Raw genomic sequence first — 60974 nt, 5'->3', positions numbered from 1 at the left:
GAAGCCTTGTCTTCGCCGAAGACTCTATTTCCCTTTCAATCTATGACTTAGCATGAAATGCACTTGAAACCACATTAGTCATAGCACATGAAAGAGATATGATCAAAGGTATATAAATGAGCTATGTGTGCAAAATATCAATCAAAATTCCTAGAATCAAGAATATTTAGCTCATGCCTAAGTTTGGTAAATGTTTGCTCATCTAATGGCTTGGTAAAGATATCGGCTAATTGTTCTTTGGTGTTAACATATGCAATCTCGATATCCCCCTTTTGTTGGTGATCCCTTAAAAAGTGATACCGAATGGCTATGTGTTTAGCGCGGCTATGCTCAACGGGATTATCTGCCATGCGGATTGCACTCTCATTATCACATAGAAGAGGAACTTTGGTTAATTTGTAACCATAGTCCCTGAGGTTTTGCCTCATCCAAAGCAATTGCGCGCAACAATGGCCTGCGGAAATATACTCGGCTTTGGCGGTAGAAAGAGCGACAGAATTTTGCTTCTTTGAAGCCCAAGACACCAGAGATCTTCCCAAGAACTGGCAAGTCCGTGATGTGCTCTTTCTATTAATTTTACACCTTGCCCAATCAGCATCGGAGTAACCAATTAAATCAAATGTGGATCCCCTGGGTACCAAAGGCCAAACTTAGGAGTATAAACTAAATATCTCAAGATTCCTTTCACGGCCCTAAGGTTAACTTCCTTAGGGTCGGCTTGGAATCTTGCACACATGCATACAGAAAGCATTATATCCGGTCGTGAAGCACATAAATAGAGTAAAGAACCTATCATCGACCGGTATACCTTTTGATCTACGGATTTACCTCCCGTGTCGAGGTCGAGATGCCCATTGGTTCTCATGGGTGTCTTGATGGGCTTGGCATCCTTCATCCCAAACTTGGTGAGAATGTCTTGAATATACTTCGTTTGGCTAATGAAGGTGCCCTCTTGGAGTTGCTTGACTTGAAATCCTAGAAAATACTTCAACTCCCCCATCATCGACATCTCGAATTTTTGAGTCATGATCCTACTAAACTCTTCACATGTAGATTCGTTAGTAGACTCAAATATGATATCATCAACATAAATTTGGCATACAAACAAATCATTTGCAAGGGTTTTGGTAAAGAGAGTAGGATCGGCTTTTCCGACTTTGAAGTCATTAGCGATAAGAAAATCTCTTAGGCATTCATACCATGCTCTTGGGGCTTGCTTGAGCCCATAAAGCGCCTTAGAGAGTTTATAGACATGGTTAGGGTACTCACTATCTTCAAAGCCGGGAGGTTGCTCAACATAGACCTCTTCCTTGATTGGTCCATTGAGGAAGGCACTTTTCACGTCCATTTGATAAAGCTTAAAGCCATGATAAGTAGCGTAGGCAAGTAATATACGAATTGATTCAAGCCTAGCTACGGGTGCATAGGTTTCACCGAAATCCAAACCTTCGACTTGTGAATATCCCTTAGCCACAAGTCGGGCTTTGTTCCTTGTCACCACATCATGTTCATCTTGCTTGTTGCGGAAGATCCACTTGGTTCCTACAACATTTTGGTTAGAACGTGGAACTAAATGTCATACCTCATTCCTCGTGAAGTTGTTGAGTTCCTCTTGCATCGCCATCACCCAATCCGAATCTTGAAGTGCTTCCTCTACCCTGTGTGGCTCAATAGAGGAAACAAAAGAGTAATGTTCACGAAAATGAGCAACACGAGATCGAGTAGTTACCCCCTTATGTATATCGCCGAGGATGGTGTTCACAGGGTGATCTCGTTGGATTGCTTGGTGGACTCTTGGGTGTGGCGGCCTTGGATCATCTTCCTTGTCTTGATCATTAGCATCTCCCCTTGATCATTGTCCTCCTCTTGAGGGGGCTCCTCTTGATCTTCATCATCATTTTGAGCTTGATCCTCATCTTGAGTTGGTGGAGATGCTTGCATGGAGGAAGATGGTTGATCTTGTGCTTTTGGAGGCTCTTCGGATTCCTTAGGACACACATCCCCAATGGACATGTTCCTTAGCGCGACGCATGGAGCCTCTTCATCATCTAGCTCATCAAGATCAACTTGCTCTACAAACACAATGTCACAAGAAACTTCAACTAGTCCAGAGGACTTGTTAAAGACTCTATATGCCCTTGTGTTTGAATCATAACCAAGTAAAAAGCCTTCTACAGCCTTAGGAACCAATGTCACAAGTATAGCTGGCCCTCTGATACTCCCTTAAATGCTACTGAATCATCACTTCTTCTAAAGACAGTAACACCTATATCCGTAAAAAGACAGTTGTAGCCCATTTTGCATAATTGAGAAACGGAAAGCAAATTGTAATCTAAAGAATCTACAAGAAAAACATTGGAAATAGAATGGTCAGAAGATATAGCAATTTTACCAAATCCTTTGACCAAACCTTGATTTCCATCCCCGAATGTGATTGCTCTTTGGGGATCTTGGTTTTTTTCATAGGAGGAGAACATCTTCTTCTCCCCTGTCTTGTGATTTGTGCACCCGCTATCGATGATCCAACTTGAGCCCCCGGATGCATAAGCCTACAAAACAAATTTAGTTCTTGATTTTAGGTACCCAAACAGTTTTGGGTCCTTTGACATTAGATACAAGAACTTTGGGTACCCAAACACAGGTCTTTGACCCCTTGTGTTTGCCCCCAACATATTTGGCAACTACTTTGCCTGATTTGTTAGTTAGCACATAAGATGCATCAAAAGTCTTGAATGAAATGTTATGATCATTTGATGCAATAGGAGTTTTCTTCTTAGGCAATTTAGCACGAGTTGATTGCCTAGAACTAGATGCCTCACTCTTATATATAAAAGCATGATTAGAGCCAGAGTGAGACTTCCTAGAGTGAATTCTCCTAATTTTGTGCTCGGGATAACCGGCAGGGTACAAAATGTAACCCTCGTTATCCTGAGGCATGTGAGCCTTTCCCTTAACAAAGTTAGATAATCTTTTAGGGGGGTATTGAGTTTGACATTGCCTCCCTGTTGGAAGCCAATGCCATCCTTAATGTCAGGGCGTCTCCCACTATAGAGCATACTACGAGCAAATTTAAAATTTTCATTTTCTAACTCATGCTCGGCAATTTTAGCATCTAATTTTGCTATATGATCATTTTGTTGTTTAATCATAGCCATGTGATCATGAATAGCATCAATGTTAACATCTCTACATCTAGTGCAAATAGTAACATACTCAACGGTAGATGTAGAGGGTTTGCAAGTTTTTAACTCAACAATCTTAGCATGTAAAATATCATTCTCATCTCTAAGATTGGAAATGGAAACATTGCAAGCATCTAATTCCTTAGCTTTAGCAATTAATTTTTCATTCTCATTTCTAAGGCTAGCAAGAGAGGCATTCAATTTTTCAATCTTAGCAATTAAACTAGCATTATCATTTCTAAGATTGGTAATTGAATCATCACAAACATTTGAACTTTCAACCTTAGCAATTAGTTTGGCATTTTCATTTCTAAGGTTGGAAATAACATCATGGCAAGTGCTTAGCTCACTAGACAATTTTTCACATTTTTCTACCTCTAGAGCATAAGTATTTTTAACCTTAACATGCCTTTTATTTTCTTTAATTAGGAAGTCCTCTTGACTATCTACGAGTTCATCCTTATCATGAATAGCACTAATTAATTCATTTAATTTCTCCTTTTATTGCATGTTTAGGTTGGCAAAAAGTGTCAATAAATCATCCTCATCATCACTAGAATTAGCCTCATCACTAGATGTTGCATACTTAGTGGAGGATCTAGATTTTTACCTTCTTCTTGCCGTCCTTTGCCATGAGGCACTTGTGGCCGACGTTGGGGAAGAGAAGGCCCTTGGTGATGGCGATGTTGGCGGCGTCCTCGTCGGAGGAGGAGTCGGTGGAGCTCTCGTCGGAGTCTCACTCGCGGCATACATGGGCATCGCCGCCCTTCTTCTTGTAATATCTATTCTTCTCCTTTCTTCTCCCCTTCTTGTCGTCGCCCCTGTCACTATCACTTGATAATGGACATTTAGCAATGAAATGACCGGGTTTACCACACTTGTAGCAAACTTTCTTGGAGCGGGGCTTGTAGTCCTTCCCCCTCCTTTGCTTGAGGATTTGGAGCTTCTGTCTTCTGGGCCACCGGACAGTCCGGTGGTGCACCGGACAGGTCCTGTAGACTGTTCGGTGCGTCTTCTGGCGCGTGCCTGACTTTTGCGCGCACTGTAGCGCATTTAATGCTGTTGCAGGCGACCGTTGGCGCTATAGTAGTCGTTACTCCGCTGGTGCACCGGACAGTCCGGTGCTACACCGGACAGTCCGGTAAATTATAGCGGAGCGGCTCCCAGAATTCCCGAAGGTGAGCAGTTTGGAGTTGAGTTCCCTGGTGCACCGGATACTGTCCGGTGGTGCACCGGACACTGTCCGGTGGTGCACCGGACACTGTCCGGTGGCACATCGGACAGTCCAGTGCGCCAGACCAGGGCACACTTCGGTTGTCTTTTGCTCTCTTTGTTTGAACCCTTTCTTGGTCTTTTTATTGGTTTGTTGTGAACCTTTGGCACCTATGAAACTTATAATCTAGAGCAAACTAGTTAGTCCAATTATTTGTGTTGGGCAATTCAATCACCAAAATTAATTAGGAAAAGGTGTAAGCCTATTTCCCTTTCATTAAGTCTCCATGGTGAGCTCCTCGAGGGGAGAATCTTGTTCCTCATGGCATGGAAAGTGGGAAAGGGGACGGTCCTCTTGATGAGAGCCTTCAGGTGGCCTTAGCGGGGGTTGAGGCCATGCAGAAGGTTCAACACCAAGGTACGATCGACGATAGGCTCCCGAGGTCACGGAGAGAGTCTACCATGCCCTTTATCTGGCGGTAGTACTTGCCCATAGAGAGGTCCCCTGAGAGAACAGGTGGAATTGGGCGTCGAGGTGGAGCACCCGAGCCTCCCAGTTCCTGAGGAACTGGCCCTCAAGAGCGAGCCATGCCTGGCGCGCGGTGTCCGCCTGATCACGGACGATGTTCTGCAGCTCAACGGTGATGGTGCCGTTGAGCCACAAGAGGACCACGCTGTCCATCTGGACCCATGACAGAGACAGCGAGGCGATGGGGTCATCGAGGACGTGGTCAGCAGGGGCGAACCGTCGGAGGGTGAGGACCACCTGAGCGAGCCAGCGTGGGTAGTGGGAGGACGACGGGTCCAGCACGATGGACACGAGGGACCGTATGTTGTGAACCCCAACGGTCTGAGCGTGGACACTACACGAAAACATACACTTCCTATGGTTTTTTAACTTCCTACAACTTTTATAACAAACCGTAGAAAATAAATAACTTCTGAGAGGCAACTGATAGCTCTAGGAAATAAACATAACTTCCTACGGTATTTTATAAAAGTTATAGGAAGTTAGCTTTCACATGTTGACCCGTGTGTGCGGTCAAGCGAGCCGCTAACTTCCTACGGCCGCCTCTAGGAAGTTAGCATGGGCAGCTAACTTCCTACGACCGCCTCTAGGAAGTTACCTTTTAGTTGCTGATCCGCGGGTGCGGTCAAACGAGCCGCTAACTTCCTACGGTCGTCTCGAGCAAGTTAGCTGCCCATGCTAACTTCCTACGACCTCCTCTAGAAAGTTAGCTTTCAGCTTTTGACCAGTCAAACGAAAAGTTAACTTCGTACGGCCGCCTCTAGGAAGTTAGATGCCCATGGTAACTTCCTACGGCCTCCTCTAGGAAGTTAGTATGGGCAGCTAACTTCCTACGGCCTCCTCTAGGAAGTTACCTTTCAGTTGTTGATCCGCGGGTGCAGTCAAACGAGCCGCTAACTTCCTACGGTTGTCTCTAGCAAGTTAGCTGCCCATGCTAACTTCCTACGACCTCCTCTATGAAGTTAGCTTTCAGCTTTTGACCAGTTAAACGAAAACCTAACTTTCTACGCCCTCATGCTAACTTCCTACGGCCTCCTCTAAAAAATTAGCTTTCAGCTTTTGACCAGTCAAACGAAAAGCTAACTTCCTACGGCCGCCTCTAGGAAGTTAGCTGCCCATGCTAACTTCCTACGGCCTACTCTAGGAAGTTAGCTTTCAGCTTTTGACCAGTCAAACAAAAAGCTAACTTCCTACAAGCCTGCTCTAGGAAGTTAATTAACTTCCTAGAGTACATGTACAACCTCTAGGAAGTTAAGTAACTTCCTACGACTTTACTCTAGAAAGTTATATTTTTTATCTTAACCCACGAATCAACCTTATCTTCTCCTCACTTTCCTTTTCGCTCCCGTTTCTTCCAGCTACCGCCGATCGCGCCCCAGACCCGCCAGCCGCGCCCCGCCGGCGCCCCACGCCCGCCGTCCCCGCACCGTCGGCGCCCCCGCCTGCCAATCGGCCGTCTCGCCCTCGCCTGCCCGCCGCCCGCCGCGCTCCTCACCACCGCGCCCCGCCAGCGCCTCCGCCGGCCCGCCCGCTGACGCCCCAGCCGGCCCGCCCACCGGCGCCTCCGCCCCGCCCCGCCGACGCCCCCATGCCCGGCGACCCGCCGTCAGGTACCATGTTTATACTTCTTTTATTTTTTATTAAATGTGCTAACTTCCGAGAGTTAACTCAAATAATGTCGTAGGTAGTTATGTTAATTAACTTGATCGGCTAACTGTTGCATATAGTTTAACTATGTTAGACTCTTGTATGTTATGGCTAAAATTAAGCTTATGTTGGAGGGTGGCGATGGTGGCAGTGTCGAGCCCGGAGACATGGGGAGACTCGGGAAGCACTAGGGAAACCTCAGGGATAACCGAGGGTGGCGGTGTGCCACGACCGAGAAGGAGACGCTGAGCCGTGGCCAGCTGAGTGGTCATGGCCTAGCCCATGGTGCGCTCCTGTTCCCAAGCGAGAGACGCGACACACTCGTGCTCCTACGAGGCGGCCCAGATGGTGTCGATGGCGATGACCAGCCTGGAGGATGCGGGTGTAGCCGTCGAGGATGCGACGGTGTCGACCCACGCGGGAGCAGTGAGGGAGAATCTCGATGGTGGCGACGAGGCCTTTGCTGCTGCGCAGCGAGGATGGCACGAGGTTGTTGCTGCGCAGCAAGTGCGAAAGAGAGGGCGTCATGGAGAGGCTCCAGGCCGGCGATGAAGGGCAGACCATCCCCGGCGGGCGCAGCGGTGCGCAGGGGCGTTGTGCCTACGCCGGAGGGGGACCAAAGGGCGCCGGAGTAAGGGAATCCGAGCAGGTCGGCCTGGCACCGACAACCTGTTGGCCGAGCAGGCCCGCTGCGGTGGCAGTGGCTTCGTCCTTGGTCACGGCTTGGCCCGCGCTGGAGGAGGAGGCGGCGGCTAGGCCTACGTCGAGGCCGGTGGTGGCAGCTAGGCCCATGCCAGGTCGACGACGGAGTCGTCCGCATAGGAGAGAGGGTTGGCGTCTATGGGGCTGAAGCACGCCGTCGGGAAGGGGCTAGGGTACGCCGATGGGAAGGGCAGGCGGCCAGGGGCTGGGCAGGGGGCGGCGGCAATTGGGTGGGAAGGAGGCGAGATAAAAGTGAAAAATCTAACCTAGCTCTATACCATGTGGGAAATTCTAACTCTATCTTGGGATTGGGTGTTATATTAATAGATATGAATTAATTAGGATATCTCATTATATAGGGGTGAGAGAGTAATTACACGAGGAGAACCTCAAACCCGAAACCGAATACTAACGATATCAACCATACCGGTTCGTATAAAAGCTGTCATTAACCAAAACACATTGTCTATTAAACTATAGAAAGATACTCTGTGAGATTAACGAATTGCATAGACAGGCAAAACGCGAACCACAGTCAACTGTAAGGATGAAGCAGCATTCACTGGAACATGGTACATGCACCGTATAAATACAAGTAGCACTCGAAATCTACAGGTCAAACGCCTTTCTAGTCTAGTTATGCAGAGCAGCGGAATAAGGACACATATGCATGCGTGTACACCTATCACACCGCTCAAATAATAAGAGAGCTGGCGAAATATTTGTTTTTCATTATTCTAAAGTCAAACAAACGTAAGATCAAAGACCTGGACTCACAAGACACAATGAAAAGAACGAGATTATACGCAAATAAAATATTTCATTAGCTGATAAGTTAAATTAACAAATACTGCTGTAAGTAAAACATCAATTCAGTGGGCAGCACAAACTTGTAGAAAAATACGTGCAGCTACTGTTCAGTTGAAACTAAACTGGCTTTACCTACTTCTTGAATTGCTGCAAAATTAAAGCTCAGCTGAAGGGCAACAAACATTTATGAAGGCACTGTCAGTTTCGAGCTGAGTAATATATTCAGTGCGACAAAGATCAAACGACTGGTCTTAATTTCTAACTGGATATAAGTATAGTCAACAACTCATAAGGATTTTAGAGTTGTAGTGCTAACATTGTATGAGGGTATAAGTGCTCACTCCGTCCAAAAATAGTTGTTATTCTCAATTTTTCGACCTATGAGTCAACTATTTTTAACATTGACCAAATATATATAACAAAATATTAATATTTATAATTAATATTATAGATAGATATTTGAATCTATTTTCATAATAAAATTTGTTAGACAACCAAATATGAATACCGTGTGTTGGTCCTGCGATAGGCGTTAATCGCCGGTCGGTTCTGTGTATATTTAGTTAGAGAGATTTGAGAAGATCTTATTGGTGTTGTTTCCATAAACCTTAAGATCTCGTATTATCTTTTGAATGTTTCCGCTACAACATAAGTCTGACACTTTATTCGCTCTTTCTAACTTTTTCGTCTATGGCATAAATTTCTACATACTTGGTCATTTTTACTGCGACTGGTCTCTTAATATTATTATTGGGCGCTCGATCGACAGCGTTTTGGCATGATGCTTGGCATGGAGACGACGATTTAGCAACTCAGTTCCCAGCTCTGTTCAGTCATGCCAAGAAACCCGATGTCAGTGTTCGGTCAGTTGCTGAGGATGGACTCGATGCTCACCTTGTTTCACAGTTGACTCAGCAGGCATTAGAAGAGCGTAACTTTCTTTTGCGCCTGCAACGTTCGCCGACCCTCCCACAAAAGCATTACAACACTTTTATTCTTCTATGTTGCTGGCAAATTTGGAAGCGCCGAAATGGCGTGGTGTTCCACGGCGAGACAACCTCCATGGCCGGGATTTGCAATTTGTGCAAATTAAACCGAGGCTGAACTTGGCGCCGTGTGCTGAATATGCCATAACCCATAAATCTCTAGCCTGATGTATTGATCCCCCCCCCCCCCCCACCACCCCCCACCCTATCTGTACAAAAAATCGGGTTCGTTGGCCCACAAAGCAATATATACATTCAGGTGGGGATTCATCCCCTCAGGCCTCAGGGGACAATAAAAAAAACCATGTAGGTACACCAAAGCCTTAGAAAGTAAGAAAGAAATGTCAGATCCTTCATTAACACAGATTTTTCCGGGAGCCCAATGGTAAACCCATAAGAAAGGCTGTAGATCCTCTACTCTAATACTAGTACCTTTCTCAATAAAAAAAATGATACATGTTGAATCACAAGTCAACGACATGTGATTTGGAGCTTGGAGAAATGTTTCTAGATATCAGAGAATATATAGCATTAGAAAACTTAACTGCACGTTAAATGATTGTCCATATACGCATCCAAAGCAATTAACTCAATTTTGGGGCTACTACCATCATACCATGCTGGTGGAATTAAGTGGACTTTTTCTCGAAGAACAATACTGACCTCTGAAAAAGACACACGCGATCCTCAAGTCTAAACCAAATAGTGATATACGGATAAAAGATGTATGTGACCCTCTAATTTCATCGAATGCCAATACCGTTTTCCCCTAAGTAAAGAACAAGTCATTGTTGAACTATCTACCGAAGTCGTGGAACAAAACCTCCAATTTATCTGCAAATTCCCACAAGGTACTAGCTTTACCGTCATTTTTGCTTTTTGGCCCTTTTGAAAAAGATTTTCACAAGTATACCTTTCTCAGTTTGAATTCAGAAAATGGACCTTTACCTTAGCGCAATCACTATTGACGCCGAGTTTACACGTATCGGCGCCAATATAGATAGCGCCGAGGTATCGCTCCAAAGCGCTGATGTGGCGCCTACGTACCGCAAACGACCGCTCGGACTCGGCTTCTACGTGTGTGTATACATATATATATATAGACACATATTTATTTGTATAAATATATAATATATGTTTGTGTGTGTATATATATATGTTGGGGGCTTTCTTCCTCCGAAGGTCCTCAAAAACGAGACTGGCTATATATTTTCAGTATGACATGGATTATTGCATCAGACTTCGGCTTCGGAATGAAGATCTTCTCTCGTAACAAGGGTAAAGATGTAACCCGAAGGTGATAAAAATGGACGACGAAGCTATAGCCACAGAACTACGGCTTGATGTGATGACGAAGACCAAGTATAATGATGACCAAAAAAGGATGTTGGAACTTGCTCTCTTGGGCAAGTAGATCCAACGGGAAAGTGGAAAGAGTGCAGGCAAAGTTTAACGTGGGATGGCAAAAGCTCTGTTAATCTAGCCTCTCAAGGGCACTGTACGGGTGTATTTATAGGCACTCGAGTGGCCACCCGTCCCCTGTTAAAGACGTTTATGCCCTCAAGTACCCGGTCTATCCCCAGAATATTCCCACGAGAGGGGTTACACTCTGTCATTACAGAAAAGGCTATTACAGACGCGGTCCGTAACATGTTTATCCGCGCGGGGCCCATCATAGTGGGTCGAATCCTACTTGGGCCTCCCGATGCGGTAAGGACGTGGGTCCCGTAGACTTCGACGGAGCCTTCGTCTTGCAACGGAGAGAACGGAGGAGGACCGCGCCGGTCTTCATCCACGCGGCGCTTTCGGCTTGTTCGGGCGTGCTTTGAGGATGTGGACATCGTCGATGTAGAGAGGCGGCGAAGGCATCGAGCGAAGGGTAGCGTGTTCGCCTTCGCCCCAACAAAGGACAAAGACTATTTAGTCCTTAATGTTTTGTGTTATGATTGTAAATGGATAACAAGGACATATATGTAATTTCACCCGGGCTATGTACCGTTCCTATAAATAGATGGACAATACCACCGTACTGTTCACGCTGAATTGTAATCACCCACCCGCATTCACACCTTCGAGCAAGCCGAAGGTATCAATGTAATATTAATATTGTTGAATATTTATTTATGTTTTATGGAATACGAATATAAATGAATTAATAAGATCCTGTCTTCGTCTTTATCCTTTCGTATTTCTATTCACGTATTAAGTAATAAAGGCAAGTCTTTCTTGATCTTCGTCTGATGAGTATTATCCCTATGTGGAGATAATGTTTCGGAAGACGAAGATCCTTAATCTTTAACGATTGTGTTGTCTTGTTCTTGATTCATAACATTTGAGAACAAGTGACACACATATATATATATATATATATATATTTGTGCTTAACTTCAATAAAATTGAGTTATATAGACCTACTCAAAGGGTAATAGCATGGAAATTGTGTGACACCTTGTAAGGTTCGTTATACACGACGGTTAATTTTTAGCAACCCTTATTAGGTATCAACCGCTGATTGCTAGAAATTATGGATTGATGGTTGATCGCTAAAATTATGAACCATGTTGTATAAGCGCATGCAACTAATAAGTTTAGTCAACATCTGCGTGAATAGCTAAAAGAAAAACACAAATTGCTTCATGCATAAGTATTGTTTGCAAATTCATCTCACAGGTTCGACGAATATATATATATATATAAGTGTGTGTATATATAACACACGCACGAGCCAAGGCTGAGTGGTAGTTTGTGGGCGACAGGCCAGGGTCGGCGCCAATAGTGACGGCGCCGACTCCTGGCACGTAGGCGCCACATCGGCGCTCCGGAGCGATACCTCGGTGTCATCTATATTGGCGTCATGTAACCTCGGTGCCAATAGTGATGGTGTCGAGGTAAGAGTCTATTTTCTGAATTTAAACCGAAAAGGATATACTTGTAAAAAACTTTTTCAAAAAAAGGCTAAATATCAAAAAAAAGACGGCTAGCTTTATGGGTACTATATATCCTATGGGTACCAAATTACCGGTTGCCTATAAAGCACCCTATTGTTTAAAGGTCCAACGTTTGAAACTTTGAAAATCAAGTTCTTCCATGTTAAGACAGTTTTCTAATGGTCGGCTGATGTGACGACTCCTGGGAAGCTTCATACGGACATTAACTGTGGACCGGCCCGCGCTCCTCCAGTCCAGCTGGCCGTACGCATGCAGTCTGGACTCTGGACGCAGCCAAAAAAAAACAAGAGCAACATGTTGCACACGTTGAAATCCACATAAAAGAAGCCATGGAAGAGTGCAGCGATAGATATTTGACATTATCAGACGTTGACCGCCTAACATAGGTTAGCACCGGGTTACGATACGACTTCTTTTATGCCAAAGTCCAAATAGGAGAGAGAGAGACACGCACGAGGCTGTGCAGCAGCGGCCTATCTTTATAAGCAATAGACCGCTGCAGGAACAAAGAGATCTGAAGAGAGAGAACTGGATGAGCTAGAGGGAAGTTAGGCAGTTATTAGCTAGCTTCTGTCAAAGAGGAGAGAGATGTTTAGGGGGCAGCAGCAGTCTGGAAGCCACGAGGAGCAGTTAACAAGCGAGGTCTGGTATTTTTCTCGTTTTGTTTGTCTGTGATTTACTTCTCAAGAGTTTCATTTAGTTGTGTTTTCGTTCGATCGATTATGTATGATGAGTTCAGGACACAGCGAGTTTCTATTGTTGCTCTTCATCTACAGTATATGTAAAGGGACTTCCTTCAGATTTGCAGTTCTCCTAGAATAAATATATAGATATGAATATATGATTGGAACTAGGATCGATTACGACATGTTTTGTTTCGATCACAAATTCACAATCCATATAGACGGGATTGAGTGAATTTAAATCTATAACAAGTAAAAAAGTTTATATTTTTTTAATCCATCCAATCCATATGGAATGAGAATAAGCCTTAGAGGAAGGCATGTTCAAGAGCAAATTCTGATGTCGAAATCAACCAAGTGCCCAACCAAATATCAGGAACCACAAAGTCTGGTGTATATGTAAATAACACAAAAAAACATGTGAAGAAACTAAACTGGAATGGTCTCCGCCCCATATATGTACAGTCGGTCCTCAGATATTTATCCATGGCTTTCTTTGCTGTTCTTACCAAAACAACTTTCCATGTTACTGTTACAGATCAGAAATGATGACCGTATCCTGGATGCCAATTTGTTTAAGTCCTCACACAAATCAAGTTCAAGAAAAGAGGTGCCAAACTGTTATTATAAACATATATATTCAATGATCCATTAACCATGCATGAAAGCAATTCATGCATGGCTAAACATGAGGGGATTAATTCTAGTTTCTTTACCTTATTATATTATCGGATCCATTATTCTGATCAGCCGTTTTTTGTGCCTTACTAGGCAAGCTCCCCTTGCCTAAGGGAAAAGTCCGAAATGGACGAAGCATCAAATCAAACCTCAACTAATTTGAAGGCTCATAACAAGGTCAAGAGGCATTGTGCTTATACCAATAACCTTCAGAAGTTCATTATCGTATGTGACTTGGTTAAGGAATTAATGGCTACCGATCTCATAGCTGTGCATTTGTGATGTCTTCAGGTCGACAAAGATAACCTTGCATCCACAAGGGCAGAGATGGGTGAGGTAAGAGAAGAGAACAAGAGGCTAAAGACAATGCTGTCACGCATCGTAGAGGACTACCGGTCTCTCCAATTACAGTTCCACGACGTTCTTCAAAAAGGAGAACCCATGGAGAAGAAGCTTGCTGACCACCGGCCCTCGACCATCACGCCACCCACCGGCATCGAGGAGTCCGAATTCGTCTCGCTGAGCCTCGGCACGGGCACAGGCACGCACAAGAAGGAAGAGAAGAGCGTCATCATCAGTGCTGCCGAAGGAAAATGGAGGGAAGACTACTTGATGATGGGTGTTAAAGAAGAAGAAGGCCTGTCACTCGGACTGTCATCATCAGCCCGCAAAGATGACGATGGCGCGGCTAATAACACTGGAAAGGTCCAGCCCGATGTGACGACCTTGAGCCCTGAAGCTAGCTCCGAGGACGCCAAGGACGACGACACCACGGAGGCAGCAGACCGGCAATGGCTGCCAAGCAACACGCAGAAGAAGTCGAGGAACGTCGGCGCCACGGAACCTGAGGATGACGACGACGTAGGCCCACTGCTGCCACAGACCAAGAAGACAAGGGTGTCCGTAAGGGCAAGGTGTGATGCACCAACGGTATGTTGTCGTAGACATGTGTATTTCATCCGACAGAGATGCACGTATCATAGATGTCTGCTTGATATGCATGTATCGGAAGTAGCTACAGCGTGAACATGTGCTTTGGATTGTTGATCAGATGAACGACGGATGCCAATGGAGAAAGTACGGGCAGAAGGTAGCCAAGGGGAACCCGTGCCCCCGCGCCTACTACCGGTGTACAGTGGCAGCAGGATGCCCCGTCAGAAAACAGGTACGTCAAAACAGTACTGCTCACCAATTCTTATGATTTAAACTACGCATGTTCATCTATCAGTTCAAAGGTAAGATGCACATGCAAAACCGGAACGTATACGGAATCCAAGTCTCCTTTGCAAGGCTATAGTTTATCTATTCATCAGTTGAAAACAGAGGGGACCGGACTTTATTTATTTAAGATGCATGCACATAATATAGTTGCGAGAGATTGACTTGGGGTGCATAACTGAGCACTGAATCTAGGCCCCTCATAATTAAGGATAATTAACAAACAAAGCTGCACTATAGAATCTAGAGAACGTGGGTTTGGGGTCGATGGATGGCCTGAAGCCCTGACCAATCGTTAGTTGCGGTCTACGAGGAACTGAAATCGCAAGTGATTGGTTGACAACTTGACATGGAACCACGTGTACGTAAACTAATAAGAAATGATGTCAGTTATTGTTAGGTCTCTGAAACCCGAGTGATGTGATCGAACCGATTCCCAAGCCCCAGTTGCTCTAATCTACCAGTACCCACTACTACCAGTTGGCGAAGGGCGAGCTAAATTGAGCCGCGTTAGGTCTTTTAACTCATCCATATACGATTAAACGTGCATGATCAGAATCCAACCAAAAAAAATACGCTTCTAATCGAACTCGTGAACCAAGAAATAATCCCACTGGCGCCTCATCACGGCTCCAAAATTAAGATCAGGACCACGATAGATTTGGGGATCAGGGACTCGGGGGCTTACCGGATCGAGAAGATACAGGGGGCCGGGGAGGCCGCCGCGGGCGCGGCGAGGGAGCGCTAGGGAAGGCGACGCCCGCTTCCCATTCCTCTCCGCCGCAGCGGAAACGAGCCTCGAGGAGGAGTGCGCCCGCCCGGCCGCCCCTGAGGCTAGGGCTGGACAAAATGCTCGTGGCTCGCTGGCTCGCTCATTTCGTGGTCAGCTCGGCTCGGCTCGGATCGGCTCGTTTGAATTTTGTCACGAGCTGAGCTGACATCCTAGCTCGGTTCGTTAACGAGCCAGCTCGGTTCGTTAACGAGCCAGCTCGGTTCGTTAACGAGCCAGCTCGCGAGCTAAACGAGCTACCATATTCTAATAAAACGAAACTATATACATATCATTTATAGAATAATTGATGAACATGTTATATATATGTGAGGTGTCTATGACCTATGAATTAAACTAATGATTAATGAACTATGTCTATGTGTTAATTTGGTCTATGCAAATATAATTATGGGTTAAACTGATGAACATGCATGTGAATTGTGAATTAATGAGTGATGAATTGTGCTAATTTGGTGTTATATTGACATGGTTTGTGAAACTATGAGTATAATTACTATTTTTATTGTTAAATTAGTTTGAAATTAACTAAAAAATAATTATTATATACATTTTATTTTTTTCTGCTCTGGCTCGCGAGCTAAACGAGCCAGCTCGAGCTCGTAAACGAGCCGAGCCGAGCTGACTCTGTGGCTCGTTACCTTAACGAGCCGAGCCGAGCTGGCTCGTTAGCTTAACGAGTCAGCTCGAACTCGGACGAGCCGAGCCGAGCTGGCTCGTTATCCACCCCTACCTGAGGCGCTCCCGGCGTCGCCTGCTGGTCCCTCCATGCGTCCATGGCGGAATTGGCGACGGCCACTTGAATTTGAAGAGAGATGGGCCTTGGGAAGCTAGTGCTCAGAAAGGCCGTCCAGTCAGATGCCCAGTGCATAGATCTTTTTGTTTTTCTTTCTTATATTTAAAAAGCGAACCAGCCCAACTACTCAATACGAATTTGAAATTTAACTCTCTAAAGTTTATATGACATTCAACAACTTTCTAAAGTTTATATATATGTCTATCTAAAATCTAGTTGAATTTGAAGAGAAATGGGCCTTGGGAAGCTAGTGCTCGGAAAATCCTGGACTGGACGGCTAGATGCCCAGTACATAGTATCTTTTTGTTTTTCTTACTTACATTTAAAAAAGCGAACCAGCCCAACTACTCAATACGAATTTGAAATTTAACTCTCTGAACAATTTAAAGTGATCGAATTTTACCACACCAATAAGAAATATAATGTATTTTTCCATTTACCAATTATATTTCTAGTTCATTCTTTATAGGCCCCGTTTGTGTCCCTTCACTTTAAAAAAATTGTAATCTAACTAATAGTGTAGGCTATTTTTCTAGAATATGACATCCCACAACTTTATAAAGTTTATATATATGTCTATCTAAAATTTATGGGGTGAGAAGTGAAAATTGATTATATAAATTTACATACTACTTTTCTAATGTCAACTTGTAGCACACTCTTCTATTTACTTCTTTATAGCATAAGTGTAGTGTATATCTATCTCTCTCATCATATTATTTAGAATGACATATAAATATATTACATATATAAATATATTAACTTAGTTTGTGTGTAAATTGTGATTATTGTAATGAAATTCAATTTCAATGAAACAAACGGGGTCTACTGAAATTCACCGGGAGGAAGGCTGTATTTTTTTTTCTTCATATTCTCGTATGACTTTCAGGGATTACGAACTCTCGAAAGGATTACCTATAGATCCTTTGGCTTTTCAAGTGATCCCTTGAATTGAACCACTTAAAATTTTGAAGAACCTAAATAAACTGGGTTAGAACACAAGAAGAGTTTAAGAACATGTGAGCTACGGTACATTTCACTCTTACTTTTAGACGATATAAACATTATTATCAGTTTGTTTTAAAAGGAGGAATGCTACATCAAAAACAATCACAAGTAATCTTGAATATGATACGGCTCAATTAACATGGCGGATACAAGCCTCGGACCATGGGTTCATTGCCTGTGGGCATGATCCATATATCTCCATTGATATTTGTTATTTTTATCAAAATATATCAAGGATGTGATCGAATCTTGACAAAAAAAGAAATTCACTACGTGATTGGCACAGTTCTCGAGGAACATCCAGTTAAGTACTAAAGACACGTGCTACGACATGACATTAGCGAGAGATCAATATGATTTATGATAATTAATTAATTACCATTATAGGGAGCTGGCCAACGCTGCTTGATCATGGACTCATTAATTTCCTGCATGCATGTCACCGCCAATTCCATGCACGAGGAACGTCTCTAAGAAACTAGTTAAATAGTTTATCAAACTAAATTTTAGCTAATTAATAGTAAAATTGTTTTCCAACAGATTAGTCATTTAACTTGATAAGTTATTCGGCTCTCTAAATTGACTCACTCACTTGCAAATTTGGCTAGGAACTCTCGCTAGCCAAGCTAATTTATATGTTGCAGAGTCCTTTAGAATAAGATGTTATATATAGAGTTTAATCTTTATATAGAGAAAAATAGAATGTTAAATAAAGAGTAAAAAATAAAAAGTATGGTCTGAGCATGACACGCCGTGTGCCCGTGTGTAACATTTGCAGGTGCAGAGGTGCGCGGACGACACGTCGATCCTGATCACCACGTACGAGGGCACGCACAACCACCTGCTGTCCGCCTCCGCCACCGCGATGGCCTCCACCACCTCCGCCGCAGCGTCCATGCTCACCTCGGGCTCCTCCTCCACCTCCCTCGGCTTCTTCCCCGCCGCCTCGCCGGCGGCGGCGCACGACGCCTCCAGACACTTCTTCCTCCCGACCGGCGGCGCCGCGTCCGTCACCTCCACGCCGTCCTACCCGACCATCACGCTCGACCTCACCTCGCCGGCGGCGGCCACCTCGCAGGCGTTCTCTCTGAGCAACAGCAGGTTCTCGTCGGGCTTCGGTGGTCCCGGCGGCGCTAGGTACCATCATCGTCCCACGAGCTTCTCCTTCTCCAACTCCGGGCCCAGCGCGCTGTCCGCCGCTGCATGGCCGGCGGCGACCGGTGGTGCTGGGTACCTGAGCTACGGGTCACCAGCTGCTGCGTCCTTGTTCAACGGTGGCGGTGGCGCTGCACTGATGAGCAGCACCAACGGGAGGCAAGGGCGACAAGGCGGGGAAGTCCCCGCGCTCTACCAGCCGCAGCAGAAGGCGGCAGCGGCGAGCGAGAGCGCACCGGCGGGCGTACTCACCGACACGATAGCCAAGGTGATCACGTCGGACCCGGGCTTCCAGACGGTGCTGGCGGCCGCCATCACGTCGTACGTCGGCACGCAGGGCGGTAACAAATCGTCGCCGTCGGCGGGAGGAGAAGAGGGCGGGAGCCAGCTGCAGCTGGGGCTCAAGTGGGGGCAGCACCTCGGCCTGGGCCCGTCGCCGTCGAGCGCCGGCGCGGCGTGCTCCTCATCGGCGCTGCTGGCACGGTCATCGTCGACGACCGCAGCAGCGGAGCAGGGTTCCAGTGGGCATCGGTCGTCGTTCCTGCAGCCGTCGCTGGGCTTGGCAGGCTCTCACAGCGCCTCCGCCTCTCCTGTGGAAAACCGGGAGCACTGATCGCATCGGCCCAAGATTCTGAATGTACTGTATTTAGGTCACTTCATTCAAATGTTTCTCTTCCTTAAAAAAATGGTTATTTCAGCAGTATTCGGTGTATATAACTATATATACTGAGGATAAGTGTGTCACTTTAGAGGATAGATATTCTGACTCACTGTAGAGTAGAAAAATGTTCTGATTGACTGACACAACACACATGTAAAACAAAGGATTGAATTTATATTCGTCCAGTATTGAATTACAAAATGCGAGCTGATTGTGATATATCAAGCACAGTATTGAATTACAATCAAATACCCGGCTTTTTCCAGAATGAGGATCTATCTACATTTTTTTTCTAAGTCACACTTACATAATTGACCTCACGGTGTAGGATCAGCAGATGACTCCAGGAATCCACGGTATGGTATGTGCACACATTTGGTGGCATGTGCCGGAACGCCAAACTATACTGTTCCGAATAGCAGTACCATGGAGTAATTACAGACTGAAAACAACATGGATGCACTAAAATAATCTTCTTGTATAACTCAAGCATCATGATGGTTGTTGATGGCTTCAAGTGTGAACAATGTTTGCTTCGACTCTCACTTGGAGATGACCCTCATAAACCGACTCACGGAACTGAACACGCCCATGACATTGTTCATCAACGATGGTGCCTCTTCAGATTGCTCATCGGCACCACCAAATATTCTCTGCACATTGTAGTACTGTTAGTTTTTTTAAAATAAGTTTGGGAAAATACAAACTTTATTGCTGAACTAAAGGCTACAGCAGCATATGTAATCAAGTATTTTCCTACTAGGCACATGTCTTTTTTAGTAAAAAAGTGGCGATCTCCAGCTTGTGTTAAATGTCATTAGCTTAGCTGATTAATGTGCTGCAGCCACAACATACTGTCTAGAGAATGAGAATGCTGACTATTGGATACTACCTCTGTTCTCAAATATTTGTCGCCTGCTAGTTCATTTTTGAACTAAAACGCGACAAATAAAAAAACGGAGGAAGTACTTTTTAGTTCTTAGGCTAAATCCAACCATTCCCCCTTCCTAATTCCCATATTCATACTTTCTATTCATATTTAAATAGCTTCCCCTAAAACATTCTCCCCCCCCCCACCCCCCCGCCCCCTATTTCTCCTCTCCAACCATTCCCCCTATCCAGCTCCCCCTGCATACTTTTTTAACCTCCAGCAGCAGCAGAAGGAAAAAAGAAAAAAGAAAAAAAAAAGTTGTTTTGTTTCTCTTAAACGTCATGTTTTCATGACTGGAGGAACTCACTAAAAAGGTGATCATCAAATATAGACAAAAAAACAACTAAGGTATTTGTCTCTGTGCCTTACCTCAATATCAGTTGCATCGGGCCTACTTGTGAGTTCTCGGGCAAGCAAATACCGATTTGGCCTATTTGGATCATCATAAAACACTTTCCACTGCCTGTAACATAAATAAAGAAACATATGCCTTAGATTATTCCTTTGGATCATAAATGAATGGAAATGACAATAGTTATCTACTCACCCTGGAAAGCATCTAAAGACTGCACCAGTTGGCAATGGCCTCATCGAGTAAACAGTGGTAAAAGTGCTGCAAAGTGAGTGGTGGATGTAGCAAAAGTAAGAGAAAAATCAACATGTAATAAGCAAACATGCTTGACTGAGCGAGACCTGGAATCAACAGTGAAAATACACTCATTTAATTTGTATAGGATCTATGGAAGGTTTCTCAACTCCATGTGTTGAGATAAAACAGTGGATACATTATTTCATTAAATACTTTTTACAAAAATATAACTATCCGAGATAGCATGTGATTTATGGGTACAACTACTGTAGTTTAGAACATATCAGTATATTTCACAAAACAGACACCTCGGATCATACTCTGGCCTCAATAAGCATTATATCGGTTTCCTAAAGCAGAATAGTTACACAATGACATGCAACAGTTTACAGATGTTTCTGCTGACTTACCTTAAGAAATTTCTCCGCAGATTCCGTACATTAAAGCCTACTCCAACATCTCCACTAACAAGCCGTGGGTTCCACATGACAAGAGGTCTTATCTTCATTAAAAGGTAGACACTACTTGAGGATAGCATTAAATGAAATATATATACAAATACAAAGATGGTTGCTGGTCAAATTCAATGTTAAATTATTGTAGATATGGATGGTTAGTTTTAGGCATGAAGATTCACATGAGTTCTTTCATGAAATGGTTATACATGTAGGTGGAATAGACTAATCTGCTGGAGCAGACTTTTAGATCCTTCATAAGCACATGCATGCTTTGCCTGGTTCATTTCAAAAAAATAAGCACATGCATGCAGGGACAGATCTAGGAATTCAGCTGGACCAGGGCTAGGCCAACGAATATTGATCTAGGATGAATCTACTTGGGTGGATATGGAACTTAGTTAGCCAATTTGCACAATATACAACATGGAAATATATGGTTGATTTATGGCCTGGAACTGGATTTACCACACTGCACATATGCCCTTTATCCTAATACTCTTGTTCATGTAAACTTTATTCTACAAAATCTGCTTGGAACATTAATGAAATTTCTTTTTTTCCATATATTTTTTACACAGGATCTGCAGAAATTTGCAATCTGATCAGGCATAAGTTCCATACAGGATCATCAGAGAGTTGAGATGTGATGCGTTCAACAGCTTCCAGCATCTGATGATCAGGGATAATCATAACTGCGACCTCATCTTCAGGACCAACTGGCTTCCGGTCACCTAAACTACAAGTCAGGTCAAAAACAGATTGAAGATTCGAAGTAACAACCTGAATACTATTCAATGTCATAATCTGGAAGCATCCATAAAGTTTCTTCTTCAAGAATACAAAGAGTCAGAATTCTGCCTTGTCATGTCCAGTATAATATGGCATTTGCAACTAGGACTAAAGGTGAACTGGCCAATTCTTGGTAGCTAGAAAATTAACTGTTCCTGGTCTCAAAAGAAAATCAATTGTGATTTCCAATTGACGTCGGTAGCATGCCGCTCGTAGTCAGAAAATCATGAGATGCAACAAGTTACATCAACTTGGTATGAAACCATCACTTCTCAGTGGATAGTACATTAGTACCTGGCACACTTGAATTGTGCATCTTTCCATTGATGCTTGAGAAGGGCAGCTGCTCCAGCGTCAGGGAAAATGGCAGTAACTTTCTGCAGAACACCAAGTGGTATCAGAAACAGACAAATACATAAATCACAAGAGGTCGAGAGCAACAAATTTGCAAAGTGATAATTGGTAGACTCAAACATCAATTAGAGTGAGAGTGAGGCAATTATAAGTTGGAGAAAGTAAAAGCCATGTCTAATGCTGAAAGCCTGAAACGACCTTGTATCCAAACCTGTCCTGTCTCTTGTACAAGTGTGTCCAGGAAAATCTTTGACAACGCCCAGAGTTCAGCCTGTGCTCCTTCCTCGTTGAGGAATTCCAACTGAGGGATCAGCAGTTCTGCCTGCAATATTGACACCACTAATCGTAAATCGTCAATAATCGTATGGTAAAGATGCCTAATCAGAAGCTCAGCAAAAAGAGAGTACTTCTATAATTATGTCATCATTTATACATTATTACAGCATATACGATTGAGCCGAATTACAGAAGCGACAATATGCATGTGCAGTATGCGCAGCGAGAATCATACGATAGCTCGCATGCCTCCGGAGTTTACGAAATCTGCGCTCGCCTTCCCTGACTGCCGAATCGCGCCCTCCAAATCCGATGGCAAGCAACTGAACCACAGCGAAGGCCGCTTCACAACGTCAGCATCTTTTGTGTTCTCAATTACGCACGAGTTGAGGGTGCAGTGAACCCGACCTGTCGTCCTCCTCCACGGGCTGCGCCAGCCCACCATCCGTCGCGCCCCCCGCCTCCTCGGCCTCCGCCGGGGCGTCGGAGGCGTCGAACTTGCCGAACTTGGCCGAACAAGGTGGCGGCGCCCGGCGAAGGCGCAGCCGCCTCGCTGACGCGTCGAGGGGGAATACGAGATGTAGGGGCGAGAGGCGGCGCCGGAGATGGGTAGGGCAAGCGCGCTGGGGCGAGAGCAGCGGCGCCGTGGTCGCCATTGCTTCGCGCCGCGACCGTGTGTGATGAAGACGTGGCTGGGAGAAGCGCTGCTATGCAGCTCTTTGGATAACGCATAGAAACGGGGTTCCATCAATTTCCCGTCCGATGGAATTTGTGTAAATTAAGTGGCGGTTTTTGATCTGCGCCAGAGTATAATGCAGGAGTTTCTCGTTACAAGCTAAATATGTGCACAACACATCCGTTTAAATGGTAAAATGAGATGATTCGCTCCAACACATATTCACACTTACCTAACAAAAATGACGTACATATTTTTTATTCATACTTTATATTCAAATATAATATAAATATTTTTATAAAAATTTGGGAAAAAATAAAATCGGACCGTGTCGACGTGGTACCTCACGATGATCGGCCTAGGCTAATGCGGGCTTAATGGACAATGGACCATACCGTGCTCAGAAAAGGCTAAGTCCTAACAGGCCATGCAAGGAGAATCCCATTGTTACCATCCTCGCAAATCCTATCTAGACTTTCAACTACTTACTCCAGTGATGTAAGGCGTAGACAGGAGGGAGGGGCCGTAGTGGCTAGGGTTCAATGTCGCTCGAGCCACCTGATGGGAGACTGGCACGACGAAATTGTGTTGTGGTTTATTACTCGACATGTAAAATACATTTATGTAGATTTTATAGTAGATGTGTTAAATTCAGGCATAACGACTGTTTCAAACATAGTACAAATCATTGTAAATGTTTTAACGTGTTTGAACAACTATATCCTTTAAATAATATTTATTTATGTAAAATAGAAACTGTAGCAACACATTAGTACTAGTCTACATGCTCCTGCTAACTCTATGGTCCCAAGGAAAGATTAGAGTTGTTTGGTTTGCTACTTCATTGCCACAGTTTGTCACATCTAAAGTTAGTCAGGTTTGATCAAGTTAGACATGTGTTTAGTTTATAGCCGCAGTTATGACAAAATTTAATTTTCTCCAGCTCCATAGGCATTGTCAATAACATGTAAAAGTATGGCAAAGTTCTCTTAAACGTAGCAAACTGTGGCGCAGAATTTAAACACAGGGCATGTTTAGTTGTGTGCCTAAAGTACCAAAATTGCCACACATTTTCTACCACACTTGCTTAAGGTTAGACACTCAATTTCTACACCACATATTAGGCATGCTTAAGGAAATCTTGCCACACTTTATGGATTATCGAGGACCGGAGCCTACACAAAAGGAGAAAAATCTTGTCATAACTATAGCTACAAATTAAACACACAAACTAAACACACGCCTAGCTCAGTAAAACCTGTCTTACCCTAGGCGTGACAATGTGGCAAGTGAAGTAGCGAACATTTTTAACACCTCAAGTATACAACCAAACAACACTTAATATTTTTTTATCTGTAGATAAGTTTAATAAAATAGATTCAAAGCTCTATCAATTAATATTAATTATATACCATAAGTATTAATGTTTTCTTGTATATATCTGATCAAAGTTATCCTGAAAAAAACAAACAAAGCCAACTATTTTGAAACGAAACAAGTATAAGTGGTGGAGCCACGTGATTTGATCAGGAGCAAGCTATATAACAAGTTACATCACGATTTGCTATCAATATTTCACTACTCTAGTTGTTGCAAGCTTTTGCTGCAGCCTCGGATTCCTTCCCAGTCGCGAAAGATTTGCCGCACCCACAGGTTTTTGTTGCGTTTGGATTCTGAAAAGAGAAGCCTCCACCAATGAGTGCGTTGCTGTAGTCCAGCTCCATTCCAAACATGAAGAGAAGGCTTTTGGGGTCACAGACTGCAGAACCAAATAAATACATGCTGTTAGAATTGGTTCATTCTGAATAGAGAGCTAATCAGTTCAGATGAAAGTTCTTAAAAGCTGCCTAGAAATGTATGCTACTAGATTTGGTTCATTCTGAATACATAGAGCCGCAATCAGTTGACATGGAAGTTAAGAAAACATGCCTATATTACAGCAGAGAGACAGCATTCGAAAGCAAGGACACGAAGTCCTAAAGTAACTTCACAGGTGCAGGAGGAAGATCTCGCTTACTCTATCACGTTCACCTAGCACGCCTTGCTATCCAAATAGGGAATGCTATTTAGTTTCTTTTCTTTATTAATGCATCATCATCTCCTAACAATCCAACTTAAAAGCAATAGTAACTGTTTGAGCAATTATACTTTAGAGTTCAGCCAAGGCAGAAGCAACAATGCGAAATCTGATATTCAAAGGCTGACTTGTAATATGGTCAGAAGAAATTCAGTACTGGATTCCAAATGTTACTTCTGTGAGCAAGAGGAAACCGCTTCTCACTAGTTTTTTTAATGCCATGTGGCATGTGTGGAGAACCATAAGCCAAGTGCTTTGGTGCTGTCAATATTCACATGAACTTGCAACAACAACAGCAATAAGCTGGACTATCTGGAAGGCCAGAAAAAAGGGGCGATTTGAGAATAAACTGATTAAGAATCCAGCAGAGATGTTGGTTCAATATTGGGCAGGTTTGTATCTAGAAGAAATGCATGAGATGGTAAGGAGGGAGTGTGGACAATGGTCAATGCCTCTACACAGGCATCGGGTACAACTTCGCCCCCAGAAAATCAGATCCATGAAGACTCCACAGGGTGAGAAGGTAGCAAAAGGAGCTGGAACCTGGAGGTTGACAAGAAAGCAGAGGAACCAGCAACAAGTGAACTGGAGAACCTGGATGTTGACAAGAAAGGAGAGGAACCAGCAACAGGTGAAGTGGCGAAGTGAGAGTTCACGTCCAACTGTAGGAAAAAGACTTCGTCATTTGGTTGTTTTGGTAACCAGATTGTTTTGTGGTTGCAGATTTTGTACTGTTGGGGTCTGCTTAGTTGGTAGCTTCTATTTGAATCAGGTACTTTAGTGCCATATTGCAGGCTTGGCCTTGGTTGATTTCATTAGTGGCTTCCTGTCTAGCCTTTTCTTTCCTGCGTTACTCAGTTGAACAGTAAACATCTTGTTTTTTCACTGTGGTTTGTGATTAATGGAAGTGTGGGCCATCCACATTTCAGGAGAAATTATGTAAATAGTGCATAGCCAGGTTAAGGCAGTTACCTATGGCAAAACCATCATACTCTACAACAGAATCATCAGGGCTGGCATCTGCTCGATTTTCAAACTCCATGGTGTAAGACATGCCTGAGCATCCACCCTGTTTCACTCCAATTCTCAAGCACAAATCTTCGTTCCGTTCAGCCCTCATTTTGTTCAGATGTTTCAAGGCCTTTTCGGTCAATGAAATCGCTGGAGCAATGCTACCAGATGTTGCCGCCGCCGCCGCTGCAAAATATGATCATTCATTGACTTAATGTCAAATGGAAACGATTGTGTGCATGATTTTGCGTTCATGTTAAATGTTTCCTCTCTCTCTCTCTCTCTCCCTTGCTGTTTTTGGAAACATGAACATATGACTAATGTTAGAAATAATAAGTGAAGTCCACTTCAAAATCTATAGCTCCACGGACATGTTTGACCTACTAATTACCAATCATGGTCATCAGAAACAAAAATCTTATTGCAGTGACAGTTGCAACTTTTGTAAAGGATAAAATGTGCCAATAGTTGTCTAGTTGACAATTATACGGGTCGTGAGTATTGTATCTGCACATTACACAGCTTTAGAAAGGGGATTTTTTTTACTTCATGGTCTTTAAGAAAAGGAAACAAAATCTAGGTAAGCTTAAGTAAAACTGTAATGTTACCCCAAGCAATATATTCATATGGACCATCATCCCCCTGTCGCTGTGACCGTGTCCAAAAGCTAGAGCATCACGGATCAAAACGGAGTTCAGTTTTGACACGTCTCCACAAGCCAAAACCAAATCCTTTGGGCCGGGCCAGAGAAATTTGAGGCCCTGTGCCAAATCTAAAGCATTGTAATATATATTTTTATTAAAAATCAGTAATAACAATCTACAAGTTGCAATAATATATATTGCAATAGAATATCTAAAGAAACATATCTATTTTATTTAAATAACATCGTTCTTTTGGTGGGTTTTAAAGAAAATCATGGACAATATGCTTATATTCGATCTTCTCCAAAGCTTCACTCTCGGGTGCTATTGTGGCTAAATAATACGTATTTTGTCGTAATAGAACACAAATATGAATTTAGTAGCTTTAATTTAGAGAACTTCGTTCACGCGGACATGGACAGACATGTTAAGATTCTATAAAGATTCATTCTTCGGTATAGCGCTCGGTAGTTTAGCATCAGCGCAGCTGTATGGTAGGGAGGAAAATACATGCTATATGTAGACGTAAAACTAGAATACATCTGCTAAGTTTTGAGACCCTCAATTTTTGGAGGCCCTGAGCGCACGGCTCGGACATGCCTAGGCCCGGCCCTCCTTTGCCAAGAGCATAGATAGGTCTATGTGCATAACCCTACTTTTGCTCCTGATTGTTGCCGCGGGGAAAATAAACACCTGGGGCTAGGCTGACCACGCACCTGGAGGCGCGGGGGCGCGGAGGGAGACGGCCGCCCTGCCACCGCCGGCGCCGCGGGGGAAGCGGATCGAGCAGGCGGTGGAGGACGAGGAGACAGCGAGGTGGAGCCGCGCGGTGCTGGCGGGGCCACCCAGGAGGGGGCGGCACGTGCCGGAGGCGAGCGCCATGGCGGATTATTAGTGGGGTTTCGGTTGTGGTGGGGTGGGGGGTGCAAGAAGCAGAAGCAGGCGACGCGGGGACCGGGGAGAGACGGAACGGGAGAAGCAACAGGAAGAAAGATCTGGCGTGGTGGTGGTTACTGGTCAGCGGGCCGCCCAGATTCGTGGAGGATTCGAGCATTTTTGCGTCGGACTAGCACCTACCTGGGCCGCCCACATTCCAGCCTGCCGGGTTTTGCTCGCGACACGGTCCCTTCGTCGCCCCGGTAGTGATCTATACAAAAAAAAAAATAGCTTGCTATGTCTTTAATCTGACTGTGGCTTATATAATATTTTGTCTTTATAAATTACGGCTGTAGTAACTATGGTTGTAAGCCAGTCGAACAAGAATATTAATTTAATCCATCCGTTCACATGATTTAATCGATTTGGATTTGTCCTAAATCAAACTATTTTAAGTTTGACCAGTAATATATATAAGATAAAATTATTTTAAACTACAAAAATTATATATTATGATATTTCAAGTCACGAAGAATTTAGTAACATTACTTCTATGTTGTAAAATCTCATAAAACATTCGGTGTACCGATCAAAGTTGATAATGATTGACTTAGAACAAACTTAAAACGACTATATCATGTAGACGGAGGGAGTACACATCTTCGATAACTTGTAACTCTAGATTTAAGTGTGTTTGGTTTTCATCCAACCAGAGTATAGTCAACATCATATCGGATAGCCTGAGTTGACTAGAGTGGTTGTGGGATGAATGTCAAATTTACTAGATTTGGGTGTGGGTTGAGTTTTTTGCCATTAGCAGTCTTACTCTCCATTCATCGCTGATCAATGGTCAGTTTTCATCTTTTTTTATGTTGTATTACAAAACATCTTATATAACCGGTCAAAGTTAATAATAATTGACTTAGGATAACTTAGAACGATGAAATCATGTGGACGGAGGCAGTGTGTATTAGGTAGTTTGATTGTAGTGGAACCTGATCGGACTTAGAACAGAGCCACGGAGGTATATGTCTTTGTCGTTTATAGTCTTAAGATAGCCTTTCCCTTTATTTAACGACCCAGTCTATATGCCTTCGTCAATTATAGTCAAGATACCCTTGATGTCTAGGCTCAAAGTTATCAATGAGTGACAAATACATTGTTATGTACTAGTTGTGGATGAAAATAGACAGAATGGACAGACAGAGAGCCAAAAAATCGATAATATATGTCCTCGAGTTAACATAGATAAAGTCACACAATAACACACACTACAGGAATTCAGGTAATTCCCGTCGGCTCAGAACCGACGAGAATTAGCCATAAACCGACGGGAATTATTTATTCCTGTTGTCGATGGGGATTTGCATGTTGTGACACATGTATACGTGATTGTCGGCGTTTCGGACCCGCGAGGACCGTCAACCGACCATTAAATTTGTTGTTGTGTGTCCCTGTCCATATGGGTTGATGCAAGATGGAACACAAGAGAGAAATGAGGCTTATGTTATCTCGCACCGGGGTGCTTGTAGTAGGGGTTACAAGCGTCGCACGAGGGCGAGAGCGACCAACGTTGTTAGTGTTGCAACGTGTGTCCGCAACGTGAACGTGTGTCCGCGACGTCGCGTGGTGTGTTGCGTGTTCCACCACGTGCCTTGGGAAGGCCCTGAACATCCCCTTTTATAGATACAAGGAGATGCCCAGCTGTACAATGGGGTGTAGCTGCGAGCTAACGTGGCCGTCGGAGAAGCGCCTTGAGCCCTGTACATGAGCTAACGTGGCCGTCAGAGAAGTGCCTTGAGCCCTGTAGAAGCACAGCTGTCGGCGTGGCATGGATCCCTGCTGACGTTGTCTTGCTTCCGTAGGAGGTTGAGAGCAATCCGACGTCATGGGCGCACGCGGGGAACCATCATTACCTGTTACCAGAGTAACCTTAGATGGGACACCGGTCTTGTTCCTTCATAGCCTGAGGCATCTAGCTATGAGTAGGGTAATGATGTATCCCCTGTAGCGTAGTCGGTCCGAGGCCAAGGTCGGGCGAGGCGGAGACTTCTCCTGAGGCCGAGGTTGGGCTCGGGCGAGGCGGAGACTTCTCCTGAGGCCGAGGCTGGGCTCGGACGAGGCAGAGATCTTCTTCCGAGGCCGAGGCTGGGCTCGGGCGAGGCGGAGATCTTCTTCCGAGGCCGAGGCTGAGGCCGAGGCCTGAGGTCGAGGCCTGAGGTCGGACGAGGCGGAGCTCCTTGTTGCGCCTGAGGCCGGACTCGTGGGAGATCGTGACTTAGTTTTATCCTGGTGGTTGGCACAGTAGCCGGAGCGGGGTGAACGGCGTTGTTTTCCTGTCAGATCGGTCAGTAAAGGGGCGAAGTGACTGCGGTCACTTCGACCTTGCTGACTGAGGCACGCGTGTCAGGATAAGGTGTCAGGCGATCCCCGCATTAAATGCGCATGCGATACGGTCGGCTGGTAAGGCGATTTGGCCAAGGTCGTTGTACGACAACGTCTGCCCAAGCTAGGCTTCAGGCGAGCCGAAGGTGCGCTCTTCGCCTGAGGGGACCCTCGAGCGAGGCGCGAATCCGTCCGGGACTACTGTCCCCGCCCGAGGCCGAGGCCGGGCTCGGATGAGGTCGCGTCCCTCGGTAGATGTGGCCTTGACTTGAACTGCGCTTTATCAGCCGTGTATGGTTTGTTCTGAAGATGTTTTTCGGCCGCGTTTAGAAGTATTGGGGGTACCCCTAATTACAGTACCCGACAGTGATGTTTGTTAACATGTTGATATACATAGGATGTATATTTTTGAAATTATAATTTGCCTATATTATATAATCAAACACCCTATATTTGACGATCAGGGCATGTAATTGTTATTGCACATTTCACATATACAGATCTTGTGTTTGGGATAGCTTTAGCTCCAAAAAATTTGGTGGAGTTAATGAAACAGATTATTAAATACTCTAGAAAATCGTGAAGCTATAGATGTAAGCCTTTAGAAAACATCTAGATAAATCATTTTGTTTATTATTTAGATTAAAATATTTTTAAAACTAATTAAATTGTTATTATAAACTATAGCTCCACACTGGAGCCATCCCAAACGTCCTATAATAAAATCCTATAATAAAAAAGGATGAAAATTTGAGTTAATGTGGATTTTTTCTCCGAGGGAGGGGGCTCCCCTGCCGTTTCAGGAGAGGATGCGAGCCTGTAGGTGATTGGACCGCTGCTTCCGCCCGTCTGCTGCTGCAATTACTGTCGGTCCGCCTCTGGTCATATCGACCGTAGCGCCTCTCCCCGCGGCTGACTGACCCGTGATCGTTGCACTCAATTGGCACTGTTGGGTCACACGCAGGGCTGCCTCGAGTCACGGCACTGGTTCCACAGTCGAGAAGACGCGGCATTGGTGCGAGTGGCGGTGCGGTTTCCTTGCACGCAGTAACCGTTGCGCCGGTTACATGACATGTGGGCCCGGGCCTCCATGCTGGTCCGCCGGATGCGACGGGGCCGAAAGGGTGCACGACCGCGGTGCAGTTACATGCTTCCTACGCGGCGGTCCGCTGGTTTCGGCGTGGATGGGGAAATGCTTATAACCGCAGGATGGTTACATGCTTCGTGTGCGGCGATTTGGCTTCTTCCGTTTCGGGTCAGCCCGTATGACGTGTGGGACTCAGCCCCCACATCGGAGGGTGAGGACCCTAGAACACGTCGGTGGAGACTTTGCCCGTGACGCTTGGGGGTGCGAGTGAGGAGATCTGCCTTTAAAAGGGGGGTGATCCCCTGGGCAGTAGCCATGCCTTCACACTTCTCGCATTCATCGCGCCCTTCCGCCTTGCGTGCCCCCAAATGGGGTGCACCTGTGTTGCCTTCTTTTTGCTGCTATTTGAGGAGCGCGACCCCGTGGGGGTTGGCGCTCTTCATTCACCGTTAGGCTTCAAGGATTTTCATCATGCAGCCCGGCTACAGTCCCTCACCAATGGTCATCCGTAGGGATGATCACCAGCCTCGTGGTGGGGAGAAGCAAGCCGGGCTGCGGCCTCTGCCCCGCCCTCAGCTTCAAGGATGTTCATCATCCGGGCTGGGGAGGAGGGCGCACCGAGTTGGGGCTGCCTCCGCGTGGGCCAGCGACCCACTTCTTCCTCCAGCATTCGGGGGAGAGGGGCATCCTCCAGCTGTGCGGAGGAGGCGTCCTCCAGCCATGCGGGGGAAGGTGAACTGCTGCTGCCTGGCCAGGGTGCAGCTGTCCGTCCTCTATCCGGGCGACGGTCGCGCCGTGCGCAGGTGGCTGCTGTCGCCGATGCTGAAGCGGCGGCTGCCGCTGGAGAGGCTTCCCACCGCAGCGGTGGTTGCTTCCGCCGACGAGACCGTTAGTGCCACCTACGCTCGGGGCCTCCGGCTCTTTGGCTTTAATGGCTGGTTCTCGTCCCCCGTGAGGTGACGTGAACGAGGGCCCTTCGGCAGTAGTGTTTGCCCTGAGGCCATCGCTGTTGTTGTCTAGCCGCCCGAGATGGAGGTCGTTGTCGCGCTGCTGGTGCAGTGGTCGCCGGCGGGCCACCTAGAGTTTGCAATCCCACAGGCCTTCCGGTGTGGAGGTTTTTCATTCCTGCGGGAATGGACCCGGAGTCCTGTTTGTAATGGTACCCTCTTGAGAGCAAGATGTAATAATTTTAAGTACTAAGACATCTGTCGTAGGTCGGGACAGCCGCCGAGGGTGCTGCCAATGTCTGAGTCTAGGTACCATTGTTACCCCAAGTACGCATGTTTGTTCTTTGTGGCTGCTGAGGCCTGAACATTTGGGTATAAAGTCGTGTTTCTTTCCTCTTGTTTCAAGCATTATGACTTGTTCGGTAGCAGAATCCATTGTCCGAGCGTGAGTCACTTTTCGCGGAAGGTGACGAGTGAGGTATCCGTATCCCGGAGGCGTAGGAGTCCCTCGGCTCAGTCGGCCTTGCCGCTTACGTGGTCTCCCGTCGTTTTTTGGGATTCCGTTATCGACGCAGTCGAAAGGCTCGAAAGTCGTTTTGGCGGAAAACTTTTCCGAGGAAAGTTTTGACGCAGAGGGGGCTTCCCCCTTTCTAGACCCGAGGCGACCGCTCGGGCCGGGACCCTTGCGAAGGGTCTGGTCGTGGTCGTCGGGTCTGTCCGGGCTGCCCGAGGCATGGCCTCATAGCAGCGTGCCCGGGCCGAAGGTATGTTTTGCTCGCTCTGTGACTTTGTTTTTGTCTCCATTCTTCACCTTGCGTCTGAAGAAAGTTGTCCTGCCATCTGCAGGGTTCGAGACGGCTCTTGACGAGGCCGTCAAGAACTGCAAGGCGCTTGCCGAGGTGGCTGAGCAGAAGGAGGCCGAGCGTGTGGCCATGTCTGAGGCCATCTTGGCTTTCTGCCAGGCCTTTGGCCTCGACGGCGTCCCCTCGGGTAGCTCCCCCAGAGTCATCTGCGGGCCTTGGGCGATCATGTGCGCAACAGACTCCGCGGGGTGCTGCACCACGGCGTTAGGTGGGCCTTCGCTGTGCTCGCTTCCCACTACGACGTGGATCTGGAGCGGGTTAGCGAGGGGTACTGCTTACCCGATGATGAGGAGGCTGCCTTAGCCGAGGTCCAGAGGCTTGACGCGGCTATCAAGGGTCCAAGTGCGGCGCTGGCTTCCTCCTTCGAGGTGGAGGTCCTTTCGCCCATGTCACCGCCTGGGTCCAGGCCAGATTCTATCGAGGGTGGAAACGACGTCGAGGGTGCCGCTCCTCCCCCTGCCGCTGTCTGAACCTGCAAGAACAGTTTGCTTTGAAGTATGTGTATGTTTTTTGCGGACGCTGAGGCCTAAACATTTTAACGCCGGATTATAAAGCCGCATTTTCTTTCCTCTCGTTTCGTGTGTTAGGACTTGTTCGGTAGCAGAATCCCTCGTCCGAGCGTGAGTCACTTTTCACGGAAGGTGATGAGTGAGGTATCCGTATCCCGGAGGCGTAGGAGTCTCTCAGCTCGGTCGGCCTTGCCGCTTATGTGGTCCCTCGTCGCTTCTAGGATTCTGTTATCGATGCAGTCGAAACGGCACAAAAGTCGTTCTGGCAGAAAAGTTTTCGAGCGTTAGCACTTGTTCGGTAGCAGAATCGCTTATCCGAGCGTGAGTTACTTTTCGCGGAAGGTGATGAGTGAGGTATCCGTATCCCGGAGGCGTAGGAGTCCCTCGGCTCGATCGGCCTTGCCGTTCAATGTCTCTCTCGCTCGTCTTTAGGATTCTGTTATCGAAGCAGTCAAAAAGCGCAAAAGACGTTCTGGTAAAAGACCTTTTCGAGGAAAATTTTGACGCAGAGGGGGTTCCCCCCTTCTAGCCCCTGAGGGAGGGTCGGGCTTTGCCGAGGCAAGGCTGATCCTTCCTTGATGGTTAGACTTTATTTATGTAAGGAAAGCGAGGTACATAAACGACTTGAAACATTTTAAGGGTAAAAGCGACGTAGCTGTTGGATGTTCCAAGCGTTGCTGTAGATCTCGCCTTGATCGTTGGCCAGCCTGTATGTTCCGGACTTCAAAATCTTGGCGATGATGAAGGGCCCTTCACAGGGAGGAGTAAGCTTGTGGCGCCCTCGGGCGTCTTGTCGCAGCCAAAGTACCAAGTCTCCCACTTGGAAGCCTCAGGGTCGAACCCTTCGGGCGTGGTAGCGTCGCAGGGACTACTGATACCGCACCGAGTGCAGTAAGGCCACGTCCCGAGCCTCTTCCAGCTGGTCCAACGAGTCTTCTCTGTTGGTCTGGTTGCTTTGGTCGTCGTAAGCCTTTGTCCTCGGGGAACCGTATTCTAAGTCCATGGGTAGGATGGCCTCGGCCCCATAGACTAGAAAGAACAGCGAGAAACACGTGGCTCGGCTCGGCGTCGTCCTCAGACTCCAAACCACCGAGGGTAGTTCCTTTATCCACCGCTTGCCGAACTTATTGAGGTCGTTGTAGATCCTCGGCTTCAGTCCCTGCAAAATCATACCGTTGGCGCGCTCCTGAAAGTCGCCTAGAGGGGGGTGAATAGGGTGAACCTGAAATTTATAAACTTAAGCACAACTACAAACCGAGTTAGCGTTAGAAATATAAACGAGTCCGAGAGAGAGGGCGAAAAACAAATCGTGAACGAATAAAGAGTGAGGCACGATGATTTGTTTTACCGAGGTTCGGTTCTTGCAAACCTACTCCCCGTTGAGGTGGTCACAAAGACCGGGTCTCTTTCAACCCTTTCCCTCTCTCAAACGGTCACTTAGACCGAGTGAGCTTCTCTTCTCAATCAAACGGAACACAAAGTTCCCGCAAGGACCACCACACAATTGGTGTCTCTTGCCTTGGTTACAATTGAGTTTGATCACAAGAGGAATGAGAAAGAAAAAAAGCGATCCAAGCGCAAGAGCTCAAATGAACACAAATGTCACTCTCTCTAGTCACTATTTGATTTGGAGTGATTCCGGACTTGGGAGAGGGTTTGATCTCTTTGGAGTGTCTAGAATTGAATGCTATAGCTCTTGTAATGTGTTGGAGGTGGAAAACTTGGATGCCATTGAATGTGGGGTGGTTGGGCTATTTATAACCCCAACCACCAAAAATGGTCGTTGGAAGTGTGCTGTCGCATGGCGCACCGGACACTGTCCGGTGCGCCAGCCACGTCAGCAGACCGTTGGGGTTCGACCGTTGGAGCTCTGACTTGTGGGGCCTCTGGGCTGTCCGGTGGGGCACCGGACAGGTCCTGTAGACTGTCCGGTGCGCCAACTACGCGTGCTCTGACTCTGGCGCGCACTGTAGCGCATTGAATGCGATTGCAGACGACCGTTGCGCGCGAAGTAGTCGTTGCTCCGCTGGCACACCGGACTGTCCGGTGAATTATAGCGGAGCGCCCTCTAATTTTCCCGAAGGTGGCGAGTTCAGCGTTGAGTGCCCTGGTGCACTGGACACTGTCCGGTGGCACACCGGACACTGTCCGGTGCGCCAGACCAGGGTGCCTTTTGGGATGTCTTTTGCTCTTTTTGTTTGAACCCTTTCTTGGTCCTTTTATTGGCTTATTGTGAGCCTTTGGCACCTGTAAAAGCTTATAGACTAGAGCAAACTAGTTAGTCCAATTATTTGTGTTGGGCAATTCAACCACCAAAATCAATTAGGAAAAAGGTGTAAGCCTATATCCCTTTCAATCTCCCCCTTTTTGGTGATTGATGCCAACACAAACCAAAGCAAGTATAGAAGTGCATAATTAAACTAGTTTGCAAAATGTAAGTTCAAAGGTTACTTGGAATTGAGCTAATATAAATTCTTACAAGATATGCATGGATTGTTTCTTTATCATTTTGGACCACGCTTGCACCACATGTTTTGTTTTTGCAAATTCTTTTGTAAATTCTTTTCAAAGTCCTTTTGCAAATAGTCAAAGGTAAATGAATAGGATTTTGAGAAGCATTTTGAAGATTTGAAATTTTCTCCCCCTGTTTCAAATGCTTTTCCTTTGACTAAAACAAAACTCCTCCTTAATAAGATCCTCCTCTTAGTGTTCAAGAGGGTTTTAAGATACCAATTTTGAAAATTCTAGTTTCTCCTCCTTTCGAATATAATAAGATATCAATTAAAAATTCATCATTTTAAAACCTTTTCTTAACTTCAATTTTGAAAATTAGTGGTGGTGTGGTCCTTTTGCTTTGGGCTAATACTTTCTCCCCCTTTGGCATGAATCGCCAAAAACGGATACTTGAGTGAAATATAAGCCCTTCAAACTACTTTCTCCCCCTTTGGTAAATAACATATGAGTGAAGATTATACCAAAGTTGGAGAGTTGCTCGGAGCGACGGCGAAGGGTGAATACTTGATGGAGTGGAGTGGAAGCCTTTGTCTTCGCCGAAGACTCCAATTCCCTTTCAATATACTTATGACTTGGTTTGAAATTCACTTGAAAACACATTAGTCATAGTATATAAAAGAGATATGAACAAAGGTATATTCATGAGCTATGTGTGCAAGCCATCAAAAGAAATTCCTAGAATCAAGAATATTTAGCTCATGCCTAAGTTTGTTAAAGGTTTGTTCATCTAGTGGCTTGGTAAAGATATTGGCTAATTGTTCCTTAGTGTTAATATATGCAATCTCGATATCTCCCTTTTGTTGGTGATCCCTTAGAAAATGATATCGAATGGCTATGTGTTTAGTGCGGCTATGCTCAACGGGATTATCCGCCATGCGGATTGTACTCTCATTATCACATAGAAGAGGAACTTTGGTTAATTTGTAACCATAGTCCCTAAGGGTTTGCCTCATCCAAAGTAAATTGTGCGCAACAATGGCCTGCGGCAATATACTCGGCTTCGGCGGTAGAAAGAGCTACGGAATTTTGCTTCTTTGAAGCCCAAGACACCAAGGATCTTCCCAAGAACTAGCAAGTCCCCGATGTGCTCTTTCTATTAATTTTACACCCCGCCCAATCGGCATCCGAATAACCAATTAAATCAAACGTGGATCCCCGAGGGTACCAAAGTCCAAACTTAGGAGTATGAACTAAATATCTCAAGATTCGTTTTACGGCCGTAAGGTGAGCTTCCTTAGGGTCGGCTTGGAATCTTGCACACATGCATACAGAAAGCATAATATCCGGTCGAGATGCACATAAATAGAGTAAAGAGCCTATCATCGACCGGTATACCTTTTGACCTACGGATTTACCTCCCGTGTCGAGGTCGAGATGCCCATTGGTTCCCATGGGTGTCTTGATGGGCTTGGCATCCTTCATCCCAAACTTGTTTAGAATGTCTTGAATATACTTCGTTTGGCTAATGAAGGTGCCCTCTTGGAGTTGCTTTACTTGAAATCCCAAGAAGTACTTCAACTCCCCCATCATTGACATCTCAAATTTCTGTGTCATGATCCTACTAAATTCCTCACATGTAGATTCGTTAGTTGAAGCGTCCCGATCCTTTGGGACTTAAATGTGATACAATTACTAGTCCCAGGAGGCTAGTAACCACATTCCTTACTTCAAATAGTACAGAGTTTGGATAAAAATTATTACAATACCGGGGTACAAGCTCTAGAGAGCCAAAATAGGAAGCGCATTAGGAAAAGAAATACTAGTCCAAGCCACAGGCAGAACTGGGTGCAGACACAACCCTCTTAATCAAGCATAGCAGAAAAGAAGTCTTCGGCTGCTGAAAAACATAAATAAATCCAGGTGAATACACTAGGTGTTCCGCAAGCCCACCCCGCTCCCGTAGAGAGAAAGAGACCTATAATATACATGCTTTATTTGGTGTAGTTGAAGTCACTCATCATTTTCTTAGAGAAAGGCAGTTACTGAAAGGTTTTTCCCATAGTCTTAAAAGTAACCAAAACTCAACCACCACTGAGCTTCCCGCTCCCGTGGCCTTAGTTTCTTTCTCCACACCCATTTAACCACATAGTTCCCTTTTTATTAAACTCATAGGAAAAGCTCTAATTGCCATACCATACCAGACTCGTCCATACCAGTGGACACGGACTATTCGAATAGGTTTCAACTCTGCGCAGAGGGGTACACTTTACCCACTAGCCCGGTTTCTGCGATCTCACCGTCGCGAGACCCGAATGCCGGATCTCTTTCCTTACTCGTACGTCCTAACCTTAATGGTTATCCGGAAGGAGTTAGGCCACCACCATGTCCAAACCGGACAAAACTTTCCCCCTCCTGATCCTCCCGGTGCTCCCCAGCCTTCTTAACCCTGGGGTTGGACCGCACGAGTTCGGATTGAGTGACTGCCCACACAGTCTCGAGTGGTTGTACGATAAAGGAGTACAGGTAGAGAAAATGACAAGCCGGTCCTTATATGAGGGGACAATCCTTCTGCTCACGCCTAAACCAGCTGAGCCAACACCTTAGGCCCTCCCCTAAACCAGGGAGTCCTTGATCATCCCACTCCCAGGGTGATGAGGGTGAGTACCCTTCATCGCATAACTTTTCAAAAAGAGATTTTATTTGGAGAAACACATTGCCCTTCTTCCCAATCCACATTTCGTATCCAGAATGTATATGTTAATGCGGGCCATCTCTCACTCACAATGCAATATTCCCCCATAATTCCCGGCCTAGGCAGTGGTAGAGAGAATAGGTAATTTATGCATCAAGGGAAGGATGGACTTGCCTTCGTCGAAGCTTTCCTGGCACAGAAGATCTACTTCCGGAAGTTCGGGCTCTGGCCCTTCTTCCGGGGCTACGGGTTCCGGATCAAAGGTCCCTGCTTCCCCTAGTAAAACAGTCAATAAAACAATACATCAATCAGTGGTTTACTAATTGTAGTGTGCCATTTTCGAATACTATTATTCCATGTGACTTAAGAAGTCATTTTAATAATTTTTTTGTGCATAAAATATTGAGAACACTAATTAAAGGAGAAAAAGGCTGAAAAAGGAAAAAGAAAAAGGGTTTCAGTTCTGGTGGGCCGGGGGGGAGAAATCTGGCCCAGCCAGGCGCAACGCGCGCGCGAGGGTGCCGGCCCAGCTGCGGCCCAATGCGGGTGACGGCGCGGGCGCGCGAGGGGACGACGCCGTTGCCGCGGGCCCACACGTTAGTGAGAGCGGAGGGGGGGAAAACGGCGCCACGGTTGACGGCGGGGCGAACCGGCCGTCCGCGGGGAGGGAACCCGGCCGCCGGTGGGCTCGGCGGCGATTCGCCGCCGGTGACCCGGTTCTTTGGCAACGGGTAGGTGCCTTAGCACGGGCAAGGGTTGGCGAACCTAGGGGCAGGCTTGATTTGGTCAGAGGAGGTCGGGGAGGGGGTTGTCCGTGGGGAGGCGGCGGAGCTTCGCGGCGGGGTTGCCGTCGGTGAGCTTTGGGCGAGTAATCGGGGTGGGGAAGTGGTGTACTGCGTTCGTGGCGGTGTGGCGAAGCTAGGAGGCTTAAGCAATCGCTTGATGGACCAACAGAGGGGCAGGGAGAAGAGAGGGACGGCTCACCGGGGAGGAAGACGATGGCGGCGGCTCTTCCACGAATTGAGCTCGGACGAGGGAGGAGAGGGATGGCCGAGGCCGGTGCGGGGAAGGAGGAGCTCGGGGCGGCCCTTTTATAGGCGCGTGAGGGAAGGGGAGCGGCGGAGCTTCGCGGCGCCGGTGAGCTGCACAGCGCCGGCCATAAATGCCGCACAGCGCCGCCGATGAGACACCACGGCGGGGCGGTACCGCCGAGGACGTTGGTCATGGGGGGGGGAGGACGGGGCGGTGCCAAACTTCCCTGTGCGGCGAGAAGATGGAGGAGGGGACGGAGGTGATGGCTGGAGGTGACCGTGATGAGCCGTACGCGGGGAGGACGACGAAGCGGCTGACAAGCGGGGCCACACTGCCAGTGGGAGTGATCGCGAGCAAGGCGAGGGGTGGGGCGAGGCTGACTGGTGGGGACGGTTCGTCAGTGAGAGGGAGGCAGAGCGCGTTGCAGGCTTGCATGCGCGCGGAGGCAGGCCGGAGATGGGCCGAGAGAGGAGGATGAGTGCGGGCGCGCGGGGAGACGAGGCCGCGGGTTTGGGCCGGGAATCGGCCCAGCAGGGGGGGAAGGGTTTTTCTCTTTTTCTTTTTATTTTCTAATTCCTATTTCCCTTTTTGCATCTTTTTTCTTTTGAACAAATTATTTTGTGGATATTCTAGGTGCTGGAAAATAGAATCTAAGTGAGGTGCTTGTGATCAACCAAGGTGTATGCATATGATGAAAGAAAATCTAAGGGAGTTCTTGGAATTAGAGGATGAAAAGGAGGGAAAGGGTAGATTAGGGTTTCAACCCTAGGTTAGGATTTTGGGATGTTACAAACCTTCCCCACTTAAAGGAATCTCGCTCTCGAGATTCAGACGGGGCTCGAGAAAAGGTAAGGGTATTCCTTCCTCAGAGAGTCCTCACTTTCCCAGGTGGCTTCTTCTTCTCCATCTCTGCTCCACTGAACCTTACAGAGTTTCACTTCTGAGTTGCGGGTCCTTCTGACTGCTGAGTCGAGAATCTTCACTGGCTTTTCCCGGTACTGGAGATCCTTTTGAATCTGAATTGCATCTGCCTCGATGTGGGTTTCTGGTATCTTTAGGCATTTGCGGAGTTGAGACACATGGAACACATTGTGAATATCTGACATGGATTCTGGTAGCTCAAGACGGTATGCTGCGGGTCCTATTCGGGAAATGACGGGGTAGGGACCGACGAAACGTGGTGCCAGTTTTCCTTTCATTTGGAACCTTTTGACACCACGCATCGGGGAGACCTTGAGATAAACGAAATCTCCTTCCTCAAATCTGAGTTCCCTTCGTCTGTTGTCTGCGTAACTCTTCTGTCGACTCTGAGCTTCAACTAATCTCCTGTGGATCAAGGCGACTTTCTCTTTATCTTCCTTAACAAAGTCGGGTCCCTCTAGTGTCCTTTCCCCTACATTGGACCACATTAGGGGAGTTTGGCATTTTCTTCCGTACAGTGCTTCGAATGGTGACATTTTGATGCTGGCCTGATGGCTGTTGTTGTACGAGAATTCGGCGTACGGCAAACTGGACTCCCAATCCCTGTCGAATGTTAGCACACAGGCTCTTAGCAAATCTTCGAGGATCTTGTTGACTCTTTCCGTTTGACCATCTGACTGGGGGTGGTAAGCGGTGCTGAAATCTAGCTTGGTGCCCATTGCTTGCTGGAGGCCCTTCCAAAATTTTGAAGTGAACTGCGTTCCTCTATCTGATACTATCTTCCGCGGAATGCCATGGAGCCTGACTATCTCTTTAAGGTATATTCGGGCAAGGGCGGCTCCTCCAAAAGTGGTCTTTACTAGAACGAAGTGGGCCACCTTGGTGAGACGATCGATTATTACCCATATGGAATCATTTCCTTTCTGTGTTCGGGGCAGTCCGGTCACGAAATCCATGCCTATTTCTTCCCACTTCCATTCGGGTACTGGGAGGGGTTGAAGTAGGCCTGCAGGCTTCTGATGTTCGGCCTTTGTTCGCTGACAGGTGTCACACCGGGCCACATACTGTGCTATTTTCTTCTTCATCCCTTTCCACCAGTATCTGGCTTTGAGGTCCAGGTACATCTTGGTGGTTCCTGGGTGGATGGAGTAAGCTGAGTTGTGGGCTTCATTGAGCAGGGCTTCCCGTGCCTCTCCCACTGGTACACACAGGCGGTTCTTGAACCAGAGGACTCCTTGCTCATCTGTCCTAAGGTCCGGAAGTTGCTCCTTGCGAGCTCTTTCCATAAGTCTGGCTGTCTCTGCGTCCAGGCGTTGAGCCTTGCATATGAGATCTTCTAGATTTGGCTTGACTTCCAGGTTACCGTTGTCTCCCAGACATGCATTTAGCTGAGCTGATTCTTTCTTCCAATCTTCTAAAAAGTTGGTCCCTTTAATCTCGAAAGGTTTTCGGCTGAGGGCGTCTGCTACCACGTTGGCCTTCCCGGGGTGGTAGTGGATTTCGAGGTCATAATCCTTGATCAATTCAAGCCATCTTCTTTGACGGAGGTTAAGGTCCGGTTGCGTGAAGATATACTTCAGACTGTTGTGATCAGTGAAGATGTGGCATTTGTTCCCGATTAGATAATGCCTCCATATCTTTAGGGCGTGCACTATGGCTGCCAATTCCAGGTCGTGGGTAGGGTAGTTCTGCTCGTGTGGCTTGAGTAAGCGGGATGCATAAGCAATAACTTTCTCATTTTGCATCAAGACACACCCTAAGCCTTGTTTTGAAGCATCACAGAAGATGACAAAATCCTGGTGTATATCTGGCAGTGTCAAAACTGGTGCGATTGTAAGCTTTTCCTTGATGATCTGAAAACTTTCCTCACATTTTGGAGTCCATGCAAACTTATTGTCCTTTTTTAGAAGTTCGGTCATAGGTTTTGCTATGCTGGAGAATCCCTTGATAAAGCGGCGGTAATACCCTGCCATTCCCAGAAAGCTTCGTACTTCACTGACGTTGGATGGCTGTTTCCAATTTGAAACGGCTTCTACCTTGGATGGGTCCACTTCTATTCCTTCTGCAGTCAAGATATGCCCCAGGAAAGCTATCTTCTCTAACCAGAACTCACACTTGCTAAGTTTAGCATAAAGTTGATGTGCTCTGAGTCTTCCAAGGATGATTCGGAGGTGACGCTCATGGTCCTTACGATTTTTGGAATAAATAAGGATATCGTCTATGAAGACTACGACAAACTTGTCCAATTCTTCCATAAACACCTTATTCATGAGGTTCATGAAAAAGGCGGGTGCGTTTGTTAGCCCAAATGGCATCACTGTGAATTCATATTGCCCGTATCTGGTGACGAATGCAGTCTTCTGAATGTCTGCTTCCTTGATTCTCAGTTGGTGATACCCTGACCTGAGGTCTATCTTGGAGAAGTATTTGGCTCCCTGCAGTTGGTCGAAGAGGTCATCGATCCGAGGGAGAGGGTACTTATTCTTGATTGTAACTTCATTCAAGGATCGATAATCAATACACATTCTCATACTTCCATCCTTTTTAGTAACGAAAAGAACGGGTGCTCCCCAGGGAGACGAACTGGGACGGATGTACCCTTTTTGTTGCAGCTCTGCAATTTGGAGTTTTAATTCTGCTAACTGTGGGAGCCATGCAGTATGGTCTCTTTGCGATGGGGGCAGTGCCAGGAATGAGATCTATATAGAACTCTACTCCTCTTTCTGGTGGCATCCTGGGCAACTCTTCCGGAAATACATCCTCAAACTCTTCGATTACAGACATGTTTTCTGCTGCCAGATTAAACATCATCGGATCGTTTGCGGGCGGCTGGGCTTGACAGGAAACTGCCTTTCCTTGGTGATCTGTTAGAAGAACAGTTTTGCTTGCGCAGCTGATGATACCTTTGTGCTTAGCTAGCCAATCCATTCCTAGTATCACATCAATCCCTTGGGATGGCAAGATGGTTAAGTCTGCCAGGAACACTACCCCACTTAAAAGAATTCTGACTTGAGAGCACCCAAGTTTGCACAGGAGGTCTGATCCCGGGGTTCGGGTGACCAAAGGGACAACTAGGGGTGTAGAGGGGATGCCATGTTTTTCCACAAACTTAGTAGCTATAAAAGAATGGGATGCTCCCGAATCAAAAAGCACAGTAGCGGGAGTAAATTCACCAAGGAACTCACTGAGCACTACTCCCGGGGCTTGCTGGGCTTCTTGAGCGTCGACGTGGTTGACTCGGGCTCTGCCCTGGTACTGAGTCCTGCTCTGCTGGCTGTTGGAAGGAGGTGCCTTGGAGGTAGGTGCCGAGGGAATCTTGGGGCCATTCACCGAGTTGGAGTAGGTTGGTCCAGGTGCCTTTAACTGAGGGCAGTTATTCTTAAAGTGACTGGGGTCCCCGCAGTGCCAACAGGCATTTGCTGGCGGTTGGTTGCTTGCAACGGAGGGTGCTTGAAGGGAGCTCTGACTCTGCTGACTGTAGCGCGACGGAGTGGGTCCAGATGGTTTATTGAAGCTTGGACCCCTGGGTGGGAGTCCAAAGGGTCGAGCTCTCTGGTGACGTTCTTGCTGTTGAGCTCGGATGACTTGGAATTTCCTCTTGAGGTGCCCTTTTTCTTCCTCTTTTGCCCTTTTCACTTGGATAGCCTTGTTGGAGAGGTGAGAGAAGCTGAGGAAGTCTTGGCTGGCGAGGATGGTCTTAAGCTCGGGTCTTAGTCCTTTCAGAAAACGGGCCATCTTTTTGGACTCGGTGCTGACATCCTCAGGCGCGTAGCGGGCCAGTTCTGTGAACTTGTGCACATATTCACTGACTGTTCTCCCGCCTTGAGTTAGCTCCCGGAATTCATCCTCCTTGAGTTGAACTATCCCCTGGGGTACATGGTGCTCACAGAAGGTTGTTTCGAATTCTGCCCAGGTAGCATCTCTGACGGCCTCACTGGAAGTGTCCCACCATGCTAAAGCCATTCCTGAAAGCTGATGAGCTGCCAGTTGAACACGCTGATTTTCGGGGCATCCGATGGCTTTCAGCTTCCTCTTGATCGTGCGAAGCCAGTCATCTGCATCAAGGGGATTGCTGGACCCCACGAACGTGGGAGGCTTGAGTCTCAAAAATTCTCCCATCCTATCCTGAGGCCTTCCACCACCTGGGCGCTGGTTTTCCAGACTTCGAGTGAGGACTTCAATGAGTCGGGTTTGATTGGCTAGAACTTGGGCTAGGTCTAGTGGTAGTTCCAGAGGTGCGGGGAGGTGGGTCTCACCCCCTTCTCCGCCAGCCTCTCCTTCAGCTCCCAGAGGAAATCTTGCTCCAATCCCGGAGGCGGTAGGCGTGGTTTTATCCGAAGCCATCTGCCATAGGAAGAGAGTCACTATCATGCACATGCCTTTTTTTAACTAGTTATTTTATTCATTACATCAAGTCATTACAATACAGCACACTGCTACCATAAGTTCATTACACACGAGTGCTATCTATGGTACTCTCGAACTCCTTCTCTAAAGTGTCCCCAAATTCCTTGAGAAGGTCATCAAGGCTGGCCAGGGACATCTCCTCGGTGTCGGACGAGTCCCTTAACCCGGCAGGGGGTAGGGTTGGAGGGTTTTCTTCCTTCTGCTCAGTCTGACATCCTTGGCTTTTGGTCTTCTTGCGGATTTTTCTTGCGGGGGCGAGCTTCTTCAGTTTCTTGTCATAGTCCATTTTTAGGGTGCGGTAAGCTTCACGGGTATTGGTTTCTTCGCCTTCAGCTATTGAGAGGCTTTCTTGAAGGGACGCCTTTTCCCCTGAAAGTTCTATGACTTTTTGCTCCAGGCTTTCCACCCGGGAGGTTAGGGAGGTGCAGTGGAGGGTGAGGTCATCATATTGGTTATCGAGGGTGTGAAGGTATCCAGCCATGTAGACGATGGTGGGATCATCCTCAATAGGATCTCCTCCTGACAGGGCATGAAGTCTTTTCCTCCAGGTGGGGGTATTCTTGTTGCTGGGTGGAAAGTAGCGAAGGGGGGTTTCAAAGATCACTTTGTTGTAGTTCTGGCACAGTTGTCGGAGGGCTGTTCGGGCAACATTCTGGCAAGTATCTGGGAAACGGTATCCGGTAAAAGTGACTTGGAAGGAAGGGTGGTTTGGATAGTTTCGGCTTTCTCCTAGGTAGACTGCCATAGAGCATTTCTCCATTCCGCCCTTGATATACTCCGTCCAGACGTATTTCGGCTTCTTGCGGATTCCCATGCGAAGCGCACAACTTCGCAAGAGATGTGGGAACCCTTCCACCTCTTAGCAGTAGGATGTCCTAATGGCCAGAGACTCTTCCATCTGGAATAGGAAAAGAAGGGTCTTGTTAAAATCAGGGGAGAGGAGAGAAAACTTTTCTTGGGGTAAGAGGTATTTTCTTTTTAGGGCAAGTTTTAGGGTCAGGGCTGCGACCTACGGCCAGTCCTATGGCTTTGATACCACCTGAAGCGTCCCGATCCTTTGGGACTCAAATGTGATACAATTACTAGTCCCAGGAGGCTAGTAACCACATTCCTTACTTCAAATAGTACAGAGTTTGGATAAAAATTATTACAATACCGGGGTACAAGCTCTAGAGAGCCAAAATAGGAAGCACAGTAGGAAAAGAAATACTAGTCCAAGCCACAGGCAGAACTGGGTGCAGACACAACCCTCTTAATCAAGCATAGCAGAAAAGAAGTCTTCGGGTGCTGAAAAACATAAATAAATCCGGGTGAATACACTAGGTATTCCGCAAGCCCACCCCGCTCCCGTAGAGAGAAAGAGACCTATAATATACATGCTTTATTTGGTGTAGTTGAAGTCACTCATCATTTTCTTAGAGAAAGGCAGTTACTGAAAGGTTTTTCCCATAGTCTTAAAAGTAACCAAAACTCAACCACCACTGAGCTTCCCGCTCCCGTGGCCTTAGTTTCTTTCTCCACACCCATTTAACCACATAGTTCCCTTTTTATTAAACTCATAGGAAAAGCTCTAATTGCCATACCATACCAGACTCGTCCATACCAGTGGACACGGACTATTCGAATAGGTTTCAACTCTGCGCAGAGGGGTACACTTTACCCACTAGCCCGGTTTCTGCGATCTCACCGTCGCGAGACCCGAATGCCGGATCTCTTTCCTTACTCGTACGTCCTAACCTTAACGGTTATCCGGAAGGAGTCAGGCCACCACCATGTCCAAACCGGACAAAACTTTCCCCCTCCTTATCCTCTCGGTGCTCTCCAACCTTCTTAACCCTGGGGTTGGACCGCACGAGTTCAGATTGAGTGACTGCCCACACAGTCTCGAGTGGTTGTACGATAAAGGAGTACAGGTAGAGAAAATGACAAGCCGGTCCTTATATGAGGGGACAATCCTTCTGCTCACGCCTAAACCAGCTGAGCCAACACCTTAGGCCCTCCCCTAAACCAGGGAGTCCTTGATCATCCCACTCCCAGGGTGATGAGGGTGAGTACCCTTCATCGCATAACTTTTCAAAAAGAGATTTTATTTGGAGAAACACATTGCCCTTCTTCCCAATCCACATTTCGTATCCAGAATGTATATGTTAATGCGGGCCATCTCTCACTCACAATGCAATATTCCCCCATAATTCCCGGCCTAGGCAGTGGTAGAGAGAATAGGTAATTTATGCATCAAGGGAAGGATGGACTTGCCTTCGTCGAAGCTTTCCTAGCACAGAAGATCTAATTCCGGAAGTTCGGGCTCCGGCCCTTCTTCCGGGGCTTCGGGTTCCGGATCAAAGGTCCCTGCTTCCCCTAGTAAAACAGTCAATAAAACAATACATCAATCAGTGGTTTACTAAATGTAGTGTGCCATTTTCGAATACTATTATTCCATGTGACTTAAGAAGTCATTTTAATAATTTTTTTGTGCATAAAATATTGAGAACACTAATTAAAGGAGAAAAAGGCTGAAAAAGGAAAAAGAAAAAGGGTTTCAGTTCTGGTGGGCCGGGAGGAGAAATCTGGCCCAGCTGCGGCCCAATGCGGGTGACGGCGCGGGCGCGCGAGGGGACGACGCCGTTGCCGCGGGCCCACACGCCAGTGAGAGAGGAGGGGGGGGGGAAAACGGCGCCATGGTTGACTGCGGGGCGAACCGGTCGTCCGCGGGGAGGGAACCCGGCCGCCGGTGGGCTCGGCGGCGATTCGCCGCCGGTGACCCGGTTCTTTGGCAACGGGTAGGTGCCTTAGCACGGGCAGGGGTTGGCGAACCTAGGGGCGGGCTTGATTTGGTCAGAGGAGGTCGGGGAGGGGGTTGTCCGCGGGGAGGCGGCGGAGCTTCGCGGCGGGGTTGCCGTCGGTGAGCTTTGGGCGAGTAATCGGGGTGGGGAAGTGGTGTACTGCGTTCGTGGCGGTGTGGCGAAGCTAGGAGGCTTAAGCAATCGCTTGATGGACCAACAGAGGGGCAGGGAGAAGAGAGGGACGGCTCACCGGGGAGGAAGACGATGGCGGCGGCTCTTCCACGAATTGAGCTCGGACGAGGGAGGAGAGGGATGGCCGAGGCCGGTGTGGGGAAGGAGGAGCTTAGGGCGGCCCTTTTATAGGTGCGCGAGGGAAGGGGAGCAGCGGAGCTTCGCGGCGCTGGTGAGCTGCACAGCGCCGGCCATAAATGTCGCACAGCGCCGCCGATGAGACACCACGGCGGGGCGGTACCGGCGAGGACGTTGGTCAAGGGGGGGAGGACGGGGCGGTGCCAAACTTCCCTGTGCGGCGAGAAGACGGAGGAGGGGACGGAGGTGATGGCCGGAGGTGACCGTGATGAGCCGTACGCGGGGAGGACGACGAAGTGGCTGACAAGCGGGGCCACACTGCCAGTGGGAGTGATCGCGAGCGAGGCGAGGGGTGGGGCGAGGCTGACGGGTGGGGACGGTTCGTCAGTGAGAGGGAGGCGGAGCGCGGAGCGGTCTTGCGTGCGCGCGGAGGCAGGCCGGAGATGGGCCGAGAGAGGAGGATGAGTGCGGGCGCGCGGGGAGACGAGGCCACGGTTTTGGGCCGGGAATCGGCCCAGCAGGGGGGGAAAGGGTTTTTCTCTTTTTCTTTTTATTTTCTAATTCCTATTTCCCTTTTTGCATCTTTTTTCTTTTGAACAAATTATTTTGTGGATATTCTAGGTGCTGGAAAATAGAATCTAAGTGAGGTGCTTGTGATCAACCAAGGTGTATGCATATGATGAAAGAAAATCTAAGGGAGTTCTTGGAATTAGAGGATGAAAAGGAGGGAAAGGGTAGATTTGGGTTTCAACCCTAGGTTAGGATTTTGGGATGTTACATTAGTAGACCCAAAGATAATATCATCAACATAAATTTGGCATACAAACAAATCATTGTCAAGAGTTTTAGTGAATAGAGTAGGATCGGCTTTTCTGACTTTGAAGCCATTAGTGATAAGAAAATCTCTTAGGCATTCATACCATGCTCTTGGGGCTTGCTTGAGCCCATAAAGCGCCTTAGAGAGTTTATACACATGGTTAGGATACTCACTATCTTCAAAGCCGGGAGGTTGCTCAACATAGACCTCTTCCTTGATTGGTCCGTTGAGGAAAGCACTTTTCACATCCATTTGGTAAAGCTTAAAGCCATGGTAAGTAGCATAGGCAAGTAAAATGCGAATTGACTCAAGCCTAGCTACGGGTGCATAGGTTTCATAGAAATCCAAACCTTCAACTTGTGAATATCCCTTGGCCACAAGTCGGGCTTTGTTCCTTGTCACCACACCATGCTCATCTTGCTTGTTGCGGAAGACCCACTTGGTTCCTACAACATTTTGATTAGGACGTGGAACTAATTGCCATACCTCATTCCTAGTGAAATTGTTGAGCTCCTCTTGCATCGCCACCACCCAATCCGAATCTTGAAGTGCTTCCTCTATCCTGTGTGGCTCAATAGAGGAAACAAAAGAGTAATGCTCACAAAAATGTGCAACACGAGATCTAGTGGTTACCCCCTTATGAATGTCGCCGAGGATGGTGTCGACAGGGTGATCTCGTTGGATTGCTTGATGGACTCTTGGGTGTGGCATTCTTGGAACTTGTTCATCTTCCTCATCTTGATCATGGGCATCTCCCCCTTGATCATTGCTCTCCTCTTGAGGTGGCTCAACTTCTTCATCATTTTGAGCCTTATCCTCATCTTGAGTTGGTGGAGATGCTTGTGTGGAGGAAGACGGTTGATCTTGTGCATGTGGTGGCTCTTCGGATTCCTTAGGACACACATCCCCAATGGACATGTTCCTTAGTGCGACGCACGGAGCCTCTTCATCACCTATCTCATCAAGACCAACTTGCTCTACTTGAGAGCCGTTAGTCTCATCAAACACAATGTCACAAGAAACTTCAACTTGTCCAGAGGACTTGTTAAAGACTCTATATGCCCTTGTGTTTGAATCATATCCTAGTAAAAAGCTTTCTACAGCCTTAGGAGCAAATTTGGATTTTCTACCTCTTTTAACAAGAATAAAGCATTTGCTACCAAAGACTCTAAAATATGAAACATTGGGCTTTTTACCGGTTAGGAGTTCGTATGATGTCTTCTTGAGGATTCGGTGTAGATACAACCGGTTGATGGCATAGCAGGCAGTGTTGACCGCCTCGGCCCAAAACCGATCCGAAGTCTTGTATTCATCAAGCATGGTTCTTGCCATGTCCAATAGAGTTCGATTCTTCCTCTCCATCACACCATTTTGTTGTGGGGTGTAGGGAGAAGAGAACTCATGCTTGATGCCTTCCTCCTCAAGGAAGCCTTCAATTTGAGAGTTCTTGAACTCCGTCCCGTTGTCGCTTCTAATCTTTTTGATCCTTAAGCCAAACTCATTTTGAGTCTGTCTCAAGAATCCTTTTAAGGTCTCTTGGGTATGAGATTTTTCCTGCAAAAAGAACACCCAAGTGAAGCGAGAATAATCATCCACAATAACTAGACAGTACTTACTCCCGCCGATGCTTATGTAAGCAATCGGGCCGAATAGGTCCATGTGTAGGAGCTCGAGTGGCCTGTCAGTCGTCATGATGTTCTTGTGTGGATGATGAACACCAACTTGCTTCCCTGCCTGACATGCGCTACAAATCCTGTCTTTCTCAAAATGAACATCTGTTAGTCCCAAAATGTGTTCTCCCTTTAGAAGTTTGTGAAGATTCTTCATACCAACATGTGCTAGTCGGCGATGCCAGAGCCAGCCCATGTTAGTCTTAGCAATTAAACAAGTGTCGAGTTCAGCTCTATCAAAATCTACTAAGTATAGCTGACCTTCTAACACTCCCTTAAATGCTATTGAATCATCACTTCTTCTAAAGACAGTGACACCTATATCCGTAAAAAGACAGTTGTAGCCCATTTTGCATAATTGAGAAACGGAAAGCAAATTATAATCTAAAGAATCTACAAGAAAAACATTGGAAATGGAATGGTCTGGTGATATAACTATTTTACCCAATCCTTTGACCAAACCTTGATTTTCATCCCCGAATGTGATAGCTCATTGGGGATCTTGGTTTTTCTCGTAGGAGGATAACATCTTCTTCTTCCCTGTCATATGGTTTGTGCACCCGCTATCGATGATCCAACTTGAGCCCCCGGATGCATAAACCTACAAAACAAGTTTAGTTCTTGATTTTAGGTACCCAAACGGTTTTGGGTCCTTTGACATTAGATACAAGAACTTTGGGTACCCAAACACAAGTCTTGGAGCCCTTGTGTTTGTCCCCAACATATTTGGCAACTACCTTGCCGGATTTGTTGATTAGCACATAAGATGCATCAAAGGTTTTAAATGAAATGTTATGATCATTTGATGCAGTAGGAGTTTTTCTTTTAGGCAATTTTGCACGGGTTGATTGCCTAAAACTAGATGTCTCAGCCTTATACATAAAGGCATGATTAGGGCCAGAGTGAGACTTCCTAGAGTGAATTCTCCTAATTTTGCTCTCGGGATAACCGACAGGGTACAAAATGTAACCCTCGTTATCCTGAGGCATGGGAGCCTTGCCCTTAACAAAGTTAGACAATCTTTTAGGAGGGGCATTAAGTTTGACATTGTCCCCCTTTTGGAAGCCAATGTCATCCTTGATGCCAGGGCGTCTTGAAAGTGCATTCATCCCTTTTGTGAGTTTTGGTGATTTGGATAACAACACATTTAAAGGTCTAACGAGTTTGCTAAGTGTTGAACAGGAAATTCAGTATGATGAACATACTTGAATAGTGTATAATGATCAGTGAACAAAGGTTCAACACGAGGTTAAATAACCAATGAGACAATGCAAATGGATATAATATGATCTCTATATTGGTTTGAATATATGGACAAGACCTGAGAAATCACTACATACATATGACCAGAATAGAGGACAAAGTGATTTAGAGGATTGGTCAAGCCAAAGAGAATAAGATATGAGGAATCGTGAATTGGCTTGACCATATTACTGTCAGTCCATATATGCTTCTATGAGAATCAAACTAGAGCTTGATTGATCTTGACAATTATATCTAGAAGACATTCAAGCAAGGTTCACAATATTGAAGAAATGATTCTCTCAATGGATGCTCAATTTGATGTGACTCAAGAATGGCTTGATAGGGTGAAGATAGCAAGGAAAGGGCTTCGAGGAACTAAGCGAAGGTGAAGGTCAAGCGACGGCTTGTAGACCGAGGTACCATGGCTAAGGTGAAGAAGAGAGTACTTGCACTAAGTCGATGAACTAATCAGCTATGAAGAGTTATAACATGTTGATGCATCAGTAAGGTGACTTGAAGCCATGATTTGAACTCATATAAGGTGATATGGTACAAGTCACTGGGTTTGATTTGAGTTTGCTTCAAAAGGTGAGACAAAGATGTTTGTGATCCTTATGAAGCAATGCCATGGAGAAATCACACATGAGACACCAATGACTCAAGGAGTTTACTTCATTATATTTTATTTAACTTGAGTATAGGAATCGTCGTACTATAAAGGGGGATCCAAAAAGAAGGTTGGTGTTTGCCAAAGCTCAAACCTCTCTATTCAAAAGCTATTTTTGAAAAGCAAAAATCTCTTTAACGTTCTATGGTTGACCGTGGTTAGGGTTGAGAAACCTAGAGTGTTCTTGCTGAAAAGCAGCTGAACTTCTTCAACTGCAGCTGAGCTTTCCAGCTGAACTTGACTTCAGCTGAGTTGAGCTTCTTCAGCTGCAGCTGAGCTTTTCAGCTGAGCTGAACTTCAGCTGAGTTGAGCTTTCTCAACTTCAGCTGAACTCAACTTCAGCTGTGAACCTCTTTGACCATACACCAGCTGAACTTGCCTCCGGGCAGTTGAGCTGGGGTTTTCTCTCCTAAACTCACTGGTCAAGACCAGTTGAACTGGTCCTGAGGGGAAGTTCAGCTGGTCTCTGACCCCTCTGACCTCTGATCTGCAGTCTGCCAGTCAGACTGGCAAACAGGTCGCCAGGAGCTGTCAGGGGCGGTTCAACCGCCCCCCCTGGGCGGTTCAACCGGTTTTGGTCAACTTTGACCAGTCTGCGGTCAGTCTGCGCGTCAGTCTGCCAGTCAGACTGGCAGACAGGCTGCCAGGCCTGCCAGGGGAGGTTCAACCGCCCTGGGGGGAGGCTCAACCGCCCTCAAACAGAAAAATCGGCCCAACGGCTAGTTTTGAGCTCCAACTATATATACTACCTCCTACCTCTCTCCCCAAAGTAGTGAGCACGATTTGAACTCCATTTCTAACCCAAGAAACACCTCCCTCTCTCTCACACACATCTCTTGCCTCTCCCATTTCAAATCTTTGGAGAGAAATCTTTGAGTGAGCTTGAGGGCTGCGGTTTTGTGCTTCATCTCTAAATCTCTCTTGCTCTTCTTCTTCATTCGAGCTTTGGTACTACATCGAGTTCTTTGTGGATTCATTACTCTTGGAGCTTCTAGCTCCTAGACGACTAGGTGTCTCTTGTGAGTCTCCAAATCTTGTGGAAGACCACAAGAAAGTTTGTATTACCCGCTCGTTTGAGCAAAGATTATTGTGTGGGCTTGACCTTTGTGGTCGGCAAAGGGAGGATTAGGGTTGAAAGAGACCCGGCTCTTTGTGGGCACCTCAACGAGGAAGTAGGGCACCTTTTGTGGTGTGACCGAACCTCGGGATAAATCATGTGTCTCTTGCGTTCTTGCTCATTGTGTTTGTTCATGTTCTTCGTTCTCTCACCATTCCGTGGAAGATTGTTTATATCTTTTTGGTGTGTGGATTTTGAGAAGTGCCCTTCTCAGATCTACTACTTTGAACCCTGTGGATCATTTAGAACATCTCATTTCCAAAGTTAACTGGGTGAATTTCGAGATCAATTCAGTTTTACCTAGTTTGCTTCTAGTTTTTGTTGAAAAAGTTTTAACTTGCCTATTCACCCCCCCTCTAGGCAACTTTCAATTGGTATCGGAGCCTAATCCTCGTTCTAACGCTTAACCGCGTGAGGAAAGATCATGTCGGGGGGACTAAGAAACGAAAGTGCTTCTAAGCTTGAAAAAGTTGAGGTTGCCTCGACTTTATCTTTTGGTGCAGATGTTGATCCTAGGGCAATAGATCTTGCCATGAAAATCGCCGAAAGGATGTTCCTCAAAATGAAGGAAGATGAGGCGAAGAACAAGATTGAAGAAGAAGAAAATGATCGATGGAGACCAAACGACGAATCCACCTCTTCACAAGGTTCATCTTTCAAATCCACTTCTCATATGTGCTTTATTGCTAATGGGAGTGACAGTGAAAGCGAAAGTGAGGATGAGGAGGAGCAAGAAAGTGATAGTGAAGATGAGGATGATCTTCAACAATTCTTCGCTCAGCTAAGCAAGAAACATCGGATGAGCTTGCTTAAACTCATGAAAAGAGCGGAAGAACAAAAAGAAATGCTTCATAAGCAAGAAGACTTCCTCATCAGAAAAATTGAAGACTTAGAGAAGTTGACCAAAGAGCATGAGAAGCTAAAGTGCTCTCATGATGATTTGGTCCAAAGGTATGAAGACATTTCAATTGAGCAAATTAAAGTTGTTAATCATTCATCATATATTGCTCAATTAGAAAATAAAAATGCTATGTTCAAGAACACGATAGAAAGGCTAAATATTGAAAATCTAGCTTTGCAAGAAAAACATGATATGCTTGTGTGCTCTCATAATAAATTTATGGATTCACATATCATGTTAGAAATGGCTCATGAGGTTGTGTTAACTAATTTGAAATCATACCAACCTCACATGTGCACATGTGTTGAAATTGAAACTATATCACCATGTGCTAACAATTGTTGTTATCAAGCAAGCCAATCTTCCATTGAGCTAGAAATTTCAGGAATTAGTGATATTTCTATCACACAAGAAAATAAAGAGCTCAAGGAAGAAGTTGGAAGGCTAAGAAGGAGCTTAACACTTTTGAAGGGAAAGTGTCATGCTCAACCTTCTCACGATAACCGTGATAATATGGTGAAAAAGCTTGAGAAGGGGACAACCGTAGCATGCACAAAACCCCTTCAAAAGAATACCAAGCTTTTCAAGAAGGGCATGAGCAAAATCCATGGTAAGAAAATTAATGATCATACTATTTGCTCTAACAATGTGCCTATGTGCTTCAACAAAGAAAGATCAAAGAGAAGCGATAGAAGGTGCTATGGATGCAAGGAGAAGGGTCATGAAATTGGTTCATGCCCCCACATGAAGAACAAAGACCTTGCACAATCAAGAAAGATGATCATCAAGAAAGATGAAAGCAAAAGGCAAATGCATTGCAAGGACAAGCACCGCATTTGCTACAATTGCCGTAAAAAAGGTCATCTATTCAAGGTTTGTCCAAATGGTAAAACTCCTAAGCCTAACTTGTCAATACATTCAAATATGCTTAGGAGACCCAAATTTGACTCTTGTGCTAGAAAGGTGATGAGTTCACCACATTCTAGGACCAAGGCTATTTGGGTGCCTAAGTCCTTATTGGCTAACCTTGATGGACCTATCATGAGATGGGTACCAAAATGTACTTAATAAGTTTTGCAGGTACCCAGAGATGATATGAAGCTTTGGGGTGCTTGAGCGGTTTAACTCAATTCTTATCTCAAGCTATCAATCTTACATTGTCTATCATTTAAGATTGACCCAAAGATGAATTGAGTTGTTATATCACTAACTTCATATTCATCTCTAGCAAGAACTTGTGTTGTAGGGAATAAGGATTAATCTTTGTGGGAATCAAGCAAAAGGCCTACAACCAAGTGATATCCAAAGGATGGTAACAATTAATTCTTAAGTGCACATTGCTTTTAATTGGTATATTCCTTTGTGTCTTTTGTATCCACATAGGAAAAATGAAGCACTTAAGAATGAACTTAAAAGATTTTACATTGCTTTGGAAAGGATCTAATTATGTGGTAGATTGCAAGTTCATATTTTTATATTGTGACAATCTACATAATCTAAATTGATTGTATGTATCTTGTGGCATATTTCAAGTGAGTCATCATATTATTGCCATGACCTAGACATAAAGAGTATTATCCCATGTTCTTAAATGAATAGAGTGCTAAGTAAGAAATTCAAATTCTTATAGCACTTACCAAATGGGGAATTCTCTATATGACTAGAGTTGTGAGACTAATGTTTCTATCTAAGTGTTTATGTAGTCTCACAACATGAGAATGTGTTTCCCAAAAGGAGTGTGCCATTCAACATTCAAAGAAGATCGAACCAATACTATGTGATGTATTCATTCTTGTTTAAATTGGTTTTGAGTCTTCTTCATTAATCACTCACCATGCTATGAATTAAACTTGCCATGTAAACTTAATTAAATAATCATGCTACTTTCATTTTTTTTACAATTGATGTTATGCATGATGCTTGTAAGGGTAATTTAGTTCATATCATGAGGTTTCCTTGTTTTAGTAACCTTCTTGTCATTCATATACTAGAGGTTGCTAAATAGGAAACTATTGCTTGTGTTACTAATACAATCTCTTTTAAGATATTTAATGGAAATTCATAAGTAGAGATTGTGCTATTTAAATTGGTAAAATCACAAGCTTTAAAGGTTAATCTTCACCTAAAAGGAAGATTAGGAATGTTCAAGGCAAAGGTATGGAACAAATTGCTTCAATTGGTAGTTGATCAATAGTAGTTCCTTCCAAGTGGCATTCTTTCAATTGGTAATAATATATTCTATGGAAAGGAATGTCAATATGAAGGTTAAATTCCTTTTGGCTTAAATTTGTAAATTAATGCATATTGTGAATTCATTGCTCCATGTGCATTAACTTAAAAGGAATTTAATTTATACCTTTATGCCTCATAAATGATGATTTGTTTGCCATTCATATATAGATATCATCATTCATTAAATACTTCCTTGTACTACTAATGCCTCTTTTCAAAGTGTTTTATCGACTAGTTTTAAAAGAAAAAGAGATAAAAAAGAAGGAAGTCTCCACAAATGATGAAAAGAAGAATACTAAGGTGACACCACCACAAATAGTAAGATCTGTCAAATTGGTATAACAAATGGTACGTTCTATATGGTGGTAAGTATTCTTAGGCATAAGTTAATTCATTGCAAATTTGTCATGCCTTGACCATGGTATGTAATGTACTCCTCATGAGACTCTTAACTAAATTGAAAGTGCATGTGACAAGTCATTCAAATACTTGATGCACATATCCAGTGGGAGAACATTATATATCTTGTGTCATAGAGAATAAGTTTCACTTGAGTAAGCTATACTAAGACAATCCAAAATGGTAAATTTGTATCTCATTCATATGGATTGTAATCTTTGTTTTCTAAATAGCTACTCTTGATGCAGTTTAAAATTCCCTTATCGTTAATTCTAAAAGTGCATAAGAATCTTTTTGTTGATATTCATCACATACATATGCACTAACATGGATATGATTTTTAAACTGTAAAAGGTACAATTATTGATCCATACTCTCTAAATTTTGGAAACCCATATTTTGATATCTTAGAAATCTACTTCAATCGATATCCATATGCTTCATATTGAATTGGATCACTAAGTTGTAAATTCCATGCATAACTTGTCTTTATGATATGAATGCTTGTGCAACTAACCTTGATAAGGTAGGTGCACCCAAGGTCAAGCTAGGTTCATCATCAAGAAGGCAACACAATGATGTATCAAGAAAAGGAGAAAAGGCTCCTATTCTTAACTCTTGCTCTTATCTGTGAGTTTACATATTAACTTGGAACCATAGTAAGATGGTTGTCAAGTATATGTGGATGCCTACACAAAGAGAAAGGCCACAATAAGGAATGTGTGGGTACCCAAGGCTCTTACTACTAATCTTAAAGGACCCAATTAAAATTGGGTACCAAAATACAAAGCTTAAACTTGTTTTGCAGGATCACTCCTTCAATGGATCAAGTTGGGTGCTCGATAATGAATATATAAATCATATTTGGAGATAGTAGCAAGGGTGGTAACAACTGAATCTCAAGTGCATATTATTTTCAAATCTTATCTCTTTTGTGACTTGTGTAGCCACTAAGGGAAAAGAAGCACTTGAGGATATACATCAATTATTGATTATGAAATAAAGGTCAAATTGGAAGATAAATGAATATTATCATATGGTCAACAAATCCAAAACTATGTGATGTACTCTCTCTAGTTAATTTGGATTTGATTCTTCTATATTAGACACTCACCATAATATGGATTAAGTCAGCCCTTTAGACTTTATTGAATAACCATGCATATTATCCATATCATTCAAAATATATTGTGCTTAAGGACTCAAGGGAAATTTAGTCCATATTATGAGGTTTTTCTGTTTTTAGCAACACGCTTGTCTTTCGCATATAAAGGGTTGCTAAATAAGAAACTAATGCTTGTGCTACTAATGCCATCTCTTGTGTTGAGTTTATCCATAGAAAATCTATGTTAAGAGATGGTGCTTGTTTTAAATTGGATAAATCACAAGCTTAAGGATACTATTCAACTAAAGTAAGATGAAGTTGATAAGAGGCCAAGGTATGAAAATTTCCTCTCCTTCAGTTGTTTTAGTATTCTACCCTTAGTAGGATGTACCATAGTATAGGTTAAATTCCTTGCAATGTAAAATGTTCAATAGTGCATATAACTTTGACATTAACTATATGTGTGCACTAATTTAAAGGAATTTAGTCTATCCTTTTCGGTTTCAATAATGATGATTCATTTGCCATCCACATATAAGGATCATCATTTGTGAAACCCTCCCTTGTGTTTCTAATGCTCTCTTTTCTAAGTGTTTCAATAAGGTCCTTCCAAGTGCTTTCAAGATGGATTCAAAATCTATGGATATAAGAGTCTTGGTTCTTTCAATCATTGAGTTTCAATAGGTCTCATATCTAGTATGATCGAATCAAGAAAAGATGAAAGAAGTTCAAGATCACTTGGTTGGATGAAATCGTAAAGAGAAAAGAGATCACAGTTATTCAAGAAGGGAGTTATTTTTTTTTGTTTTTTTTTTGTCAACCAAATAATGAAGATGTAGTGACATATTTATATGATATCCTTCATTATGAGGTTGAGGTTCATATTAGCATGCTTTACCCTCCAAGATTTCAATTGATATACTTTTAGTTCTTAAACTTTTAATTGGTTTAATTTTCATCATCTATGTAAAGCATGTTATGTTCAACCAAGATATAGTGCAAACATCTCCTTTAACCTCGCATTGTTAATGTGCATAAGTGTACTTTGTGTACTCTTGCATGCACAAATTGAGGGAGAGTTTAGCCTATATCTTGTGAGGCTAATGATTTCTTCAAGTTCATGTTTTGTAGTCTCACACCTTGGAGAACATCAAATGAGGATGAGTGGTTCCAAGGAAATGATCAAATATTTACCACATGTCACCCCATGGATTAGTTCTATTGGGGAATGATATGTGTTCTCTAGCATAAATTCAATTGTTTCATATATATTATGCCTTGACCAAGATATATGATGAACTCCTCTAAGAATCTTAATTGAATCAAGTGCATGTTACAAGTAATTCGAGTACTTGGTGCATACATTTAGGAGGAGCTCATTCTATATCTTGTGTCCTTAAAGACTAACATTTTCTTTTAGTGAATTTGTGTAGTTCTTTGAAGAGAATGAGTTTCTCTTGATCGCTTAAAGAGGATAAGTTTCTCTTTGAAATGTCAAGCCTATCAAAAGCTAAGATAGAAATTCATGATTATAATGAAGACCATATGGCATGGAACAAAGGTGTGTCACTCCATGAACTACTGTATTACATTTGTGTATTTAGGCTCTTACAAGTTAGTGTATGCATGTATATGCAATATCTTAAGTCACATCATAAGGTTGCACTTGAATCTTGGCTTAAAATATTGCATATCATGTCTATTAGTATACCTTTTGATTATGAGTAATTCCTTCAATTGGTACTATTTCACATTTTCATACTTTATTTGTACCAAGGTTCAAATTGTAGAACTTAATCCCCTGGCCTCACAAGTCCAAGTGCATAAGCTAAACAAGTATTCATCACTTGTATGCACACATTTAGGGGGAGAATGGTCTATAATTTGAATCTTTGAGACTAACTTCATTTTCAAGTCTATTATGTGTGTAGTCTCAAATTAGAAAGGAATCTTCAAGCAAAGACAATCGCTTCCACTGCAAATTTTGATGGGTATCAAAGATTCTTTGCTCCAATAAATGTATCTTCTATACATTTCATAAGAGAATGAGTTTCTCTTGTATATGCTACTCCAACATCATCTAAAATTGGTAAATATGTATCACATCCTTTTGGATTACAAATGTATAAAGTAGCATAGCTTATAAATTCTCCTGTCTAGAACTTAATTGATTAAATAGTGCACATGTTTCTTATGTTGCATGATTATGTTCAATTGATACTCCTTTTATGCCAATGGTACTTTAAGTTGCAAATAAGTACTCTCAACAGATATCAATTGAATTCATATATATATATATATATATATGTGCACTAAAACTTGAGGAGAACTTAGTGTAATATGCTATTAGTGATCTATTTATCTATCAAATTGTATCAATTGGTGTTTTTAAATTGATATTTTTCATACATGATCACTAGTTGCATAATACATACTTGTGCAATTTTCATGTTGCCTCTTGTTGTGATAAGAAAATGCTAGGTGACATCTAGACTCCAGGTATCAAGATTTATCTTTCAGTTAGTATGACAATCTTCATTTGATATCTTGGACCTATGTCAAAATTATGCCAACAAGAGCTTCCAAATGAATTCTAAATCCAACACAAGTCTGGAAACCCCTTGAAAAGGTAAAACGCAAAGGTACATCACTTGTGACACTTATCCATTACCTTTGTGCCATCTAAGGATCCCTTTCATGATAGTGTGTTCACATCTCGCTTAATCATAATTTCTACCCTTTATAT

The 60974-nt window shown here is 45.0% G+C and overlaps 3 protein-coding genes across 3 annotated transcripts; 1 reads left to right on the top strand and 2 right to left on the bottom strand.

The window, feature by feature from the left end:
- The first annotated feature begins 12442 nt into the window (after window positions 1-12442).
- LOC103639796 (uncharacterized) lies at window positions 12443-19256 on the top strand. The gene is made up of 6 exons (XM_008662505.2): window positions 12443-12658; window positions 13238-13309; window positions 13471-13554; window positions 13669-14307; window positions 14429-14542; window positions 17968-19256. Exons 1-6 carry the CDS (start codon window positions 12605-12607, stop codon window positions 18955-18957), a joined length of 1953 nt encoding a protein of 650 aa, XP_008660727.1. The 5' UTR covers window positions 12443-12604; the 3' UTR covers window positions 18958-19256.
- Window positions 19159-23080, bottom strand: LOC100279441 (DUF1995 domain protein). Its single transcript, NM_001152448.1, is given in 9 exon segments — window positions 19159-19658; window positions 20306-20399; window positions 20484-20549; window positions 20936-21027; window positions 21605-21719; window positions 22067-22149; window positions 22338-22448; window positions 22638-22725; window positions 22811-23080. Coding segments are annotated over 9 exon segments (1008 nt in total). The 5' UTR covers window positions 23059-23080; the 3' UTR covers window positions 19159-19547.
- A 1374-nt stretch (window positions 23081-24454) lies between these two features.
- Window positions 24455-27774, bottom strand: LOC100283300 (iron-sulfur assembly protein IscA). The gene is given in 3 exon segments (NM_001156202.1): window positions 24455-24837; window positions 26128-26352; window positions 27527-27774. Coding segments are annotated over 3 exon segments (567 nt in total). The 5' UTR covers window positions 27693-27774; the 3' UTR covers window positions 24455-24661.
- Window positions 27775-60974: the final 33200 nt, after the last annotated feature.

The sequence above is a fragment of the Zea mays genome, chromosome 9 (assembly GCF_902167145.1).
Source record: "Zea mays cultivar B73 chromosome 9, Zm-B73-REFERENCE-NAM-5.0, whole genome shotgun sequence".
In the NCBI taxonomy this organism is placed as follows: Eukaryota; Viridiplantae; Streptophyta; class Magnoliopsida; order Poales; family Poaceae; genus Zea; species Zea mays.
Note: the sequence above shows the minus strand (reverse complement) of the source record. Positions and strands in the feature narration are given on the sequence as shown.

Coding starts and splice junctions, on each gene's coding strand:
- LOC103639796 (XM_008662505.2), top strand. CDS start 12,605: ATGTTTAGGGGGCAGCAGCAGTCTGGAAGCCACGAGGAGCAGTTAACA. Junction 13,555..13,668: donor ATTTGAAGGCTCATAACAAG/GTCAAGAGGCAT, acceptor TGATGTCTTCAG/GTCGACAAAGATAACCTTGC. Junction 14,543..17,967: donor GATGCCCCGTCAGAAAACAG/GTACGTCAAAAC, acceptor TAACATTTGCAG/GTGCAGAGGTGCGCGGACGA.